Genomic DNA, 64,297 nt, shown 5'->3' with positions numbered 1-64,297 from the left:
ATTGGTATTTATAGAGGTTATATCTGCAGATTTAAATTGTATACATTAATTCTCTATTAGTAATGATGTTAAATGGTGCAACGGTTTTCATTAATTAGCCAAGAGCGTTTCAAATAAAACGTTAATTGGCTTTGGAATCTTTCCAAAATTGAATATCAAATTTAATTAGTCTAAATTAATAAAAATACATAAAATGGTCGACCAATTAGTAAAAAATGGCTGCCTACTAACACTCTCATTTAATTAGTGGAATAAAATGGCTGTGAAATTAACGCTCATTTCATTAGTGAAAAACTGTTTTAAATTTAACGACATGGAATCAATGATTACATAATTTACGTCAAATAAATTCTCATTAATATTTGCCTTTATTTTTATTTTTCCTAGTAGGCGTCCATTCTCATTCTACACCGCATTGTATTCATAAATATTTCAAATCTTAGTACCTTAAATTTATAAATATTAAAGTTCATACCCAAACTTTGTAAATATTCAAATTAAGGCCAAAACTCGCCTTTTATATATGTATAGATTTATATTTGTTCATTTTATAGTTTAGTATCTAGTGTTTTTTTGTCATTCATATTATTTTTTCATAACTTTTTTGGGTTTTTTTGTTAATATTTCATTTAAATTGTCATGCGATGTAAATCATCAATATTGTTACAATGAAATAATTCAATATATGAAAATAATAAATTCAAATAATAAAATAATTTTTTAAATAACTGAAATGTCAACTACATGTGAACATACTTATAGTCATAATGATTTAATATATTTTGTGTTTTCTTTTTATTTTTGCGCTATTTTTCTTTCATATTTTCCCTTGTTCGTTTGTTATTAAATATCCAAAAGCATATACATAATTTTTTAAATTTTAATTACTTTTAGCGATAAGTATTTTAATATTAATAAAATATTAATCATTATTTCTTAACTAATCATTCAGTTATACAATAATATAATTGAATGCGAATGATCATTATCATTTTAATCTATTTTTTACAATTATACACTGTATTATGTTTGTTTTGTAATTTTTGAGTCAAGATGTAGATTAAAAAAAAACCAACTAATGATCATCAATTAGTTGGACGAGAGTACTAAGAAATTAAGTATATATATAGTATATATATGGTCATTTTTATAATTCTCATTTAAAATTGTTGAATAATAAAATAGTTGGATGTGAATAATAATTAATGCTCCTACTATTGTTTTAATTTATTTTTATTAATTATATATCAAATTTATTTTTATTTCATGATTTTGCATCAAGATATTGAATTAATGATTATCAGTTAGTTTAATGTTAGTATTATAAAATTAAGTGTACATATATGTGGTTGTTCATAATTTATAATTTTAAAAATTATTTAATACTATTAAAATAGTTTGATCGAATGATTGTTTGTTTTAATTTATTTTTTATTGTTATATTCATTTCATAATTTTTGAGTCAAAACGTATAGTGAAATCGACGTGATGATATTTAATTAGTTGGATGACAATACTAATTAATTAAGTATATTTACAAGAAGTTATATTTATAATTTATAATTTCGCTACTATTCCATTTAACAAAGAAATAGTTAGTTTTTTGAATAACTATTATTGTTTTAGTTTATTTTTATTATAAATAAATCAAAATAATAATCTTTAATTAGTTAGAATACTGAAAATTGAAATAATAAATTATAATTAGTTGAATGATAATCCTAAATATTTAAATACATTATGTGACGTTCTTTTAGTGACTAAAATTTTATATGTCAATTTATTCAATTAAATTTTATTGTATAATACTGTAGCATTTAAAAGTTGAGTCTAATTACTCACCCCAGATTTTATTAAATGTATGATGAAAAATGTGATGAATCCATCTTTTTAGTTTTGATCTATCTATAATTATGTAGCTTTAAGATAGAACTACTTAATACTTTCTTAAATCTGTAGTTATTTAGTTAACAAACTTAATTTTTCCCTAAATAGTTACGAAAGGGTAAATATGTGATATATAAACTAATTAATCATCATTAATGTAATTATAGATGTAAAATATCTAAAATATCCAATTTTGTATATACAATTTTTGTTAATTTATCACTGCCCTTTCAAAAAAGAGTAAAGATAAATTAACAAAAATTGTACATACAAAATGCCCCTTCTTTTTAAACCGGTTTTTATTTAAACCGGTTTTCTTATTAACTATTATTTCTTCACATAATTACCCTTTTGTTATATTTGTAAAGTTAAATCACTCTTCAATTACATAGACTATATATGGAAAATTTGAAAATATGGAAGATCACTAGCAACAAAAAATATGAAAACAGTAATGCATTAGGTTTTCTCCACCATTTTATTCCTATGTATTTGGTGTTTTTATTTAGCGTGGAATCATATTAGCTTCAAAATTCTAATTGTTTCTTATTCTTAGATTGTACTCAAACAACTTTAAAATTAAATGTAAATATTATTATTCAATAATTATAAATTAATCTTTTACAGAAATTTATGAAAAAACCAAAAAAAAAATTATTTTTTTTATTATAAATTTATGAAAAGAACGAAACATAAAATAAATAATTTCCTACTTGTTAACATTAAAATTTACAAAATGATAAGAATATAACAAAAAGCAAACAAATGAAAACATTGTTACTTTTAATTTAAATTAATTTCGTATGTAAATTTAAACGGAAAAAATAGTACTGTAGTAGTATAAGTTAAAAAGAGAAAATGGGTATCCCAGACTCCAAGTCTCCAACATGACTTGTGCTATTACATTACTATAATAATGTTAATTCTAATTTATAGGAATAATATAATAAAGACTACAAATGTTTGCAAATGCCAATATTTATTTTGTGTAATGTTAGTATTACGAAATCAAGTATGCATGTATATACTCATTTTATACTTTAGAATTTTAAGAATTAAATAAAATAATTAGATTCGAACGACTATGATAACTCTAAGATTTTAATTATATACATATGTAGTGATCATTTTTATAACTTAGAATTTAAAGATAGTTTAATAATAAAATAATTGGATGCAAACGGCTATAATTATTTTGTAATTCGTTGAATGATAACACTAAGAAATTAATTATATGCGTATATAATCGTTTTGGTAACTTAGAATTGTAAAGATGAGTTAATAATAAAATAATTGGATGCGAATGGACATTACTATTTTTTATTCCATTGGAGGATAACACTAAGAAATTAATCATATATGCGTGTAGTCATTTTTATAATTTTTAATTTTAAGAATTATTTAATAATAAAATAATTCGATGTGAATGACTATAATATTTTTTTGGATGACAATACTAAGAAATTATTATATACACGTGTAGTTGTTTTTATAGTTTGGAATTTTAAAGATTGTTTATTAATAAAATATGTGGATGGAATGACTATGATTATTTAGTTCGATGATAACACTAAGAAATTAATTATATACACATGATGTTGCTTATATTACTTATGATTTTTAAGATGATTTAATAATGAAATAATTGGATGCGAATGACTATTATTATTTTGTATTTAATTGGATGAAAACACTAAGAAAATAATTAAATATGCATGTAGTCATTTATAACTTAAGATTTTAAGAATTATATATTAATAAAATAATCGGACGTGAATGACTATAATTGTTTCTTTGGATGATACACTAAGAATTATTACAATAGTTAATTTTATATTTTTGAATTTTAAAGATTATTTATTAAGAAGTATATGGACGTGAACGACTATGATTATTTAGTTAGATGATAACAATAAGATTTCAGTTGCATATACTTGTAGTCGTTATAACTTAGATATTTAAAGATGATTTAATAATGAAATAATTGAATGTGATTGATTATTATTATTTATTATTTTATTAGATGATAATATTTAAAAAGTACTTTTATATATATATATATATATATATGTAGGTAGTCATTTTTATAACTCAGAATTGTAAAATTGATTTAATGATAAAATAATGAAATGCCGAAGTTAATTTAAAAGATATAATTCAGTTTGTATGGGAGAGTTTAAATGGAATGAAGAAATATCCTTTTTGTTGTTAATGGAAGAAGAAATTATGCAACTAATATTATCTACCTAATTGAATAGATCGATTCAACATTATTGATAACAAACTATGCCATTGAGTATGTAGTAAATCAATTACTAAATATATAAACGTTGATGAAGGATAACGCTATCCTAAATTATTATAGGAGGGTAATTATGTAATACAGCAAATTAGTTAATAATTATAATTTTATTTTGTACGTAAAATACCTAAAATGTCCAACTTTGTACATACAATTTTTGTTAATTTATCACTACCCTTCAAAAAATGCCTTTACCGTAAACTAGGTGTGAATTATATGCTGAAATTCAAATTTGAAATGGCTTTTGTGCAAATTTATTTTTGCTAATAATAGGGTCATTTATTGTCACATTTATATTGAATCTATAATATTTTGTATGTCAGAATACAATAACATTGTGTTCAGGACTAAATCTCATAATTAAATATGTACTATTAATTATCATATTTGGTTTATAAGATTAATCCCCACAACTTAATCCTAGGGGTGGGTCGATACGATATATCGTATCGAAAACGTTGTATCGTGTTTCGTATCGAAAATATCGATATGAAAGAATTTAATATCGTTATCGTATCGAAAGTTTCGATATATTGAATTGCGATATATCGAACTTTCGATATGGATAATATCAATATCGTTATCGTATCGAATACCTTAATATCGAAAAATATAATTTCAAAACTGAAGAATAACACAAAAATTAATAAAACTTCAACATAATAAAATAAATAGTTTTCTTATTAGGGTTTCATATATATATTTTCTAAATATATGAATGAATTAAATGGATTTATATATATTTATAATTTTTAAATTTCAATATGTATTGAATTTCAATATGTTTCGATATATATGATATAAAACGATATATCGCGATATAAGGAAATTCATATCGTTATCGTATCGGAAACTTACGATACGATACCGTATCGTCTCGAAAATTACGATATACCAAAAATTCGATAATTTTTCGATATTTTTCAATACGATACGAGCGATATATCATTTTCTCGGTATTTTTCCTCAGCCCTACTTAATCCTAGACGAATAGTCTCATGATAATTAGTCATAGCCTCCCCCCTCCAACTAAAATAATCCCACAACTTAATCATAGATGGATAGTCTCATGATTATTAGTCATAACAACCGATCGCCAATAAACTATGGGGTTGTATTTATTCTCTTACCAAAAGTCCAAAAACAATGTTACAAATTTAATACTACTTCAATTCTGTTCTCTAACAAAATTTTCATAATTTAGTGATTATTTTTGAAATATTGGATTATTGAGTTTTAGTTTTAGGTTTGAAGTTTGACAGTTTGACTGCTGGCCATTCACCACTTATGGAAAAATTATTAAAAATAAATAAAAACCTCAATCTAATAGCTAGAAACGTTAAAAAAAAAAAAAAAATTGAAAATCACACACCAGTGCATGTTTTCACAATATAAAAAAAAAATTACAATAAAATTACAAAAACAAAATCGGTGAGAAGTAACAATAAATAAAATGTGGGGCGCCCGAGCTTGTGCACATGACCGTTTGATCCGCACCACATACCGCAACAGGGATGCCAGCCAAGCCATGACTCCTGGTCAGGCTTACCCCGGCAGCACCACCCCTTGCACCGCATCACATTTCGGGCATCCGTTACAATTATTCTCCTTTGGGCTGTATGTTTATATTTTCATAAACATCAAATCCCTCAAGAACATCATTATACATCTCATATCACACTAAAAACTTAATAATTTGGAGAACTTTTCTCTCGTGGATACACATATTCACCGCTACAAAAACAGTATGGACACAGACACGGGCACGAACCAGTCTCAAGGGGAAGTCGTTTTGACGGTAGTTGATGCTATAAACTCTTCGAACCTGGAAGAAAGTCGACATCTATCCTTTACAAGAAAATATATGGATAATGATTTAGTTGCATAGCATAGCACCATAGCATAACAAATACACTTGCAAATTTCCCAGGATGCTGCAAAATATAACTTCTAATGGTATTTGTGAATTTATAAATCAAGTAGTGATCAGATAAGCTTAACCTGAAATTAAACAAATTTTCTCCTAGCAAACAAGTTTAACTGTCAAAGCAAGCCAAACTTATAGTAGCTGAACATCTAGTTTGAAAACAACTTAAGACAGACAACTGTGTGTGATCATTTCAAAGTACTTTCATTGTTCAAGAAGAAAAATACTGTATTTAACAAGCAAGCATTGTGTTAATGTACGTACCAGTTCCACCCGAAGGACTGAAGCGCCCCCCGACTCTTTGAAAGCAATCTGCGATCTGCTTAGCATTTGAAGCCACTGAACTTTTTATGCCATCAAAATCTACAATATTCTCCTTCCAATTTCCAGCCTTGAAGGAGGAAAAAGGCGCATACTGATACGGATTCTGTAGTACTTCAGAGATGTTAGAACTAATCCCAGCCCAGCCATCAGTTTCAAGACCCCTCTTCCCAAGTGCCCGAGCAACATCCCACGCTCCTCTCGTTGTAACCTTAACAGCTAAAACAGGAAACTTAGAATCACACCACATGATTAGCCTAAAAAGTTAGGTGCAAACCAGATATTCCAGTCACATAAAAAAGGATCATCCTTGTATCTCATCTGTCTTTAAGCATACTCTACAACAGAAAACTTATAATTGCACATTACTCTATAACTTTGCACCACGGGATAAAGGGAAGATACAAACCAAATATCACAATCACATAAATAAGGACCACAACTCTGTCTTAGCCGTGTTTAAGCATGCTTCCTTAACTAGAGATGTGTTGATTAGCAGGATAAAATACACTGTGAGTTTGTAGAGATATACCGCTAGAAGGGAGCTGTAAGATGTAGTTAGCCGGAAGGCCAATTCCGAAGCCAAGAAAAGTGATCCCAACGCTAAAGCCAGCACCACAGCCGGCTCCAACATAACCAACCACCTCGTGTCCAAAGCCGGGACCCCATCCTATGCCGCAACCAATGCCCACCCCCACGCCCCAAAAGGCTCCGGATGTTGGATGCACGGGATTCCACCTCTCATATCTCCTAAAGATACTCCTTATTATCATTTCCTACATCAAACTTAGCAATACAGAGAGATAGCAATTAGGGGTCATTCTCAATTGTATTGAATAAACGATGCATTTCAACTTCATATGGATACTTATGCAAGGATTACTGCAACAACTGTTTATAAAAAAACACGTGACTGTTTATGATGGATATGAAAGCTGTAACTGAAAATAGAAAAAATAATACATCAAAGAGGGAAATGAAGAGTAAACTGATGAATAAATTGTAATCATCAAATTTCTGATTGTTTTTTTCATACATATATTCTTCCAGCAAAAGTTACACATAGCATTTAACAGCTAGCAAAATTACTTTAAGATGTAACAAAAAAACCACAATTAAGAAATGATTCAATAGAAATTTCTGAATGCATGAAAATAAAGAAAAATTCTATAAAAAAAGGATGACGCAAATTTGCAGGCATGCAGACAACCGAAGATTGACATCAGTGTTTATCTGAACTTTTTTTGAAGGAAAACCCAACGCGAAAGGTATAACTAATTTCCTTAAATGTCAGCAAAAATTAAATGAATAATCTTGTAATCAAGCGCTGCATGCACAGGGAAAACGGAAATTGAGTGACTGCTTATTAACAGTAATATTCATTTATTCTGATTTATTTCAGAATAAGAAGGAGAATTGAAGGGATTGGATAAGTACTTGCAGTTGAGTTTGAACTTTTGCATAAGGTCGAGTTTCACCGCAAAATTTGAAAATGGATATTGCGATATTGGATAATGAATAGATAATACCCTTTTGTTCCGTTCCGGATTCGGGTCGGATCTGGCCCAATGCCTAAGAATTGAGTGGTTATACTTATGTGTGAATATTTCTTACTTCTTTGAAAAAAATACTTAGAAACTTCAGAAATTGTACAATTGTGTAGTTAGGGGTTTGTTATAATCATAACTAATAATTAAATCGCTAACTACAACTAAATGATATATTAGATCTTAAAATTAAAGATTAAGATCATTCAACTTCGAGTGCCAAGTGAACGAAAAATGTCAATTATGTTAATTTACAACAAAATAGTTATAACTAACTTTTACTCCTTCCATCCCACTTTAGGAATATCGGTTTACCATTTTTAGGTGTCTCACTTTAGGAGTCTCGGTTGGAATATTCCATAAATGGTATTAGACCCCACATTCCACTAACATTTTTCCACTCACATTTTATTGTAACACTAATACTCCCTCCGCCCCATATTACTTGCATTGTTCCATTTCGACTCGTCACAAACTATTTACACTATTTCTAGTTTAGGTTAGAATTAATGCATTTAATTAATATGTTAGTTTAAGTTAAGAGCTCTCTTATTAAGTGATGTCTCAATACACTTAAAATTCTAATTTAATTACACTAAAAAATCAATCCCAAATTTACGGCCTAAAATGAAAAGTGCGAGTAATATGAGACGAAGGGTGTATAAAAAAGTAGGACCCACATTTCCCTATTTTTTTCACCAACTTTCTTTTACATTTCTTAAAACTCGTGCCGAATGGACTTCTAAAGTGGGACGGAGGGAGTAAAAAATATCTCAAAACTTTAAATGTATATAATTATCTCAATTTAAATTAATTTTTCACACAACATATATCAAATTAAAGATAATTTTATAAGGATTCCAACGAGGTCCTACATGCATATGTTTCGAAGTCAAATTTTTTTTTTTTTTTTTTTGAGTTTTCATATTTTTGAAGACACGGGTTTATATCAATACAACTTGCATAATATGTCAATATAATGCTTGTAAAATGTCAATATGAAACTGTGTTGACATTTTTATGGTTTCGTGTTAATATATTTCATATGCTATATTGACATTGTATTTCTAAACCATAAATTTGATAGTTGTTATTATCTTTTGAATATTAATTAAAAAAAATGAAATTACACGTGGCAAATTATAGACCACAAGATTTCTAAAATCATAGGGTCATAAATTAGCTGTAGTTAACAATTAAATGATGATTTAGCAAGTAATCATGTCCCGTAGTTATGTGTGAATAATTTTTGTAGAAGTACTAATAGTACTACCATAATAAACTAATAGAAACCTACCGATTTTAATATATAATTATAATTAATAAAATAAGAAATAAATTAATAAAATTTAAAAAAAGAGAAAAATAAATAAAATAAAAATAGAAAAGAAAAATATAATTAAAGTAGAATTAAAAGTAAAAAAATGAAAATAATTTATATTTTTAACAGAAAGAGATAGTAAATTATTACTACTATCAATTATTCAATTGACAATAATTTTAAGGGTACAATAAAAAAGAATTGCAGCGGATAAAATGCCTTAGTCTCACTCTCACCTCTATCGCGGCTATCCACAATCACCATTTTCGCCGCCTTGCATCGCTGCTTCCTCCGCGGAGGTTAGTCCTTTTCTGATCTGTCGCTTATCTCCTCCTCATGCTTTTCGAGTTTGGTACCGGTTTTGTTCGATTTCCTCTTGAAATTCAGCTCTATTTTTATTTTATTGTTTGCTGAAACTACCGGTGTTTCTCGTCGATTTCGTGAAATGGTATCGATTCTGAATTTCATTGACTTCATTTTATTCGTAAATTAGAGTAAGTACTCGAGATTCGTTGGTATAACATCCTGCTATATTGGAAACTTTTGCCTAATCGAGTTCGAAATGTATGAAAAATCTTCTGGAAATTATTGACGGCGAGGCTGAAAATCGCTTGAATTTGATGCAGTATTGCTCCAAACTTAGAAAAGTATATATTTTGGTGTAGTTTTGTATTTTGATGAATGAACCAGAGTTTGCTCCATGAATAGAGCATAAGGTGTTTACTGTTTATTGGCGTGTTTACAAATTACAAGGAACCAAAGTCTGCTGCAAATTTTGCCTACAACTTTATGAAATTTTGGCTTTGATTGAATTTTATTGCACGATTATTTGTTGTGGTTTGTTTCCTTCTTTCTTATCTTCCTTAATGTCATAGATGTAGGATTCTTGCTTCTTAAAATTTGGTAGAATGCATGATGAAATCATGAAACAAGTGTAGTAACTTAGAACTGGCTGAGCTGTGAGTAAGTAGAAACCCGTAAATTGACCTGTTCGTAGAATCAGTCTACACTCTACATATCATTGACCTGATATAGTATTTTTATTATGTGTAAGGTATAATGGAGAGATCTATTTGTTGACATTGTTCTGTTTTGCTCTTCAATAAGCCATAGATATGCTGTAGTCACAGAATTTTGCTATGGTGTGTGGTAGATCACATATGAAGAAGAGCGTGCTTGCCTTGGTTTAATGCTTTTGCTTTGTATCTGAATTTTTGTTTGAGAGCTGTTTCATAGTAGTAGTTGATTTCAGAATGTTATCTCTGAAGCTTTTAATAATCCAACAGGAAGATGGACACAGGTTTCCAGAGTAGTGGCATGATGTGGTTCTTCAAAGACAGAGGTTTTGATGATAAAAGTATTCATGATATGTCCAAGAAGTGCAAGCAGCTAAGTGATGTCGACAGGGAGAGGGCCTCAGAGACTTGGGACTACTTGAAAAGCATAGGCATACCAGAGAGGAAACTTCCCGTGGTTATTGGGAAGTGTCCCAAGATTCTTACTCTCGACTTGCATGACAAACTTGTGCCGATGATCCAGTGCCTTGCAACATTGGGGACAAAACCAAAGGAAGTTGCTTCTGCCATAACAAAATTCCCACATATACTCGGGCACAGTTTGGAAGAGAAGCTCTGCCCCCTTCTTGCATTTTTTGAAGGTCTTGGTGCTCCTGAAAAGCAACTTGGCAAAATGATCCTGTTAAACCCTAGGATCATAAGTTACAGCATTGAATCCAAACTTTCTCAGATGGTGGATTTCCTTGCTGGCCTTGGTTTGTCTAAAGATGGGATGATCGGTAAGGTTCTGGTCAAACACCCGTTTATCATGGGTTATAGTGTTGAGAAACGGCTAATGCCAACTTGTGAGTATCTAAGATCACTAGGTCTAACAGAGTCTCAGCTCCATAGAGCAGCAATAAACTTCCCGGAAATTCTATGCCGGGATGTTGACAAAACTCTAAGGCCTAATGTTATGTACCTTGAATCACGCGGGTTCAGTCCAAGCCAGATAGCGGCAGTGGTAGGCGGGTATCCTCCGGTTCTGATCAAGAGCGCAAGTAACTCCTTGGGACCAAGAATCAAGTTCTTGGAACAGGTAATGGGAAGGCAAATCAACGAAGTGGCTGAATATCCAGAGTTCTTTAGGCATGGTTTGAAGGGGAAGTTAGAGTCTAGGCATAAGCTACTGACACGAAAGGGCATAGAGTGTAGCTTGAGTGAGATGTTGGAATGCAACCACAAGAAATTTCTTTTGAAATTCGGCATGTGAATTCTGATAGATTTGTTTGCGAATTGTTTTCTTCGTAGGTGGCGTTCTTTCAGAGGTTTGATTTCTACTGAGATGAGAGATGAATTGGTAGGAATAGGCGCATAAAGCTTTGAGTTTGAGGATTTATGAGTTGATTCAGGTTATGCTGATAGGCATGTGCTGCTACCAGTCTCTCTCTTTTTTTTTTAAATCCTTTTTGAGGGTTACTACTAGTTGAAATTCCCATTTAATGTAGATGCGAATTCTCAGTCGTTCTGTAATTTGTGATTATATGTATACTTTTGCTGATCATCTTTTACGGGGACAGAATTTGAAGTTGGAGTGGGTTCAGGTTGAGAGTAAAGTTTGACACTGGAAATCTTGTAAATGCGACTGCAGTACATTTTGGCTCTCTTTCAAACTAAAATATTTACATACAAAAATGCAGTATAATTCTTACAACAAGTGAATGTGGATATTTTGCAAATTAAGTACATATTTTACTTTTTATCGTTTTAATTGTATTTTCAATATATCCATCTTATATTAAAATAAAAATGAATTGAGAATTTTTTAAATCTATGTCAGAGTTACCCTTTCCCATTGTCAATTCACGTTCAATAATTTAGTCACCAACTAAGAGCATCCACTATAGGTGGACACTTTTTGGTGGACAACTTTTTTTTTTGTCCATAGCCTCATTTTATTTGTCCACAACCACAAAAAAAAGTGTCCGCAGCAATAATGGACACTTTTTGGTGGACAACTTTCACTTTATTTTAGTTGTTGTATTTTTTAATTCAATACAATTAAAATTATCGGACTATAAATAATTAGACAAAAACGGCTAGTTCAATAAAATTAAAATAGAAAACTAAATTTTCGTCGGATTAAAGTGAGGAGAAAATTACAACGAAAATTTGATCTACGGAAAATCACACAATGTTCTTCACGCTACGCCGCCTCCCCTACGTGCCCAGATCTCTTCAATCAAATCGACCTGGAGTTGGTCATGTGCTGTGCTCCTGCGTATATCAGCGAAACGTTGGATCAGATATTCATTACTACGTGGTACACCCATCTGTATCGGCGCGGAGGCAACGCCGTGACTTGTACTTGCACCATCTTCCGGCGCCCAACGTTCTGCCGCAAATCCTTCATCTTCTATTATCATATTGTGCAATATGATACATGCTACCATAATATCCGCGACATCATCTTCGTGCCACACTCGTGCCGGGCAGCGTAGAATGGCCCATCGCACTTGGAGCACACCAAAAGCTCGCTCAACATCTTTCCTAGCGGCCTCTTGTTTTCGCGCAAAATATTGTCTCTTCGCTCCAGCCGGTTGGCGAAGTGTCTTGACGAATACGGGCCAACGAGGGTATATTCCATCTGCCAAATAGTATCCCCTGCGATACTGCGTGCCATTTGCTACAAAACTGATCTGCGGACCCTCTCCCCGGCACTCATCATTGAAGATAGGCGACGACTGCAGAACGTTGATGTCGTTGTTCGAACCTGCAACACCGAAATACGCATGCCAGATCCGCAAACGGTAGTCAGCAACGGCTTCGAGGATCATCGACGGATGTTTCTGCTTGAAACCGGTAGTGAACTGGCCTTTCCACGCCACCGGCCAGTTTTTCCACTCCCAATGCATGCAATCAATGTTGCCCATCATGCCTGGGAAATTGTGCACCGCACCGTGCATATCGAGCAGTCTCTGGCACTCATCAGGGGTTGACTTTCGTAGGAACTCCGGACCAAAGACTTCCCGCATGCCCTTACAAAACTGTCGGAGCACAGTTAGACTAGTCGTCTCACCCATCTGTAGGTATTCGTCGAACATATCAGCCGGTCCGGCATAGGCAAGCTGCCTAATTGCAGAGGTGCATTTCTGCAAAGTAGACAGCCCGATCCGGCCAGTGCAATCACTTCGGAGCGTGAAGCACTCGAACCGGTCCGCCAATGTCGTCGCTATATGGGTAAAGAGCGGTCGCGACATTCTGAAACGCCGACGAAAAATCTCAGCCGGGTAACGAGGGTCAGCGCTAAAGTAGTCGGCCATAAGCCGCTCCGACATGGTCCCGTGGGATTGTCCGACGATGACGAATCTCACGAGGGATCGCCGCCGCCGCCGCTGCCGCCTCCTCGTCGGCCTCCCTCTGCACCTCTTGAATCAAAGAATCCCATGCTTGATTCCACAAGAAAACGTAGAACAAAAATTCGTTTATTTGCATCAAGTTTTCGAGGGTCCATAATCGAAATGTTTTTAGAGATAGAAAATGGATAGAGAGTGAAGATGTGTGTGGAGAGAAGATGAAAATGGGAGGAATATTTATAAAAAAACCTTTATAAATTCGAAATTAAAAAAATATATATATATAAACCGGCGACCGCCGCGCCGGCATCGCCGCACTATAGATAGGCGCGGCGGCCGCCGCTTTTCTCTCTCATGCGGCTTGTCCTCGCCGCAAAGCCGGCGATGGCCCTTCCGCCCCAGCCAATTCGTCCGCCCCCGGGGCGGATGCCTACTCCACTATACGCCGCCGCGGCATAGCCGGGAAGGGGGCGGCCGGCGCGCCGCCCCTATAGTGGATGCTCTAAGTAACTGACGGTTTATACAGCATAGTCATGTCTTCTCGATGTTGTGAATTGGGGGAATGCAATGTTAAATACTACCTGACAATAAAATTGATAGTATACAGAACAAAAGTCCAAATAATAGAATTCAGAAATCTTATTGACAGAATAAAAAAATTGTATTCTCCACCTCTGAACTGATCACCCATATAGGACAATATTCTAGGTGCAGGTGTACTTAAAATGGAAAACACATTTATAATTCTATATTTGGAATGCAAAACTTAGCTTCGAAGTATTAGCATTATTTGCGGACACATCAAAGCGACGTAGCCAAGAGATAATTAGGGTGGATAGGGTGGGGATATATCTATATATAAAACATAATTAAAGCTTGTGTGCTTTTGGATGTACAATGTCCCAACTAGAATTCACCTATCTCCAATTAGATCTTATTAATTCCTAAATTTCAATTTATGAATTACAATTTGAATTCAATACACCGCATCAAAGTGTGCCTCTAATTCTAATTTTCTAGACAATTTTTTCATAAAAAGAATAGCAAAATAAAATGCATATAGAGATAAGCGAAAGCCAAGTAAAACACTAGTCATCAAAGTATATTTATTTGGACAATAATACAAGCAGTCGATTTTAGGAATACTAAATACCGATAGTGACATAATCCAATGTGTAGTAGGGATGATAGCTTATTATGGTACATGATGGAGATTACAAAACCAAGCAGCACCAGCTCATCATCCAACTTCAAGCGTCTGCTATCAACAAAACCCCAAGGTTTTAGTAAACTCTTCCATAACTAAATAAACAAAAATAAGGAGTAATAAATTACTACATCAACTCACCATTTGGAGAGTAAGCAGTTGCTGAAGTAAAACCAGAGGATGTCCTGGGAGTGGACATAGACAGCTGAGTCGAGGAGAAGGCGTTCTCGTTTGTTCCATTGTTGTCAAGATTGGACCATGATTCCTTGGTCGTAGGCCACTCACTGAAAAAAAGATGTTCCTGCTTCAGTGTCGTTGGTGAACTGATATCACTCCCGAAAAGGCCGTGCTGCTGCTGTTTTGATGAGACGGGCTCATGGGCATGCGGTGTATATTGCTGAGCTGAAGAACTGGCTAGCATCCGGGAGTTGGATCCTTGTTTGAACAAGGAGCTCGAAGAAACTTGAGAAGGCATGAGACCCCATGTGCCGCTGCCTGCACTAGGACCTAAACCCAGACCTCCCGTCCTTCCAGAAGCGTCTTGTGTGAAACTACGCCAACAAGCATAATAAAAAAAAACCAGAGAGATTAGAAACATATAGCTTCTCATTACTGAGGGTGGATCAAGTGATTGCAGAAATGTGATAAGATAAATATGTCTGCATAAAAATGTTATTCCAATATTAAACCTGTTTGATCACGTATCCTCAAAGTTCAACATTGTAATATCTGTATTTATCTTTTCCATATGAATCAATTTATTGAATGCTTCAAATTTATGCACTAATATCATGTATTCATAATCCTCATCAAGATTTACAAGTTCCTTTTTCATCACCTACTCTAACCCGTCCCTAATCCCACAGATAGAAGAGGTAAATATCAATAAATCAGTAAAGCCAAACTAGCAGACCAGGAGCCGTCCCAACACAAGTACAATAATTGTATCGCAATGATCAACAGTCTCAGTAATGCATAACCCATTGGACCACCAAAGTCAGAAACAACTTGGTTGATATTTAACAAAGGTTCATTAATGGTTTACGGAAATGGTGTTCATAACTTATATGCCATGCTCTTTAGATCATGAGTATGCACAACAAAAACCATAGGCCACCGACAGCGACAAGCTAACAATTCATTTAAGGCAGTAAGTTGAACATCAAGCTGTATTTGTTGTTCAAATAAAAGGGGTGGTCTCTTGTGTGCTCCACCACATCATGTGCCCACAAGAGGCAATGCATTAATTACTTTAATTAATTCATAACCAATCCTTAATACCTTAAACACTTAAGATAATCAATGCACACAAGGAACGCGCGCACGAGTGTTTGTCCAAATAAAATTACTATTAGAAGTTAGTACTACAATTTAACTAAAATCTCAAGCATCACTAAGTCAGCAGTACCTGAATTCCCTGCCACTGATGCCATATGGTCCCATCTGCAGCTTTGTTGCATTGCTCCCAACAGATGATCCTTCAGAATTAGCACCAGAGTACAATGGCATCTGTTGAGAGCTTCCGCGGTTTATACTGCCCCCAGTAGAGGAGTGAGGTCCTGCAGTCAACATGGACTGCGATGTAGATTGAGATTCCACATGCTTTCTTGAACGGTTGCGACCACGGTGCATGTGCCGCTCGCAATATTTTGAGTCCGGATGTGCATCTTTCGAGCACCTCCACTTCTTTCCATCAGTTCTCCGGCATCTTCCCGGCTCAGGATCAAACTTCTTGCCATAGTAGGAACAATAGCCCACTGAATGAAGAATGAAATTTAAATCCCAGAATAGTTAGATTGCATCAAAAAATGCATTTTAGTGTACCAGAAGCACAAACAAACAAGAAGTAAATGTTCCATCACAAGAAACTCATTTATTTCAAACCACTTAACACATTTCTTTATCACTCAATCACACAGAGCATTTCTTCACGAAACACTTGTTATCCAAATTACGCCTGACAACCAACCATCTTAGCATTGGAAGAAGCTAATCCACATCCCAACAAATAGAGTAAAAATCTTTGATTTGGACTCAATATAAGCAATTCTTCTCCACATAGATACCATACAACAAAGAAAACATTTATGCTGCAAATCTCAGATTGTGTAACACGAAAGCTTTAACAAAATCTCACTAGTTACCACACATAGAAATACAACTATTTCCACACTAGAGAATGGCAACTCCTCATAAGCAGGCAGGCTTCAAATTAAACACTCAACTTGAGCTTGTTGACATGCATATAAATCTTAAGAGTTAGTTATCGTCTCTTTACACATAAGGATGCAAAGACAGACAGATATCAAGAAGTCTGCCCTTACATGCAGGATTGTTGAAGAGATGGGCGTAGAGTCCCTCGAAGCTGTGACGAATAGGCGTAACGAGGTCTGGTGGCACCGGCAGGCCAGCCACCATATACTTGTATATCATGGCTTGCTGCTCCAGCTCCTTCCACTGCACATCTGTGAATGGCGGTGCCCTATACCCCCCATACCCCAGCTCCGCCCCCATTCCCACCACCGTGATTGGCGCTTTCTCGCTCATCCTCCCTCCTCTCAACTACACACTTTCTTCCTATGTAAACCGATCAAATAAAGCAGCACTAAGGAATCTGCAACAGCGATAGTAAACTTTGAATTAGGCAAAACATAAACATGAAAGCATTTCTTCTTAAATCTACCTTGTTACTGCAATAGTGATTCACGAGACTAAATTAGGGTTCAATATGAGAAATTTGTATCAATTTCTATTAAAAAAAAAAAGCTAAGCAAAGCTAAGCTTAAACCGTGCACGTTTTTTGCAACAGAAACACACGCACGCATAATGCAATCAGAATCTGAACAATCAAAGAGGCAGAGAAAATTAAAAATCGGGAAAAAATTGAGAAAGAAAAAGCAATCCCCAACCCCATACACACACTGAGAGTGAGAGTGAGAGTGGTGGTGTGTTCACCTGCAGCGGGGACAGATAGATCTAGGGTTAGTAAAAACAGGGAGAAGGATCTGAGAGCATAAATTGGGGGGAATAAATGTGGTGGGTGAGGAAATAAAGTGAGACAAAGAGAGAAGTGGTGATGAATCAGCGTACGTGAGAAAAATAAATGAGAGAAGGGGGGGGGGGCAACCTGCGACGGGGTGGGGCTGGGGGAGGCCGTGAAGTAGTCGTAGCTTCGGCGGTGGCGTTGGCGGTGGTCCAGTGCTAGTTTAAATTCTTTACTTGCTACCGTATCAAGACAAACACTGGGCAACTGGCAACCTTTGTCGTTTTCTTTACTCATTGCTATCATAAACTTATTCAAATACATTTTGGCTTTTGCTATTTTCATACAAATGCCTAATTTACTTGAACAAAAATAAGTGACTCCTATTCATAATATTTATAATTTTATATGTGAATTTAGCTCTTTATTGGAGTAGTAATTTTAATTCATTGCTATTAAAAACTTACTCTAATACTCCATGCTTTTGCTATTTATATTCAAATGACAAATAGTATATGGATTATAATTCATATGTCAATTTATTCATTTATTGGAGTATTAAATGTGATGGAAAATATATAATATTTTTAATTGCAGAAAAAAAGACGATTCCGTCGCCTTGGCGGCCCCCACACTCTGGCCCGATATTATGTGAGGGGATTAAATCAGGGTACGTAGTAGTCTATTAAAGGGGATATCTTAACCCACTGACTGCCAGAAGCTCATCTCCCAATGTCTCAACTCTCACACTTGTGCCTAAGAAATGGAAGCAGCTATACGACAACAATGAGATTTGATAATAATCTTTTTAATGTATAGCCAAGTAGTAGTACTTATGATAATAAATTTTACAGTGACAAAATTAAATTTTATCTGGTCACGTGTTGTGTCTGATGAAAAAGAAAATGTATACCTTAGGGAGTGATCAATTGCTAACTAATTAGCAATCTCAAACTAAGACTAAATCTTAGCCATTAGATTAGAAGATCTAGCGGTTGAAATAATACCATATGAATTATATTTTTAATTAAGAAAATTAATAAATAAAATTAGAGGGTATTAATGTCAATTCTCTCTCATTAAAATCATCTTAAAACTTTAAATTTACGTAACTCTCGATTTAAATTATATTTTCGCAAAAAATATATCAAATTAAAGATAATTTTATAAGGATTCCAGCGAGATCTCAATTGCATATGTTCCGACGACGTTCGGATGATGAAATTTGATACTCCGTATTTTTTATTTTAGTTTTCGTAAATGTTGATAACCAGATTTTTATCAATAAATACATCAAAAAATCTCAATAAAATCATGTAAAAATCTCAATAAAACCATGTAAAAATCTCAATAAATATGCGTTGATATTTTCTTGTACTAGTGTTGATATTCTTATGTCATATTGATGATATTTGTAATACACTATGTTGATATAAAAAAACATTCACGAAAATTATTATATGATAACATAATGATGATATTACCCTTTTGTTGATATTTTGTCTACTATTTATTGAGATTCGTAAGATTTAATCTCATCCACTCATTTTAAAATCTAAAGGTGGAGATTTGATCTGATTTTATATTAGAATGCTATAAGCATTAGAATATGACCCTGTATACATATATACAAAAGGAGAGCTTTAAGAGTATTAACATAAATATCATTAGAATTATTATAAAATCATATTATGGTTTTTATTGCAATTTAACACATAAAAAAGTGAAAAGTTTTTTATTTTATAATTAAATAATAGTAAAGGAAAATGAGCAGTTCCCGAAAACGCATAACAAAAATTTTATGCTAGGGAACACTTTCAAATTCCCATTCAAATAGAGAGCTATTACGGGCTCAATAATAGTAACAAAATACATACTAAAAAAAAATCTCATTGAAAAAGAGGTGCTGTTGAATTTGCGAAATGAATACTACAAACATTTTGCTTTCCTTTAAGTGACTATTAAATTAAATTTAAAAACGGTTAATTAGTCTTTCCATGAAATGAACAAGTTTTTTCTTTTGTCACAACAGAGGGAGTGAATAGTTTTATAGGGCTGAAAGTGAAAACATTTTCGGAAAACAATTTATATTGAAAGTTTCATTGATCGATTTAAAAACGGAATGGTGTGTGATCGTGCTGGCCTCGCATCATAACAAAATTCATAATGCTAAGGATTGCAACTTCTATGTTTGGGTAAGAAGCAGACCTATAATCGAGAATTAATGGCTTCTATCTTTGGGTAAGGAGCAAATCTATAATTGCTATCAGATTTTTGTCGTATTGCTTTAGTTACAGAGAAATAAAGGAGGATCTGGTAGAGGCAAATCTTGATGAGGAGACTATGAATTGAGCAAGTTGAATTGATTTTCGATGACCGAGAACACCACAATCTCTAAATTATGTGAATAATGAGATATTTATAGATGATTATCATTAATGATTTGGATGATAAAAAATGAAAAAAAAATTAAAAAAAATGTTACTCCATATAATAGAATTATATTTGGGAAAGTAGAACAATTTTATAATTATATACGATACAATTAATTTCTGTTTTCTATTAAAGAAAGAGACGTTCTAACAATAGTCGGCTTCACATATACACAGAGACCGCCACTTAGAAGGGCACGTGACTACACAGCCCGCAACACATTTCCTCCCTATTCGTCTCGCCGAGATGGGACACTGATATTTTAAATGCGTTGCGACTTGTGGATGCTCCAAGTTGTAACTAATTTTTAGGTATAGTCCAAAATTAAAATATACTACTTCTACAAGTAACAAATTATTAGTAGTAGTAGTAACATTGTGGAGGATACAATATATTTTTCTTAAATTGCAGAGAAGTCCCCTGGCTCTGTTTTGGTGAAGTCGGTGCTCTCTCGTCTCTCCCTCCCAAAAGCAATGAGTCTCTTTGGCATTGGCAGGTAATTTACCCAATTTACCTGTTTTTTGTTTTGTTTTCGATTTGATGTCGTGCGATCACCTAATTTCAGATCCTTCATCCACGAAGCTTCATTGTTCTGGTGAATTCGTTGCATCTCGATTACTGTTTGTGACCTTATTTGTGTTTTTGGGTGTTTTTCCTGGAGATCATTTTGACTTCCAAATATTGAAGTTCGAAATTGAAATGGATGCATAATCGAGAGAATTTGTTACAATCGTATATGATTGAAGCTAATCAAGCCACTTAATCGTTGGTTGGTTGTTGATCAAAATGAAACCTGCGTGTTTCATAATTGTTAAGGGATGCGTGATCGCGCATAGAGATTTATGAATCAATGCAATTCGTTGCAAGTTGCAGGAGTTGGAAAGTAGGCAGAGATGCAATGTTTGTTTCGTTTTGTGGATCGATGTGAATTGTCTTTGATATATATAGGCTCAGCACGATCCATGGTGCCTGAGTGTAAGATTGATGATGCTATCTCAACTCGATGATTTTATTATGCTTTCTATATGATATTCTGACTTGATTTCTTCTGGACTTTTAATAATGTTTGATGTACTGCTTCTGATCAGAAACCAAAGAACATTTCGCCCCAAAAAAAGTGCACCATCAGGCAGTAAGGTGATTTATTTCCCGAGTTGTTCAATTTCAGTTTTCTTGGTTTTCAAGATCACTGCTTGACTCACATTAGCATCTTATTTATTGTTTCCAAAGAAAAATATGCTTAGTTTGTTTCTCATTCTGCCATAAATGTTAAATTTTCAATTTATTTGTTTCAGGGGGCACAGCTGAGACAGCATATCGATGCCACGTTAGGTAGTGGAAACTTGAGAGAAGCTGTAAGGTTACCACCTGGAGAGGACTTCAATGAATGGCTTGCTGTCAACAGTATTATCTCTGTCCTCCCTCCCTCCTTCCTCTCTATATGTGTAATTATATGCGTTTATAGGGATTTAAACTGATGGAGAGAATATTGGAATGATGAAAACTGATGCATCTGCCATCATGTCTGTATGATACCAGCAATATTGCATTAGTGCACCATATACTAGTATAGTTTGTTTAATCTCTTTGATTTAGCTGCTATAAGGTTCTTTGTGTTGTTTAAAAATTGAAAACTTAATGACTTTTACTTTTCAGCTGTGGACTTCTTCAACCAGGTGAATCTGCTTTATGGCACTCTCACTGAGTTCTGTACGCCTGAGAACTGCCCTACCATGTCTGCTGGCCCTAAGTATGTTCTACCTTGATTATTCTCTTTAAGTTGTTGTTTGCAAATATATGTATTAAGGATGTTTTTCTCATGTAAGAAACTAAAAGGGAAATAATATTTTGATCTTTTTGTTAGAGCATGTATTTCCAGAGGATTCTACTGAATTTCTTGGGAATTGGCTTGGTTGAAGTAAATATAACTGTATGGCCATGTATATCTATATCATTTACTAATCTGCATTTTACTTTCTAGACAGTCCTTACGGGCTCTGCAGAATAAAAAGTACTGCAGCTGAAAGGAAATTTGAAAAACATGGGCAAGTCTGTTTCATGTGTACATTTTTTTTTCTTCGGAAGCTGCTTGCCTGCATAGAGCAGTCTGTGTGGCTTGATTTACATGGATATATAACTTTACTCTTCCATTGTTTGTATTCATGTTGACATTCATTACATTCATGGTGATAAACTTTAGTTAACCTTTTAATCGTTTATGTCATGCTGCCAATCACTTTATCCTCTTTCAGGGGAAGTTTAGTTATGCTTTTAACGTTTTGCATAATTTATAGTATAACAAAAGGAACATGAGAGAAGTTTCTCTGATGAGCATAAATATTTTGTAGGTATGAGTACAGATGGGCGGATGGTGTGCAAATTAAGAAACCTATTGAAGTTTCAGCTCCTAAATATGTTGAGTATTTGATGGACTGGATTGAGAGCCAGTTAGATGATGAATCCTTATTTCCTCAAAGACTAGGTATAGTCCTTCTATATACCATTATCTAGAGAAGCCATTTGATGTTTATAGGCTTATAGCGTCCTCCCTCAACTATGTCTTTATTGGGGTAAAATAGTACTGTAGCTTTACTTTTATGCATGATGGTAACCTCTCTCTTATTCATCCTCCTTTCCTTGCCTTCTTTTGTACAATATCATAATTCTGATGACTGATGAGAGAAAAATTCGCAGGTGCACCATTTCCTTCAAATTTTAAAGATGTTGTAAAGACCATATTCAAGCGTCTCTTCCGTGTATATGCGCATATATATCACTCTCATTTTCAGAAGATTGTGAGTCTTAAAGAGGAGGCCCATCTTAATACATGCTTCAAGCATTTTATACTGTTCACATGTGTAAGTTTTCTATCTGTTTACTTATTTGATCAGTTTCTATTTTATGTAGATCCTAAGGTGACAAACTTGTTGGTTCTAAATAGATGGTTTCTAACTTTCTCTTGCTATCCAATAATGTATATTTAACCTGATTGACTAGAAGGAACTTGCACCCCTGCAAGAGCTCATAGAGTCCATTGTCCCATAATCAGCCAGTAACATGCTATAAGATAAATTGTTGACAAGAAAAATAAAAAAGTAGATTGAAACAAAATTGAAATGAGAATGGTGTACAATCGTTGGATTTGGTTGCTTACTGGTATTACATATATTGTTGTGAATATGACTATGCCATTGAAGTTTTGATACTAAGATGGTAAGATATAAATCACTTAAGGCCTTTCATGCTGCTAAAGCTCGATTTATTTCTATGTTAGTGCTTATACTGTTGGCCTTCAGAAATCGACTGATAATCGAGCATTATTTCCCTTTTCTTGCTGAGCTATAGTATGTGTTGACTGTGCAGGAATTTAACCTGATTGACAAGAAGGAACTTGCACCCCTGCAAGAGCTCATAGAATCCATCGTCCCATACTAAACAAGTTTGGCACTCACCTATTATAACTAGCGTTTTGGAGACATATACGTGTTTGTTACACTCCTAGTAGGAAAATCTGTATTTGCATCTCTTTGCAGCTTCAGTTTCATCTTGTCTTGTTGCTAGAATCTAACATTTAATTATTAAATAAGTGTGTTTCCAAGTTTGTATGTAATGTTATTCTTCCATGAACCAAGTGACTAGATAGGTATTTTTGTTTCACTGTTACACATGTGGCCGTGAATGTGGTGAGAACCGCAGGTCGATGCATCCGATGCATGTTACAGTTTGATTAGTACCGATTGAGAGTTTCTTACACGCTGCCTCGTTGTTGATGGAAATTCCATGAATTCTCTCACGTTCATTCTCTGCATTTGTTTTTTTGAAAAAAAGAACTAACGCTTTTAGCTCTGTTTTTTGTTTTCTCATCATTCGCGGAACTGATCATCTGTTTGAACATTGTTATTTTGTTGAGGTGAAGTGAAACAGTAGATGAAATAAGATCGACTAATGTTTATCAACTCTAACTCATTATAATTGAGGATTGATTTCAACCTCATGCCTCCAACATGTTATGAATTCAACAGTCATTGTGAAAGCAACAATTGTGGTCAAGTCAAATATTTTGTACTGTGGAGTAATGTTTTTGAATTCAACCCTAATCATACTTTGACTAAAATTTATGATTAATTAATAAGATAGATGATTAAGTACTCCTTATTATCGGGAGTCTCCAATTCCATCTTTTCAATAGAATATTAATTTTCAAAGGAAAATTACAAGCTACCAAAGTAAACAAGATATTATACTTCAAAAGTAATGCCTCCTTGGCCTCCATTGCCCAGCACAGGACACGTTCAATACAACAAAAATCAAAGAGATACACTGTCACAACAATGGTCAATAATTTCTAAGCGGAAGGATATCTTCTACAATAAATAAGGAAATGTTGCAATTCTGCTATAACCTTGGCTCTGATATTGGTCTACATGTAAACTACAAAACACCATGAACATGTAATAAAGAGTGTTGGTATATCTATGTCCGAAACAGAGTATCCTCAATCTACGTCCCTCCTCGTGGAGAATTGAAGAAAACCACTTTTGAGGGAAAAAAAAGCATGTCATCTGTCTGAAGAAATGATACTTTGATCTTCTGCATCATCAAGAGCATGTGATCCGATAGAGTTAGAACGCCCATATTTTGGCTCGATGTAGATATACGCTCCAGCAACAGCGACAAGAACACTGAAAGCTTGAATGAATAGTTGGAAATTCGCCAGCAATTCACCACGAATTTCATGTTCTGGGGAGTGGCATTTGACCTCGTTGTCCTTGAGCAAACAACCATCTGGCATCATTGAACCGTAGAGAGTGAACGCTGTCTGGTAGAACCAAAGCCCTTGGAGTGTCATGGCCATGCCACTGCATAAATCTGCTGGGAAGCTCGTAGGCATGAGGGCTCCAGCGATAGTCGACAGTATACAGAGGCCGATTAGGAGGACGAGGATGAAGTGATACCATCCCTCGAGGCCCTTGTGAGTGGTAGAGTGAAAATAGAATAAAAGATACTCTGCTGTGAATGCTGCTGAAGCTACCAAGCATAAAGCGCCTTCTGGCAATGGTAGGTATCTGAGAAAGGAGCAAGACAGAAATAAACATATTCATCTATATATTACTAATATAAATCGACCTCCAAATTCTTATGAGCAAGTAGAAGAAGATGGCTTTATATTTAAACACAACAAAAGCTAAGCTTAAGCTATGCTAAGAAATGCAAGAACTCGAATTTGCTACAGAAGCAGGAAATGAAAAGATTCCCAAGCATGAAGTTTTCATTTGCACATTCCAGATAACCAATAAGTAAACTTATCAAATCTTCAAGATCTCCATGAGGCAACTCTCAAGAAAATCTATAGCGGGTTTAGTTGATCCACAATCTATTCATGCTCTCTTCCCAAATCAAGTCATCAAAATACAAGACACTCTTTTCCAAATCAAGACTTCAAAATACAAGACACTCTAACACAACAAGCAACAACATTTAACAGAAGCCGCAGGAGACAAACCTCGTCTTCTCAGAGAGAAGTGCGACAACGCCAAAGATGAAGAACATAAGCAGCATCCCCGAGTGCTCAAAGTCATTCATATGAGAAGGGTTCAAGACTCCATGAACAACGATCTTGAGATGGGTGGAATACAGAAACTCTATGCATAGATCGAAGAAAGCACCAATTGCAATCACATAGAGCTCCAAGTACTTAAGCCTGCCATCAAAACCAGGAACAGGGTTCCAAACCCTGACTTGGAAAGCTTTTGGATTTGATGCATATCTGATTAGAGAGCACCACATGTGCCACACACCAATCACTAGAAACAAAGTCCCAGGAATCGCATGCCCTGGAAATGAACCCATCTCTCCTCAACTGTTTTCTGCTAAATCAGCCAAATCTATAAACTGTTGATGATAGCGAAGGCAGAAACAGAATCAGAAACACCCCCTTTTTGGCAGTCAGTAGGTATCGACAGAAATTGAGAGTGACATCCAAATCTTCCTTGTCAAAAACTCACAGAAATCCCCAGAAACTCAAAATCCAAAATCAAATACAGATATTTGACTCTGGATTTCTGCCTCAGAGTAAACCTTGCACCACCTGCCGCAGAGATTTAAACGAGGTTTTCAATTTTCCAGAGAACAATTTCCAAAATCTAACAATCAATACAGATTATTAGCTGTTGATCTAATAAAAAGCCTTGCACTACCTGTGGCAGAGATTTGTACTAATTCCCAGAGCTTTTTCACAACAAATTCTTATATCAGTGTGAACATAGAAATCAGACTCAGAAAAAAAAAGTAAATGGGGAAGCACTTGAGTTCATGCAAAATATTCAATCTCAAAAAAGTCAAAATCACTACACGAACGCGACCAATAATGATGGATTATAAATAATTTGAGGCAGCAAAAAGTTCACAGAAAAGCAGCCAAAATTCAAAATCCAGAAACATAGATGGATCTGTTAATATTTCATAAATTATGCTTCTCTTCACTAAAATATTCAGAATTGTGATCGTGATTTCGAGTTACAGCAATTAGCAATCGAGATTAAAGAAGTGAGATACCTGAATTTGCTATTAGCAAAATCGAAATGGAAAAAAAGGCCTCAATGAAGAGAGAAGTGAATCGAAGTGAGGTCGGTGGGGTCAAACTCAGACGGCAATAATAAATGAATCATTGAATTCAGAAATCTAGCTGTAGTTCATAATTTCTTTTTTTATATATTCCTTTCTCTCTCTAGAATTGCAGAATCGAGAAAAAGGAGACTTCCCTTTTCTCTAATTTGATTGACCTTTAGTGTGTCGCTGCATGAATATCATTGCGGCATGCAAATTTGAACAGTTTGTTTAAGTTGACAAATCATAATGACGAGTTTTTCCCGTCTGTCTTTGCTATTTTGGGCATTTTTAGAAATTGTTGAATAGTAATTATATTTGTTTTGGTGTTTATCTTAATTTTGACCAATTCATCATGTACGGTTTTGGAGATTAGGAAACTTAACCCATTTTGAGAAACTAATGACATTAACATAAACAAATTTTGAGTGCATAAAATGTACTTAGCTCTTAAATCAAAAACCTGCGTTCAAAGGCCATTTAACCTTTTAAACAAAGATAAAATATTACTATGTTGATTTCATTCACATTTTAAAAATACATAAGATAAAAATATATGCAGGCGGCAGGCCTACAAGTATGGAAGTGTTGATATTCGCGACATAAAGAAAGTCGCTATAAAATATAGAGATTGTTCCTAAAATCATAGATTTGGCCAAATTTTAAGTAATATTTTACACGAATTTTAAAATTAATCTTAAATATCATAAATTTTACATTTTGTCTATTATTTTTCACGACAAGTCAATCATCATATCCGACTAACGTATGTGCATTTTTTATCCTACTTGACTCTACTAAAATATACCTCCCGGTCATTAGGGCATTCTTTTGGGTGCATAAGTAAAGAAATTGATGTGTTAAATGTTAAAATAGAGAAAGTAAAGTAAGAGATATAATAAAATAGTTAGAGAAAAGACAAGAGAATAAAGTAGGTACATGAGAGAAGATAAAGTTTTTGTCGAAAAAAAAGTAAATGATCTTATCTTGTGACAAAGGCCAAGCCCCCGCTGGCCAAGCCCCCGCTCCAGCGGAGGCTTGGCCGGTGCCGTCAACCATTTTTATAAGAGCATCTCCAATGCCTGCTAGCCAACCGGCTAGCCGATTCGCGTCGCTAGCCGGTCGGCTAGCCGAACCATTGGAGTAGGCCAACGGGAAATCGGCCAAAATTTCGGCGTGGGCTAGCCGATGGCGATGCGCTGGCCGCCATTGTGGCGTGCCGATCGGCCAGCGCTATTTTTTAATTTTTTTTTAATTCTTTTTTTTTTAATTTTTGAAAAACTATATAACGCGATTTTCTCTATCTCTAAATTTCTGGACAAGAGCAACATCTAGCGATGAACAACAACAACTAGCCCAATACAAATTTAAGACCTAAAACAGATTCAAGGCATACTAACATTGTTTTAATAAATTAGTGAGGAGTAGAGTGGGGCGGTGGCTCGTGTGTGGAAGCCCGGATTTTTTTTTATTATGTAATTTTTTTTGATTTTTAGTTAATGTACTTTTTTTTATTTAAATAAAATTAATGAATTTTCTCGTATATGTCTCGTAAATTTAATTCGGTAATTTAATCGTAATTTTAATTCCGTAAATGTAGTATATTTTGAATTATTTTTATTGCGGCTGACCTATGGCTGGCTTAAATCTGATGTGGCAGGTGAATTTTTAGTACTGCTGACGTGGCAAGGAGAAAGAGTGGCTGACCTATGACTGACCTATTTGCATTGGGGATGCTCTAAGGAGGAGTCGAAGTGGTGGAAAATAGGGGGTGAAAGAGAAAATGGGGCGGGAGGGGGGGGGGGGGGGAGGGAGAGAGAGTTAGGAGTGGGAAATGGGACAAATTATCATAATGGATTTTGGGTATTCCGTCGGAATTATTTGATTAGAAATTTAATAATAATGAAAGTATTGATTTTATTTAATTTTTTAATAGTAATATTTTTTGTATATAAGAGTAATTCTTTTACTTAGTTATAGATTTATACGGATGAATATGATGGTGATAACATTCATAAAGTCTTATAAACAATATACTAGTGTTGAAGACAGCGGGGAAACGTATTACGTATATTTTAATTTTAATTTTAATTATTAAGAAGATGCAGAGAATAAGATAGTCTCAATTACTATTAAAAATAATTTTAAAACTATATTATGTTTACATATAATTTAGTTTTAAAATAGTTTATTAAATTTTACTACAGTAGTTTATTAATTGCTAACTAATTATCAATCATAAATTAAAACCAAATCTTAGTAATTGAATTAGGAAATTTAGTGGTTGAAAGAATGTCACATGATTATATTTGAATCATGTTTTAAAGTAAAAAAATATTAAATAAATTTAAAAGGTATTAATGTCTATTCTCTATCATCAAAATCATCTTAAAAATTTAAATTTACGTAACTCTTTCGGTTTAAATTATTTTTCCGCAAAAAATATATCAAATTAAAGATAATTTTATAAGGATTATAACGAAATCTCAATTGCATATGTTCTGACGATGTTCGGGTGATGAAATTTGATAAATTATATTTCAATTTTCGTACATGTTGATAAGCAGATTTTATCAACAAATGCAAAAAAAAAAAAAAAAAAAAATTAGTGTATGCAAAATTTCAATATAATGTAGGTAAAATATCAATAAAAATGTGTTGATATTTTCTTGTACTTGTGTTGATATTCTCATTTCATATTGTTGATAGTCGTAATACACTATGTTGATATAAAAAAAACACTCACAAAAAATTATCATATGATAACATAATGACGATATTACCCTTTTGTTGATATTTTGTCTACTCCCTCCGTCCGCCATTAGGAGTCCCAGTCATTTTTGGACAGTCGTTTTGTAAAAATGATACTAATAAATAGTTACAGTGGAGAAATGGTTAAGTAAGAGAGAGAATAACTTAGATAAGACTATTCTCAACATTATTCTCTCTCTTACTTTACCATTTCTCCACTTTAACTATTTATTATCATTTTTACAAAACGAGTGCGCAAAAGTGACCGGGACTCCTAATGGCGGACGGAGGGAGTACTATTTATTGAATTTTGTGAACTTTAATCTCATCCACCCCTTCAAAATCTAAGGGTGTAGATTTAGTCTTAGTTTTGAATTATGGTGTTATAAGCCATAGAAGAGGATCCTGAAGGGGTTGGCAGTGGAAGCGCTCACATAAATCAATTACATAATAATTCAGATCTATTTAGCGGATTATTTAGACAAATTCTATTCGCGTAATTATCACATGTATCATGCTCATAACTCAAATAATAACATGCTTTAAATTAATTGAAACCTAAAACATGTTTTTCTAAGGTTCAGCCATTATACCTTGATGATTCTCCAAAGAATCGAAGATGGCTAGCGCATTCTCCTCGTGAAGATCTTCAGTACAAAACCACGGATCTTCTGACTGGTTCCCGGACTGTGAACTGATATCAGGGTGGGCTGATCTCACCAGTGCACTAGGACTTAAATAGAGAAGACATAAATCCTTTCCCCCAGAGGAGAGAAATTCGACTACCACAAGAAGTAGGGGCCAAAAATTTTGAGAAAAATTAAGTGTCTTTTCTGTCTCCTTTATTCTCCTATTTATAATAAGTCACATATTGGGCCCAGTCAGGGATCTATGGAAGGCTTTGGATATGGGCTCCTCAAATTAGCTTTTTACTAATTAAATTAAACCCAATTTAATATAAGCTAAAATTGGAATATTACGAGCAGCCACTACAGAAGTAATACTGCACTCCCCATCCAAATCCGAAATTATAAGTACTTCGGGTTTCCAATACTTTATATTTATTTCCCGCGCTTAAGATAGAAACATCCATTAATTAATTATTGTCTGCTATGGACTTAATTAATTAATATCTTATTTATTCCAAGAGAGGACTCAGCAAGAAAATCTTATTTATTATTCATAGAGTAATTAAACTCCAACTAGCTAGGTTCCGAATAATAAAACCTTATTTCAAGCTTCTCTTGAGGATGTTATCAAACGAGACTCACTTCGCGCACGATTCAACATAATAGCAATCCTAGCACCGCTAGATACTAATCACCACTACCCAATATACCAGGCTTATTGGGTTGCGAAAAACCCGCACCATTTGGTAAGTCAAAGTAGTGCATGATCAATACCGTATGCTCAATGCTAACGTACATTGATTGAGAAATAATTTACGAGACCTCGTCTTTCAGTAGATAGCATAAAGACTGTCTCGCTGTTAGATCCATTCAGTGTTATACCACACCAACGTCATCTTATTTCAGTAAGGCTTAGAAATAATCGGACTGACATTGCAACCTTTCACGATAGGTAGTCTAAGCCTATCTAGGTTGTGAAATTATTCTTTTTCTTTGTTTAGAACTGACCGTGTTACCTTAAAGTGGACGACGCCCACAACCGGTCTACTAAAACAAAGACTTAGACTTTGTTAAGTTACTTATACATTTAAATATGCAATAAACATCCATTAAATGTAAAACATAACAACATTATGACAAAAATAATCTGTTTATTCATTTGGAAAATAAAATAAGAGTTTTAACAGTATTCAATCACTCGAAAGGTGATTTCTAGTATACAAACTCTAACAATCTCCCACTTATACTCAAAACAGCTTTCGAGTATACAAAATAAATGTGCACTACGTCTAATTCTCCCACTTATACTGAAAGCGAGTTGAGGTCTCGAGCGAGTCGAACTCCCATTCCTTCTACATGGCGCTCGAACGGTTTGACCGCCAATGCCTCAGTAAAAGGATCTGCCAGGTTGTTCTCTGACGCAATCTTGACCACTTCTATGTCTCATCTCTGCACTATATCTCTGATGATATGATACTTCCTCTCAATGTGTTTGCTCGCTTTGTGAGCTCTTGGTTCCTTCGAATTAGCCACAACACCAGAATTGTCACAATAAATGATGATGCTCTTGGGCAGATTCGTAACCACACCTAAGTCCATAAGAAAGTTATTGAGCCATACAGCCTCCTTTGCAGCCTCCGAAGCGGCCACATATTCGGCTTCCATGGTAGAGTCTGCAATGCATTTCTGCTTTACACTCTTCCAAATTACGGCTCCACCTCCTAAGGTAAACACATAACCAGAAGTAGATTTCCTTGAGTCCTGATCAGCTTGAAAGTCTGAATCAGTGTATCCCAAAGGGCATAACTCGGCTGCTTTGTAAACTAGAACATAGTCCTTAGTCCGTTTAAGGTACTTGAGTATGTTCTTTACTGCAGTCCAATGTCCTTGGCCAGGATTTGATTGATATCTTGCTACCATGCCAACAACAAAGCAAATATCAGGCCTTGTACAAAGCATAGCATACATGAGACTACCAACTGCCGAAGCATATGGTATCCTTCTCATCTCTGCTATCTCAGATGCTGTCTTAGGACACATCTCCTGAGATAAATGGATGCCATGTCTAAAAGGTAAGAAACCTTTCTTGGCATCTTGCATGCTAAAACGGCTAAGTACAGTTTCGATGTAGGGTTCTTGGGATAAGCACAACATCCTTTTCTCCCGATCCCTAAGGACCTTGATACCTAGAATGTGTCGCGTCTCCCATATCCTTCATCTCGAACTGGTTCGACAACCACGTTCGTACTGATGACAACATCTTTTTATTGTTTCCAATTAGAAAAATGTCATCTACATATAAAACTAAGAACACCACATTCCCTTTTTCTACCTTCTTGTACACGCAGCTTTCGTTAGGGCATTTCTCGAATCTAAACTTATGAACAGTTTGATCGAAGCACTGATTCCATGATCTAGATGCTTGCTTGAGGCCATAAATGGCCTTCTTAAGCTTCCAAACCATGTGCTCTTTGCCCTTAACGGCATAACCCTCGGGTTGTTCCATGTAGATAGTCTCCTCAAGACTACCGTTCAAGAACGCAGTCTTAACGTCCATCTGCCACACATCCCAATCCATGTAAGCTGCTATAGACAACAGTATCCGCATCGATTTGAGCATGGCCACTGGGGAGAAGGTCTCGTCGTAGTCGACACCTTCCTTTTGGGTATACCCCTTAGCCACTAGTCTTGCCTTAAAGACTTTAACTCGTCCATCGGATCCACGTTTACGTTTGTATATCCACTTGCTCCCAATGGCAGTACAACCTTCGGGTAGGACGGACAAATCATAGACGTCTTTGTCTATCATAGATTGTAGTTGCGAATCCATTGCTTTCACCCATTCGCAATGATCGATATCCGCCTGCGCCTCTGCAAAATTCCAGGGATCTGGTACACTACTGTCCGAGGAGTGATCCATAGATTCTCCCAAACCAATGTACCTTTTGGGCTCATGAGAGACCCTCCCACTGCGGCGCGGCACTACAATATTAGGTGTAGAAGTTGAAGGTTCGGAAATTGGTTGTACTATAGGTACTTGTTCTTGGTTAATGGAACTTGTGACTGAAGTAAGCTCCTCAAGAGCTACCTCACTGCTGGGTTTATGATTCATAACAAAGTCTTCCTCTAAGAATGTCGCGTGAGTACTCACAATGACTTTCTTGTCTCGGAGACTATAGAATTCATAAGCTTTCGAACCTTTGGGGTACCCTATAAACAAACATACCTCTGTCCTAGAGCCCAGCTTAGTTGGAGCCTTTTCCAAAACATGAGCTGGACACCCCCATATCTTGAGATGTTCTAGATTGGGCTTACGCCCAGTCCACAACTCATATGGAGTAGCAGGAACAGATTTTGACGGTAAATTGTCTAAAATATGACTCGCAGAAAGCAAGGCATGCCCCCAAAACGAAATGGGCAGTCGTGCATAACTCATCATCGATCGGACCATGTTCAACAAGGTCCTATTTCTTCTTTCAGCTACGCCATTCTGCTGGGGTGTGCCCGGCGCAGTCGTTTGGGATTCAATTCCCTCTACTAATAAGTAGTCCAAAAACTCGGCACTGAGATACTCGCCTCCGTGATCAGATCGCAGGCTCTTGATACGTTTTCCATGATGCGTCTCCGCATAAGCCTTAAACTCCTTGAACTTGTCAAAAGCTTCAGACTTAAAGCGCATCAAATAAATATATCCGACTTTCGAGTAATCATCAATAAAAGTGATGAAATAGCGAAAGCCGCCTCTTGCCTCGGTTGACATTGGTCCACATACATCAGTATGAACGAGTTCTAGTGTTTCCTTGGCCCTATTACCTTTCACCCTAAAAGGTCTCTTAGTCATCTTGCCTTCCAAACAGGATTCACACGTGGAAAATGATTCAGTATCTAGGCCTTTAAGAAGGTCTTGATCCACGAGATTTTGAATCCTCTTTTGGTTGGCATGACCAAGTCTAAGGTGCCATAAGTACGTTTCGTTCATTGAGCTTGAAGGTTCTTTTCTTTTCTTCGAAATTTTTGATGCATTATTGAGTTCTAATTTGCGATTATTATATTGTGTAGATACGATTGTGTACAGATTGTTTTCCATGATACCACGACAAATATAAGAACCATCTTTCTTAATAACACAAATGTCATTAAAAGAAATCGAATATCCATCAAAAACCAATTTAGAAACTGAAATTAAATTTCTTCTAAAAGAAGGTATCAACAAAACATTCTTCATAATAAAAAATCTATCACTACTAAAACGCAAATAAACGTCTCCCACTGCAACGGCCGCCACTTTAGTAGCGTCGCCCAGCTGGACTTCGATCTCTCCATCATATAGCCGTCTTGTCACCTGCATTAAGTCAGGATCAAAACAAATATGATCAGTAGCTCCAGTGTCAATAACCCAAGTATGAGATGAAGTCGAAGCCAAACATGACTCAACGACTAAAGCTTGGTGCATACCTGTAGCCTTGCTCTTTTTAGGGCAATCTGGCTTCCAATGCCCCTTCTCTCCACACTTGAAACACTTTCCGGTTTGCTTCTGTCCCAACCTCCTCTTTTTCTTTCCCTTAGCATCTTTAGGTGCGACCTGGTTTGTCACTTTCTTCTTTCATGCGCCAGGCCTAGGGCTAGAGGAACGATGTGACGAACTAACCATCGAAGCCTTAGCTTGGTTCATGAGATCTTCCGCCGACTGAAGTTCAGTCAACAACTCAGCCAAGGTGTAATTCCTTTTGTTCATCTCAAAGTTGAGCTTGAACTGCTGGAAGCTAGGGGGCAGACTCTGAAGGATAATAGTAACTTGGGACTCAGCATCAATGACGCCTCCCAAAACCTCAATTTGATTGAGGTGGCTCATCATCTCGAGGACATGGTCCCTCATAGACGAGCTTCCTTCATAGACTTGTACATGATACTCCGAAAGGCTTGAGACTTAGCCGTTCGATTTTGAGTACCAAAAAGATTCGTGAGATTTTCCATAATCTCGGTGGCAGTTGCTATGGCGGCATGCTGATGTCTAAGCACTGATGACGGCATGCTGATGTCTAAGCACTGTTGACATGGAGGCCAGCATATAACACTTAGCCATCTCATTCGCCTTGTGCCACCGTCTATGGGCATCTCGCGCTGCCTGTGCGGCGTTAGCCGCCGGCATTGGGGGCCGAGGAGTAGTGAGCACAAACTTGTATTCATCAGCCGTGAGAACGATGTCCAAATTTTGTTTCCATTCTATGTAATTTTGGCCCTCGAGTTTGTTTTCTTTAAGAATTGCAGAAAGAGGATTGAGTGACATGTTGACGATTTAGGTTGCACTGCAAAACAGAATATTTACTATTTGTCATAAACTTATGTGAAGAAATTGAGTAGATTAAACCATAAAACTTTTCAAATTCTCACAACTGTAAAATTAAAATTTGTACCCTCAAGCAGAGGTCAATACGCATTAAAATTTTAACATTTTTACTGGTCACAACACCGACGAATAGTCCAGAGACCGCAGCACGGCATGGCCGCCAAATGTTGCCTAAGCACGGCCATCAGATTTGGCATTACAGAATCTCGTTTCTACAACACACTCCCATAACAATGCTCATGCGTTGATAACAAGACCAAGCTATCTCGTAAATTCTGTTTAGACTTCTGAAACTTGTAATTTCTTAGGATTATTGTCCCCACAGCATGGGTGACGATAATATTGGAAACTACTTTCTAGTCCATACTATTTACAATTGAGAAGTCCACCTATATGAACTTGCTATTTCTTAGGATTATTGTCCCCACAGTATGGGTGGCGATAAGATTCAGAAATTAGCTTCATAAGTTGTGGACCAATCGATGGAGACCATATACAAACTTAGTTCGTAATTATCGCTTAGATATTTTAGTTATGGTTTTTCATTAATTATCCTTAGCCTTAGTGCAGATTAAAGGCTTAATTAAATTTTGTTGGTATTTAATTGACTGGATAATTAAATCTTTTATAATCTTTTAAACATCTTATTAAAGGATAATATATTAATTACTAAAGTTTAATCCATATTCATGTCTTCTATAAGATTTATCTAAAATAAATAATTATTTATATCTTTTACGGACATGAATAAATAAACTTAAATTAATTCCTTATTAAGATTGGGAAAAGAATAATATATTTTATTATTTAATGAAATCCTACATATCTATCCTTATAAGGATTCTAGATATATAATATAATTATAATTAGAAAACTATTAAATTATTCTTGTCCACATCTTCTAGGATTAGAAGATATCCCTAGATATGGTCAATAATCTAAATATTCCTAAAATCTAGGGAAATCTACCCAAAATATTTTATTTCCATTAAATAATAATATTTTAATGATATCTATTAATTTAGGAATCAAATAATCATTAAAATAAGATTTCATCGTTATCTTGTCGCACGAGGTTCGCACGTACGACGAACAACGAAATCACGCCGGGGCTTCTCGCCGAATCGGCGGGTACGCCGTCCAGCAGTCGCCGGCAGTCCGCGCGACGGCGGCTGCTTCCTTTTCTCCCTCCTCGGCGCGAAGACGCCGAAGTTCTCCCTCCGGCGACGTCACCTAGCGCGCGGCGACTGCCGCGCCTTACCGGCGACTAGCCCAACGTCCGCCTGCGGACTCGCATGAACGAGCCGCCACCGCACACGGCGGCGAAGCTCCTGCTCAGCGTCGCTCGGTTAGGGCATGCCTAGGATTAGGTTTTAGGCTAGGGTTAGGGTCCTTGCCGGAATAAACCGCCGCTGCTCTCGGACGAGCAACGGCTTCCGTCAAACACCACGTCCGTCGATCGCTGCGAGCACTGGAGATCTGCTGGTTTCGCGATCTCGTCGGCGGCGTGGACGAGCCCATGCTCGTGTTCACGTTGCCGCGTGATCGCACCAACTCTCCCACTCGATAGCCGCGATTCTCGAGGCGTTCTGGGACTGTCGGTCTCGCCGGCGGCGCGCACGAGGCAACTCTCGTCTGCGTGTCGCCGGCCGATCACCTCCCTCGCTCCCACTCGCTCGACAACCCTAATTTATTACTAGTATGTATAAATTCATATTTTCATAATTTATTTTACTATATCCTTATCTTTCATATATATATTTGTATTATTATACAAATGTAGTACTACATATATTTGATCTATAAATTAATAATCTAGAATGCGTATACAATCTTTTCGCAGATAATATGAATGTTATGTTATGATATCGTTAATTTTCAGCCTCGGCTTCTTCAAATTCCTGGTTCCGTCACTGCCCAAAAATGAATACGACTCAACTACCTTAAGACGGAGGGTATTCAATTTAACGAGTACCCTTTTAAAATTTATAAAGTTTATACACATAAAAAAGGGTTTTAGGCTTTAAAAACCAAAAACTTTCACCGAATTCCAGTTTTTCCCACGAACTATGAGATTGGATTTTAATAAACCACGAACTTTCACATTGTTTGCTATTTCCCCCGGTGGGTCAACGGCCAAACCCGGTTTGTCTATCTGTCAATTTTAATCCTATTTGTCATTAAAGATCGTATTTGGCAATGCCACATGTCTTATACTATTTTGGCATATTCCCATTTTCCACCCTTCATCTTCTTGTATTCCCATTTCCCACTATTCCCTCTCCAAACTCCAATGTCGTCCAATCCACCAGCTGCCACCGCTACCCCCTCTTCCTCCCCCCTCAGGCCTCAACTACTTCGACCTCGATCGCCTCAGCCCCCTCGGCAGCAACGCTGTCTATGAAAGCAGCAACGAGATGCATCGTGAAATTCAGAAATCTAAAGAGAAACATAGAGATTGAGCTATCGAGAGAGAAGCTGAGACCTCTCTTAGCTGACCGCGGCGGTGACTCATAGAGGAACTTCGTAGAGAGAGAGCCAGATGGAGGAAAGACGGCACCGGCGAAGGGCGCTGAGTTGCCATAAGAAGGAAGAAAAGATATAGCATTCTTTGAAATAAAAGAGTTTACTGAGAAGGAGAAGACCGATGGAGAGGGGAGTCAACTTCGGCTCGCACGCCGATGACGGCCTAACTGGGTAGCACCGCGGTGGAGGCGGCACAAGCGCAGCAGCAGTGACGGCGATGGAGGATCGTCGCGAGAAGACAGAGACAACATGAATTGAACAGGAGCTAGACGAGGACGGAGGCTGGACTTGAGCATCCCCGGCGGCTGAATCTGGTCGTGAGAGGGCCGATAAAGAGAAATGAAAGAGAGATGGGAACAGAGCTATGGGCAGCGGCGTGAGGTGATGGAGTCAGAGACGCCGGCGACGGCGCTGAAGCCACCGTGAATTCAGCGGAGACGGCACCGCTGCGCGGCTGTGCAGAGAGAAATCGGGCAGAGATGTGAAAATAATTTTTTAATTCCAAGTTTTAATTAAAAAATAGTGATATTTCACAGTCAATAAATCAGTTTCCAAGTCATATTTACGACTATCCACGTTGGACAATTTTACACCGGAAAATTATATTCGGGTTGGGTTGGGAAATATCAAACAAATCTAAAGTTCGTGGTTTTAAAATCCAATCTCATAATTCGTGGGAAAAACCGGATTTTGGTGAAAGTTTTTGGTTTTTAAAGGCAAAAACCCTAAAAAAAGTATTCAAATTTGTTTAGGCCAAGATATTGCATGCACATAAATTCAATAATACTAACTCAAAAGACTATCGCTAAAGCTTAAATTCAAGAACGACTCGACTATTGCTAATTTTTACCTATGGGGCGTGTTTGGTTTACCAAAAAAGACAAGGCAAGTTAGATGTCCACTACAACAGTTTGGGTTATTTGTTATTTCTGGATGACCTTTTGAATTAGGAGTAGGAAGGTAATTTATATCGAAAAAAAAATATCATAACGTATATCGCATTAAAAATATTGAAATAAAAAAAAATACAACATTGTTTTCGTACAAAATTTTTGGATATGTCAAATTACGGTATATCAAAGTTTTGTACCCTATCGAATTTCAAGTTTATTGTGCCAAAATCTATCACAATTTCAAGTTTATTATGTTTTAGTAATTTTTTAATATACCAAAATTGAGTGATCCATAACTGAATACTAGACGTCACCACGGTTCATGAACCGCCGGTTCCGGTTCAAAAAAATATGGAATCTGAACCGGCCCGCCTAACCTGAACCGGCCCGCCTAAGGTCAGGCGGTTCCGGTTCAGTCACGGTTCCAAGCCGGTTCAAAACCGGCGGTTTCCAGACGGTTCCGTGGCGGTTCCGGTTCGGACCGCCGGTTCAAAGCCGATTTTTTTTTTTTTTTTTTTTTTTTTTTTTTTTTTAAAATTTAAATTTTATTCCGGTATAGTACTAATGGTAGAGTTGTAGTTGTAGTTGTAGTTGTAGTTGTAGTCTTGTACTATCGAATAAATAAATAAAACGAGAATGACAATTGACAAATGGAGTAGAAGTCGACATTGGAGTTGGAACAATTGGAATTTTATTGAAACAATCATACAATCATACAAATTTGAACGATATGTGAATGTCGATATTACAAATACAAATGTTGAAAATTGAAATTAGAAAAGAATCAAAAGACTTAAATAAAAAAAGTTGAAGTAAAAAACAATAAATTATAAATGTAAATAGATCGTATATATATATATACTCTTAGTCGGCGAAGGAGATGTTTCTAGATAACTAAATTGAGGATACCTTTAGCAATTCAACCTTAATTGTTGAGTTTAATTTTAACCATCAACAATCATGGTAGAATTGTCAAAAGTCTCCCAGATTTAGTTTTATAGAGAAGTCTTCTTCACCGATTAGAGTATATATAAATACAATTATATAATTGTATTTGTATATGTTAAAGTTGAAACAAATTGAAAAAAAAAAGAAATAAAGGAAAAGGACTTGAGCCCAACTTAAATTTAAACCCTAAAACCTTGAAAAGCTATCGGAACCGCCGGTTTCCGGCGAACCGCCAATTACGGTTCTTGATTTTTCGCGAACCTGAACCGGCCCGCCTAAACCGCCGACTCCTATCCGGTTCCGAACCGCCGCTTCGAACGGGCCGGTTCGATTTGGTAACGTCTACTGAATACTATCTGCATACCTACTCTCTTATACTATAATAAGCTACTCATATTACTTTTTAGGATGGGTAAATCATTTTCTTCTTCTTTTTCTAAACTATAACATAATTACTTTACTTTATGATTGTCTTACAATTTATTTTATATCTTACTTTATTCTCTTTCAATTTCATTCTTAACATTATTTTAGAATTACATTTGAAGGTATTTCACACAATAAAACCATTTCAAACTTGGAGTATATTTTAATTATTAGGCTAATTTTTTTGTTGTGTTCCATTTGGAGTGATTATGGAAAGATATCTAATGTTCCTCCATTTAAAGTTGAAAATGTCGCAAAAATGATAATCACTAAAAGGATGCCAATTTAATAGAGGAATGTAATTTGCTTGTAAATACATGAGCCAGTGAGGTTTTATAATTTTTTAAACTTTTAAAATTTTCTAGAATTTTCTGAACTTTTTAAAATTTACTAGTATAATTCTTTTTAACTGTAGATGTTTTTTTTTTTAATAATTACCAAGGCTTTTTAAAATTTAAAAGATACCATTCGACTACGCCCCTTAAGTCGACACCCCTTAGATTATTGTAGATGTTTTATAAATGCAAAAGGTTTAATAAAGTTATGTTTCAATCAAGATAGATAGAGTATTATCGGGGAGTGTTATATTGCTAACTCAATACCTAATGGCTAACTACAACTAAATAATAGCCATTAGATATTCAAATTAAGGGCCTAGATCATCAACCACGAAATGTCAATACAATCAACAAAAAACATCAATAAAGCCATATGATTAATTCAATAAAATATCAATAGGGGTATTAATGTCAATTAACTACATGTTTAGTTATAACCAACTTTTAAAAGAAATCACAAAACGTTAAATTCATATAGTAACATATATCAAATTAAAGATAATTTTATAAGGATTCCAACGATATCATACATGCATATGTTCCGACGTTAAAATTTGAAAAAAAATTTGAATTTTTTTCAATTTTTTCGTAAAGCAGAAATGTCAACATACTATATAAAATATGTCAATATAATACATGTAGAATGTCAATATAAGCAATGGGTTAACATTCTTAAAACATTGTGTTGACATTCTCAAAGCATTGTGTTGATATTTTCAAAACACTATATTGACATTTTCATCTAAAACCCTAATTTGATGTTTTTTTATCTCTTTTGATTTTATTAATAAAAACGAAAATTACACGTGTCAAATTGTAGACCACACGTTTTCTAAAATCCTATAGCCTTAAATTAGTTGTAGTTAGCAATTAAGTGATTAGTTAGCAATTGATCACTCTCCAAGTATTATCAAAGTCAAATATAAGTCATGTTTATTGGTTACTAATCATAATTTGAATCATATAAATATGTTTACTTATCTATGATTAAGTGTGAAAATACAATAAATTAATTGAAAAATTGAAAAGATATTGGCACGACAAAAGCTGGCTGTATCATTTTCTATTTACGTTCACTATGCGCGCATTTATATGTTCATAATTTGGAGAAGGAGATCGTACTCCATCGCTGACAAAATTTCGTAGATGATCGCGTCAATTTCCGGTGAATGTTTTTCGGATGCATGTTCTCTATTCGGTGTGTAAAATTTCGGAACTTTAGGGGTTGTTTCCATGTCTTAAGCTTTGATTTTCTTTTCCCCACACATGTCGAAAATCATTGCTCTCTGTTTCATTAATTTTAGCATTTTAATTGTTTTCTTCTCTGGTGACTGATTCAGCTCGCACGGCGTTGTTTTAATCGGAATTGAGTTGAAATTGTTTTAGGAGGAAGATAAGTATCCAGCAATTGATTGAATTTCGAGGAAGAAATTAGTGTAAACTTCGAGAAAATGCGGAGATCGAGGGTGGTTCATGAAGGATGGATGGTGAGGTATAAACGCAGGAAGATTGGCAGATCATATTTTCACATGCGATATTTTGTGCTCGAGCCTCGATTTTTGGCCTATTACAAGAAGAAGCCCCAAGATGGCATGGTAATTGCCTTACTTTACAAATTTATTTTTCAGTGTTGATGTTCTCTTACGAAACGGGTGATCACGGGCTATTCTGATCGGTTATTCGGTCAGGGGTGCGCATGTAGTAAAGTTAGTGTTTTCACAAACATTGCAATTCAATGGGAAAGGAATTCTTAAAGTTGTAGGTTATAGTAATTCAATTGCTTATAGAATTTATACCTTTACCTTTAACTTTCATGGATGTGGGCTTTTGATACTTTAATGCTTGGTTATTGATTGGAGGAAACATATTAGTATATCTTCCAAAGTAATAATCTATTGTTTCTGTATTTAATACGGTAAGGTACCAGTGAAGACTCTTCTCATAGATGGCAACTGTAGAGTGGAGGACCAAGGAGTCAAGAGTCTCAAGCCTAACAATGATCACGTGAGCCTACACAAATGATTTTTCTCTTTGGTGTCAAGATTGTATCTTATCTTAGCATTATATTTATCCAAGAAAAGTAGTTTCAAGTTGGATTATTGTTTTATAAGATTAGAGAGGCCACAAATTCATGAACAATCACGTTGGTCTTATTTTGGTACAAATATTATTTTGGTGAGTTACATATTGGTGAAATGAGATTCGGATCTATTGAAATAATTCAAATTACTTAAGAACAAGATGTAGTGTCAAGTGGTTCTAGAGTCCGTTTCCTAAAACTTCTAGCTACCTGTACCATTTGGTAGCATTTTCCATTTTGGGTTGGGCATACTGCAGATTAGTTTTGTACTACTGAATACTTCTTTTTAGTTTCTACCTTTTATTAATCATTTTCCCACCACCTAAGGAGAGTTGTTATAGATAAAACTTATTCAACTGATGCTATCATCATACATGCTTTCTGCTAATGCATTCATATTCTGCAATAATGCTCTGGTTTTATGGCAGATGATTTACGTTCTGTCAGTTTACAACAAGAAAGATAGTTCCAATCGCATGACGGTATGTATTATAGTAGTGCAACTTTTTCTTTCAATACCAGAAGTGTTTCCCTTGCACATCTATGAGAAATTTCTTTTGAGATATAGGCTCTATCTATTTACCTTACAGCACATGTTTTAATGACCCTTATGAATGACTAGGATGATTCTTTTATCGAGGATATGAGGATCCTTTTATAAATAATTTCACATTAATGATAATTTATTTTCATGTATTGGACAAGTGTTCTAAGAGTGCAAAAGATATCAGTAGTTGACAACAAAGTATATTTCTGTAGAATATCAATGTATTGTTACCACAGTGAGAAACTTTATAAGTAGTGCCCGTAAAACATTAACTCAATAAATTATTCTAGCTAAATAGTCAAATCTTTCCAAACTATCACCATTTTCCAAATCTGTCCTGTACTGTAAACTCTGACCAATTAATCCAAATGTGAGAATTTATAAAAATCTACCCCTAAAGAAAAATTTTCAGTACTTGAAAGCTGAGTAGAACTGAATAGAATTCAGTGACAGAGGATGTTTACAAAAGAACAACTCATGTGGTGGTAATTCATGGTGCATTCCTTTAAAAAAAATGACTATGATGGTCCTAGTCATGTGGTACTCAATCTTGAAAGTAGAGTATGGCTTGCTGATTCTAGGCTTCAGTTTTCAAGCAAATCAAAGAGCGAGTTACCCATATGACTAGTGATACTGCTAGATATTGTATTAGGAACTATGAACTGTTACATGTCGAGTTCTTATTTGCAGGTCATGATACATTTGTTTTAAAAGAAATGAAAATGATGTTTCTGATTCAGATCCTGGTGAATCTTGACCCCTAATAACGCTTCATGTTTTCCTCCAAACCTTCAGTACCATATGTGAAAAAGGAGTCAATTAGATTTGCCAATCCTCTAGCAAAGTTCAGATTTTATTACACATTAGCCTGAATATTTATGTTCCTCTTATCATTTTGTATCCCTCTAATTCAATGGAAACTTTTGCTCCCTGCAAACTTTCATTTTAGGATTTATAACTGTTCACAGATTCATGTTCCTTGTTCAGATGGCATCTTACAGCATTCAGGAGGTTCACAATTGGAAAGAAAAACTTGAATCTATTATTGATCAGGTTTTTCTATTCTACATGTCACCTTCAAGTGTTAATAATTTTTTATATTTCAAATTCCATAAAGTTCATTTTTTACTTGATTTTGAACATAAAATTCTTAAATCAATGAATGTTGGTTGTATGCAGCAGCAAGGGTCAAATTCTGCCCATGGTAACAAGTACTTTTCTTTTGAGTATAGATATGGCTTGGATACTGGGAGAAATGCTTCATCATCAGACCGTGAGTAAGTATTTGTTCTCGATTCACCCAGTATGTGGGTGGCTTTTTAAGCTTGTTCATGCAGAATATTAACTTAGTTACTCTAATCTACTGCCCCATAGGTTTGCAAAAATATAATTTCCATGAAGGATTGCATGATGCTGTCTGGACTCTGGTTATATATATCAGAAGTCATAAATAACTTTAGTTATGTAACTTTGTTGCTCCGTGTCCTTCTCCCAAGAGAGAAGGGAATTGCTTTTGATTTGAACCATATTTGATTTTTCTCAGCAGTCGTGAGTGCTCCTTGATTAGTATTACAAATATATAAAATTTTCTGATTGTTGTATCTTAAATACATCTCACTTGAGGGTTTCAGGGATAGAGCTGATAGTAGGACTCAAGCCTGGAAATCTGTAAAATGGTCTTATTACATAGCAGTGGTTATGTTAGCCTGTCCAAAATCCGTAGGTCCTTGCAAACTGCCTATCTATATTGATGTCTTCAATTATATGGCCTGGGTACTCAATCAAAAATAAGTATTGTATAAATAATTCCCAAGTGATGGTCCACAATTCGTTACAATTTTCTTGTGTTATTGCCTATTTTTAGCACTCCCCCTGCAGCATTTGTTGACTTCTAGTTCTGTCCCTTCACATCTGAATGCAGTGCATTTGTTGATCTCCTAGTAAGAGGTTGTACTGTTCAAGAACTTCAATGCATGTTGGATATCTTTCGCTCAATGTGCTCAACTTTGCTTTGTGAATTCCTTTCAGTGCTGCAGAAGAAGAAGATGATGATGATGATGATGATCGTCCAGATTCTCCACACCAAACGATAGGAGATGGTTTGTTGACTACATGCTTATCTCAGCTGATATATGGCACTCATATCTTTTGTAGTAAAACTTCACTAACCATATTGATGTGGCAGGTCCCCCTGAATCTGTTTTTGACTGGACAGATGAATTAGATTCAAATTTACACATTCAGAATTTCAACAGTCAGGCCTTTACAAAAAAGTCCTGGCGCCTTCTTCAGTGCCAAAATGGTGCGTCTATGTGCCTTTAGTTTCCTTTCTGATCAATTAGAGAGATGTATACACCATAAATATGTGCCTGTGGGATGTCTGAATAATTCTTCAGTGAACTTTTCTTTGGTGCAAGTTTGCAGGGCTTCGAATTTTTGAGGAGCTTCTTGAAGTTGATTTTCTTGTAAGGACATTTTATTAATTTTCTGTAGAATGTGCTTAAATCTATTTGCTAGACAGTGGATGCGTTTGGTATATTCCTCAAGTTATTTTAATGATGTAGCCAAAGAGCTGCAGCAGACCAATGAAAGCTGTTGGGGTAGTTGAGGCTACTTGTGAAGAAACGTTTGAGCTCATAATGAGAATGGATGCTACGCGATGCGAGTAAGGTTTTCTTTATTCTCTTTCAACATTGGATTTGATCAGTCTCCTGTATGGTGTCTTTAGTTGGATGTTGAATTTTTGCCAAGAATGACATGCTTTACACTTTGTGTTCATTTCCTTTGAATACAACTTGCAATGTCTAAAATTAACTAGACCTCTCACGACTGGTGTAACAAGATGTTTAGTTGCTGCTCACTTCTTGACAATGAAAAGTAAATGCATTGAGGGTATTGGGAGCTCAAAACAAGGTTAGAATTAAGAAACTTTATGAGGTTAATTACATATACTCCTACATTTAAATTTCACCGTTGAAGTTTTCAGGCCCTATCATTTTGATGGGTACTTCTTCTTTAAATTGTCTGCTTTGTAAAAGCTCTTCAACCTCTGGAATGTAAAAAATTATGAGGTGAAACTTAAGATAGGTTTACGACAGTAATATAACTACTTTCATTAATTTTCCCAAGCATCTTAGCTTGCTCAACTCATGTCCTTCTTCTCGCTTTGCTGTTCAATCACTAAATCAGAGTAAGCTCTCAGCCCTACTCAGCCTATTAAGGGGTGAATCATTCTTTTATTTCTCTATCTCTATCTATGAATAAAATGTTACGCAAAGTCTTAATTCACAGCTTATGAAACACTGCCTCTCTCTCTCTCTCTCGCGCGCGCGCACACACACACACACATCCACATAGAGTGCAATAAAACGTAATGAAGAACTTATCGAAAACTTCGGTTTTTGATGCAGTGCTCTTTAAACAATAGTACCATTGTGCAGGTGGGATTGCAGTTTTCAGTATGGTAGCTTGGTTGAAGAGGTAGATGGACATACTGCTATTCTATATCAAAGGCTTCAGTTGGACTGGTTTTCAATGTAAAGCCTATTCTTATCATAACCATTTCATCTGTTTCTTTCTGTTTGAATATTTTTTGCTCTTTGTGCTCTTCCTTCATTAATTCTGTTTTTGTAATTTAATTATTTGACCAAGGAGCTACTAGTTAACTAAGCTTGTTTCGGGTGGCCTCATAGATGAATATGATATTTTCTTATGCTATTGCTAAATTTGTTTTTCGACACCATTCAATTTTCTTTTCTTCTCGATGTTACATTCGGAGTCTTTTGAGTTTTGACTAAAGATGGAGCATTTACATATTTTCTGTTGTTTTCTGGGATGCTCATTCTTCTCTTACTGTGTATTCTCTCCAATAGAATAGTTACTTTGTTTAACATCAAGTTTGGTTGCAGTTAATGGATGTGACTTTGAGTTCCACCCACTAGAATTAATGTCTAAGTTGTATTTGAAATTTATCATGTATTTGCTTTCCTGTAATACTACAGGTTTGTATGGCCTCGTGACCTCTGCTATGTACGCTATTGGCGTCGAAATGATGATGGGAGTTATGGTAATCTTTGAGCAATTCCATGTTATCTGCTTTTTCATTTAGTTTTGGGTTTTTGGCTTTTTAAACCAAAATCTTTTCCCGAATTCCGGTTTTTCCCATGAACTATGAGATTTGTTTTTAAAACCGCGAACTTTCATTTCGTTAGGATTTTCCCAACCCGACCCGAATAGCACATTTCCGACCCGAATAGCATAATTCAAAATGTTAAAGTTGTGTTTTGTTTATTCAAAAGTTGTCATTTGTTATGTAATAATTGTGACTGTATGTATTATTGTGCCAAATATGATCCAAGTAATCAATTTAATGACAAATAGGATTAAAATTGACACGTACACAACCGGGTTTCGTCGTTGACCCGCCGGGGGAAAATCCCAACGAAATGAAAGTTCGTGGTTTTAAAAACAAATCTCATAGTTCACGGGAAAAACCGGAATTCGGAGAAAGGTTTTGGTTTAAAAAGCCAAAAACCCTTTAGTTTTCTGAATGTATTTTTGGCCTTTTCTTTTATTTCTGCAGTTGTCTTGTTTCGTTCTAGGGAGCATGAAAGTTGTCGCCGACAACGAGGATATGTGCGGGCTCATATTGAGAGTAAATTCACTGAGATTTTCTGATAAATTGCATATTACTTTCTTTATAGTATAACCTGGAAGATAATCACATATATAGAAACCTTCACTCCCATTGTATGCAGTACCTTACCTGGACATTTTACTTTGCATGATACGCTTGCCATTGAAAGATGCAGTATTATAAATAATGCATTATCATGAAGATGCATTATTGCAATACATAAAGTGTATTATCAAAAGAAGCATGGTATACATAAAGTGATGAATATAAAAAATGCATGGTTCTACGGTATTATGGAAGGGATGGTTTCTATATGATCCTATCCCTGTATATACACAAATATTTTATTTAATATCTTTTGATTTTTGTTTCATTGCCAATTTGCCATGTTAAATGATTTTGGTTCTGCTTTTTCAGGTGGAGGGTTTAATATATCACGTCTACAGTCTCGTGATGGAAGACCTAGAACAAAGGTCCAGCATCTTATGCAAATTGATCTTAGAGGCTGGGGAGCTGGTTATTTTTCATCATTTCAGCAACACTGTCTTCTTCAAATGTTAAATAGTGTCGCTGGTAAGATGTTCGAGAACTGAGATATTAAATTATTCGTTTGGCGGTATATAGATCATATTATATTACCAATCCAGACCTCGTTAAAAGAGAGCCATATCTTTTACAGTTAAAAGTTAAGTGGTCCAAGCATGGGTCTCTTAAATCTCTTTATTAAGTCCTTAGTTAAGGTGTTGCTCTATTTATCAATTGACTATCGTCTGTTAATAATCACTGATATATTCAGTAAAAGAGCTTAAACTGTATGCATGTCGTTGCATTTGCTGCAAATATCTGAATTTTGAACTCTGTTTCACTTTCTCAAAGCTTCCATGACAGCAGACGAGGGTAACTTATACGGCCTCTTATAATTTCTTAAGCTAAAGACTCAGATTCGAATTTTGTTTGCAAGGCTATTGAGTGTTTCAAGGTTATTGTTGCAGGCTTACGAGAATATTTTTCTCAAACCGATGAAAGGGCCATAGCTCCTAGGATGCCACTTATGGTTAATATGACATCAGCTTCCGATCCTTCAAAGAAAAGTAAAAGATTTCAGTCATCTTCCTTTCGCTTCCCCAATTCTTCTAACAGGATGATGGATGAGTGCTCAGATGATGACGAAGATTTTCAGTGTGCTGATCAAGAGGTCGGTTTGCACTTCTTCTTATATGCTCTCCTTGCAGCATCGATGATTGAGTTTTGTTATCTGTATGTTACAGGTTTCTACGTCAGAGGTTAATGACAAAAGAAATGGTTGGTAATATCCTTAGTTTATGCTCCCTCTGTCCCAAACTACTTGCACCATTTCTTTTGGGCATGAGAATTAAGAAATTGATGTTTAAAGTTAAGTGGTGAGAGAATAGTAAGAGAATGAAGTAAGAGAGAGTAAAGTATGCTAGAGAGTAGCTTGGGACGGAGGGAGTATGAGTATATACATGTATAATTTAATCTCTGATAAACACACCTCCTTGCAATTTTCTGCACATATAGAATCCTCTGACGACGAACCTGAACTAGACATGAACTTTTACTTTGGCAACCTTCGCCGCGATGATCAGGAAAATGCCCGTAATTGCTGGACATTATCTGATGGGAACAACTTCAGAGTACGTGGTAAGAATTTCTGCAGCGACAAATCAAAGGTATACAATAATTTTCATATATAGCAGATACGAGCTGTTTCAGTTTAGAAAGTAGTATTATTTCTCTATTCAATCTCACATTGCTGTGCTCATATTTTAGACTGCTGGCGGTAAGCATCTTATGGATCTTGTTGCCACAGACTGGTTCAAAAGTACGAAACGAATGGATCACGTTGCCAAACGCCTTGGGTGTGCAGCACAAGTAAGTTTCAGTAACGATGACTCAATAGCTTTAAGTTCATTTGATCTATCTTATACCACATCTTAATATTTTCAAATTATTTACATTATTTTATTTGGTTCCTAATTATTGCTAACTTATGTCTTGATACAAATGATCTTTGTGCTTTCTTTTTAGGTTGCAGCAGATAGAGGACTTTTCTCTATTGTTATTAATCTCCAAGTGAGTTGATCAAGTGGTTGATCTTATTTATTGTTTATATCATATGGTTATCTGAAAAATTGACAATAAAAAGTCTAGGTACCAGCTGGATCCACACAATACAGCATGATTTTTTACTTTGTAACAAAGAATTTAGTACCAGGATCTCTCTTGCAACGGTTTGTTGATGGAGACGATGAAGCCCGCAATAGTAGACTGAAGCTTATACCATCAGTACCAAAGGTATCTTTGTCCCTGTTTCAGTTTATTTGGAGTATTAATACATCAAAAAGTTTTGATTAGCCAACATCATTTATTTCATAGAGCTAAAATATTTGTGATTACATGCGCTTTTGATAACATTATTGTAATGTAGAGGGACTTTACAGTTCTGCAAAGATGTAGTATTACATCCCGAATTGCTTTATTCAAGCTATAATCAGAAGAGTCCACCGTATTCCCCCCCTTTGTTGATCCATTGATATTTTGACTCTTGATTTGCACCCTTGAGATAAAACCGGTCATTTAGAAAATTTAGTGCATGCTGTACTTGGATGATTGTTCAGTTTAACATTCTTGTACGAAGATCAGAAGCCTGCTTTTTTCTCTTGTTAACTTCATTCTGGTCTGGAAACTTTGTAGGGCTCTTGGATCGTACGGCAGAGTGTCGGAAGCACTCCTTGTTTACTGGGAAAATCTGTTGATTGCACCTATATCCGCGGCTCCAGTTACTTGGAAGTGAGACTATTCATCCATCAATCCCTATAACACAGCAAATAAGATTATTGAGTCACGCAGGCTGAAATATCCAACAATTATTTCAACTGAGATCACTGATTATCCATTTCTATTCGTGTAGATCGACGTTGATATCGGTTCCTCTACTGTGGCAAATGGAGTACTGGGGCTTGTGATTGGCGTTATCACAACGTTGGTTGTAGACATGGCTTTTATTTTACAGGTACTTTCTTCTAAGCTAATGAATTTTATTTCATATATCCCATCTTATTCTTAAGTTTCGTTGCATGTAACTTATCTACAAATGCTATCAAGAAATGAGATAGAGAGAGAGAGAGAGAGCTGTGTTTTAGTGTGATTAAAGATATACATACTTGAGCTGTTGCATGGAAAATGAAATGCAGGGTAACACGCCGGAGGAGTTGCCAGAGCGATTAATCGGTGCCGTCAGGATTTCTCATCTAGAATTATCATCAGCACTAGAGCCCAGAGAGGAAGATGATTTTTGACTCAAATCAAGTTATAATCACCAGTTTTCAACAACACCCTGAGGCCTTCAAATATTGATTTATTGCACTTGCACCAGCTATTTAAATGATTGCTGCACTTCTCCAGAGAGCATTTTCCCATCGTTTACATTGTCATTATTCGTTAATTTTTTTTTCTCAAAATTTTCTACTACTCTCATCGGTACACGCTGGTATTAAAGAGCACGTGCTTTATGCGTGTCGACTGTAAATAGAACTTGTTTTTGATGCGTGGCATAATTTGATGGTGAATATGTAACTCCTTCAGTGATGCAACAACTTTCTTGATCTTATTATCACTATTAGTATGTACTTATCTTGGTATGTATATTGAATTAGGAGTAGTATATGAGAAGGAAATATAGTACTAGTAGGTAGGAGTAAAGGTGCTCTCACAAGAGATATTTTTACTCGGAGGTAAGACTATGCATTTTACTTTGTTTACATTGATTCTGAGGTTTAGTGAATAGAATTCGATGCAAACTGGACACACACAATCACACAATGTATGAAATGTATAGAACTGGCTACACTTGATGAACTACTTTTGGGGCCAGTTTTGTATGTGTAGAATTCGAAAAAACTAGAGAAACACATTCTAACAATTGTATAAAACGGGTAGAGCTTGCTACCCGTTATGACCAACATTTGGGGCCGTCTATGGCGGTCTGGGACCACATAAACGACCGAGTGGCAGCATGTCAAAAGAAAAACACATGCCACACCATAGGAAAAATATAACCACTCCAAAAATTCTTGTATGCTCTGTTTGATTGGTAGGAAATCAGGCTATTTGCTTATAAGCTCAACCAATGCCTTGACCGATGCAGCAGAACTTGAGGGATAACCACCCTCAAAGATACCTTTCAAGGCAGTTGCTTGATTGTGAACTTCTCCATCATCCATCAGCATGTCAATCCCTTGAATTATATTGATCTTCTTCACCATTTCCGATAGATCATCTATACCAGGAACCACGTGGCCAACACGATGATACTTGGCTATCAACTTGGCATTGTAAAACTGGTCTCCCCTGATCGGCCAGGCCAAGATTGGGGTGCCGCAAGCGATTGCCTCCACTGTCGAATTCCACCCACAGTGCGACAAGAATCCTCCCGTCGAGGGATGGCTGAGTATCGACAACTGTGGCGCCCATCCCTTTATGATAAGGCCTCTGCTCCCAACCCTTTCTTCCAAGCCACGCGGCTCGTACCCTCCTTCTTTAGAATCTGATGTGGCTTTCCCGCCAAAAAAGTTGGCAGGCGGGCTAGGACGTCCAGCTCCGGGCTGGATGACCCATATAAATGATTTCTCCGTCTCCGCCAATGCCTCCGCCAGCTCATCATACTCCTCCATGGATGGGCCCACCTCGCTACCGAACGACACGTAGATGACAGAGCCACCTGGCTTCGAGTCCAGCCATTGGATCACCTCATCTTCCGTGTAGTTAGTCTCATGCCTCGGCCTGCTATCTCGGTCATGCACAACTGAGCCAATCGATTTCCAGAACTTCCCCGGCAGCAACGGCCCCACACCGAAAACAGGCTTCTCGACTTGTCCCGTAAGGTACTTGAGAAAAGGAGATTCAAGACCTTCACAAGTGTTGATCAACAGAGCAGCAGAGCCGTCCGTCTCATCCGTCCAACTTGGCTGATGCACTATTCTCGGGGGAGCGAAGTTTGCCCCATCGCCCCTCCCACCATGCTCATGCTCTCGACGGTCCCGTCTCCTAGTATCCGAATAGCTCAGGGCCATGCTCTCGGGCAGCCCGGGAATTTTTCTTTCCGGGTCAGGCCCGATGTTATTCACACGAGCATTCCACGCAGCATACTCCATTGCAGCTCCACAGGCGCCAGAGGTGAAGAAGGACACAATAGGTATGTTGGCTTTCTTGAAAATGTATTTGCTCCAGTTCATCATTACATCCATCACCACAAACGCAGGCGGGGCATTCTCGAACCTTCGAGAGAGGAACGACTGGATGCCCTGCCCCAGCTGGTGGTGATGGTGGGAGCGTGCCGCGGACCAATCTCCATTAGAAGCATCTGGCGGCGGTGTAGCCTCTGAGTATTCGATTCGGACGAGTTCGATGGAAGGGTGGTGGTGGAGATCGGAAGGAATGTAGGAGGAGAGGTGAGAAGGGATGATGAAGAATGAGTTGCAGTTGTAAGAGGACAAATGTTTGCAGAGCTCAGCACATGGAAAAAGATGGCCTTGACCAAAAAATGGCACTATCAATACATCCTTTGTTGCACCTCCCATTTCTTACTTCTATTCATATTTTACACCATTCTTGATTGCTATTTATACACAGCGTGACAAATGCAAGTATCAATTCTATTCCAATCATTAATTAAGGAATTTTCATCTATTTTCTGTAATTAAGGAAAAATTAACGCAATTATTCCTATAAATGCACAAAATTAATGCAGTTCACCTTATTTAGAATTCATGTTCTCTCCTTTCTTACATAAAGTTTCCTATTTTCAGTGGTATTCACTCCATAATTTTCTTATATTACATCTGTGTGTAATCAATTTTTTATGCGCATTCACATAAGATTTGTAGATTCAAATAATTTCATATTATCATCTAATTAATACTATTTGGCAAATAAAAACAATAAAATCTAATGATAGCAAAGATAATAATGTTATTAATTATTAAAATCACAAATTTTGATTGAATTTGATATTTTTCGCAAACTTAAATTTGTCGCAAAAATCATGAACCTGTTAATGAGTTTCCCATGAATTTGAGAAAAATTTAAATTCATAGGAAATTTATTTGCACCTTCAGTTTATGATTTTTGATTAAACTTTAAGTTGATGAGAAATATCAAATTTTGGTCACAGTTTATGATTTATTCATTTCATATTTTTTCTTATACAGCATCAAGTATGTGTAATAAAATATTTTTATGTCTACTGCTTTAGCATAAGATTTCAGATCCATATAATAGTACTATTATTCATCTAATTATTATTATTATTTGCCAAATAATATTAAGTGTGTATATCAAATATAGTACTAATATAGTAATCAAATAAGAGACTCGGTTAGGTTAATTAATTTGCAATAGAAGAATATTACCAACTTGATCAAATCGAAACTATGTATTATGTAGTATTATGTAGTATCATCAATTTTCTTGAATGAAATTTACCTTAACATAGATACGAATCTTCTCACAATTGGAGTGAGATGTTGTAAGATATTTGTACATTGTGAAAAAGATATTTATAAAATACTTGCATTTGTATAAAATTTTGAAATAATAGTTCTATAATATCTGCTCAAATAAAAACTAACGATTCGTGCTCAAATAAATAGGAATGTAATCAAATGGTAACATCTTTGGTCAACACCAATTTTAGGTAGTTAGGATGTCAATATCAATATAAGAACAATAATGTCAACACAATGTCTCATTTAACTCCGGTTGACATTTTTTATAAAGTGAGTTGACATTCGTATGTTTTAATCCTGGTTAAGACGTTTATTTTGGATATGGAGATTAAGAAATTGTGTTAAATGGGTTAAATGATCAGGGGTGGATGTACATGTATTGGAAGAGGGGCAATTGCCCCACCTCATGTTTTCCATCCCATATATTTATATACCTATTTTAAATTAATTTCTTTTAATCTTCTACTAAAGTTGCCCCTCCTCAAAAGTGTAAAATTCCTTCACATGTAAATTTGCCCCCTATCCTACAAATTCCTGGCTCCGCCCCTGTAAATGAAAATGAAATAAAATATGAGAGATACGAGAGAGTAAGTAGGAGATGAAAAAGTAATTAGAAGTTTTGATTTTTGTAAAAAAACATGACTCAACTCAGTTAGGACATTCGAGAAAAAAATTACGACCTAACTAACTTAATTTGGACAAAGAGAGATGAAAATGACTTCATAATCTGTATTACAACTTAGCCTGACCTCTACTTTTCCCTGAAAACTTTTGCTCCCTGCAAAGTGCAAACTTTCCTTTTAGGATTCATTAACTGTTCACAGATTCACATTCCTTGTTGGTTCACAATTGCAAAGAAAAACTTGATTTCAAATACCAAGTGTTGATAATTTTTTATATCTCAAATGCCATAAAATTCCTTTTTAGTAATACTTGATTTTGAGCTTAAAATTTCTAAATCAATGCACGTTGGTTGTATTTAGCAGCAAGGGTCACATTCTGCTAATGGTAACAAGTACTACTATTCTTTTGACTTTTGAGTATAGATATGGCTTGGATAGTGGAAGAAATGCTTCATCATCAGACAATGAGTAAGTATGTGTTCTCCAATTCACCCATAGATTGCATGATGCTATCTGGTTACATATTAGTATTTCATAAGAAACTTTAGTTGTTCCGTGAGAATTCCCCATCCTTCTCCACAAGAATTGCTTTTGATTTGAACCAAATTTTCTTTTTTTGGGTTCCTTGGTTAGTAGGAGTAACAAATGTAGAAAATTTTCTGATTTTTGTTTTGCTTTTTAAGCTTCTGAGCAATTTTTGAAATTCGATTTTCAGCCTGTTTTTCTTACTTTCTTTGATCTCTCTCTCAATTATTTCTATTAGAGTTTTGAGCTAATTTAACCCCTCTCCTGATTTTCTTCTTTGTTAGTTTTCGGAGATAAGATGCATTGTTCACATTCCTCAGTTTCAGGTTTCTATACGGAGTATTGATGCGTATGTTTGTTGATTAGGTCGCTTCAGTATTCATCCTCTGGTCTTTGTTTTCTGAATAGTTAAGTACTCCATGTTTATCAGCAATTCAGCATTAGTGTGTTTACCCCTTATATGTTTCCTTTTTCCATTTTTCTCTTCAATCATCCTTGAAACTTCAATCCTTTGATATTATGGGAAAGATATTCCATGAAATCGTTGAGAATAGGTGCATATACAGGTTAATCAACTTGACTAGTTTTTCTGCAGATGTGTATTTTGGAACTTAATTTACTTCAAATTAATAAGCTATCTTCTTTTTATTTTTAGCAGTGAGATATCTACTTATTTTGACACAGTGATCCCAATAGTGTATCTCTCTATTATCTTGTCTAACGAACTGAACGCCAACCAGATGAACTACTTCTGGGGCAGTGGTATTGTAGAATTCAAAGCAAACTGGACAAACACAATCAAACAATTGTATAAATTGGGGTAGAGCTTGCTACCCTTGATTACATTCGGGGCCATCTATGGCGTCCCGGAGCCACATAAACACGATCGAGTGGCAGCACGTCAACAGATAAACACATGCTGCAACTGGTTTCTTCACACTAACCATTACAAAAATATAACCACTCCATAAATTCCTGATGTATGCTCTGTTTCATAGGTGGGAAATCAGGCTACTTCCTTATAAGCTCAACCAATGCCTTGACCGATGCAGCAGAACTTGAGGGATAACCACCCTCAAAGATACCTTTCAAGGCAGTTGCTTGATTGTGAACTTCTCCATCATCCATCACCAGGTTAATCCCTTGAATTATACTGCCCTTCTTCACCATTTCCAATTGATCATCTATACCAGGAAGCATGTGGCCAACATGATGATACTTGACCACCAGCTTGGCATTGTAAAACTGGTCTCCCCTGATTGGCCAGGCCAAGATTGGGGTGCCGCAAGCAATTGCCTCCATAGTCGAATTCCACCCACAGTGCGACAAGAATCCTCCCGTCGAGGGATGGCTGAGTATTGACAACTGCGGCGCCCATCCCTTTATGATAAGGCCTCTGTTCCCAACCCTTTCTTCCAAGCCACGCGGCTCGTACCCTCCTTCTTTAGTACTATCTGGCGTGGCTCTCCCGCCAAAAAGGCTGGCAGGTGGGCCGGGCCGTCCAGCTCCGGGCTGGATGACCCATATAAACGATTTCTCCGTCTCCGCCAGTGCCTCCGCCAGCTCATCATACTCCTCCATAGACGGTCCCACCTCGCTACCAAACGACACGTAGATGACAGAGCCACCAGGCTTCGAGTCCAGCCACTGGATCACCTCATCCTCCGTGTAGTTCGTTTCACGCCCCGGCCTGCTGTCCCGGTCATGAACAACTGAGCCGATTGACTTCCAGAACGTCCCCGGCAGCAACGGGCCCACGCCAAAAACCGGCTTCTCAGCTTGGCCTGCAAGGTACTTAAGAAAAGGGGATTCAAGACCATCACAAGTGTTGATCAACAGAGCAGTAGAGCCTTCCGTCTCATCCATCCAGCGTGTGTGCTGCCCGAATCGCGGGGGCCCGGAGTTCGCCCCATCGCTCCCCCGGCCTCCTCCTCTGCCTCTGCCTCTGCCTCTACCTCCGCCCAGCTCATGCCGCCGGCGATCCTGTCTCCTAGTATCGGAATAGCTCAGGGCCATGCTCTCGGGCATCCCAGGCAGCATTCGGGCCGGGTCAGGCCCGATGTTATCCACATGAGCTTTCCACGCAGCATGCTCCATTGCAGCTGCACAAGCGCCAGAGGTGAAGAAGGACACAATAGGTATGTTGGCCTTCTTGAAGATGTGTTTGCTCCAGTTCATCATAACATCCATCACCACGAATGCGGGCGGGGAATTCTCGAACCTTTCGGAGAGGAAGGACTCGATCCCCTGGCCCAGCTGGCGGTGATGGTGGGGCCCCGGAGCGGGCCAATCTCCATCCGTAGCATCCCGTGGCAGTGCCTCCTCCGAGGATTCGATTCGGACGACTTCGATGGAAGGATTGAGGTGGAGATCGGAGGGAATGGAGGAGGCGAGAGGAGAAGGGATGATGAAGATTGAGTTGCAGTTGTAAGAGGATATGTGTCTGCAGAGCTCAGCACATGGGAAGAGATGGCCTTGACCGAAAAATGGCACTATCAATACATCTTTTGTTGCACCTCCCATTTCTTGCTTATCCTATTTTGCACAATTCTTCATTGCTATTTATACATATGTGTTTGTGTTTTTGTGGACGCAATGAAGCATGACAAATGTGTGGAGACTTAGGGGTTAAGAGACTTGGATTGATAGAATAAGGATGAGTGAAAAGGAAGAAAACAATTTGAATAGGATTTTGTCAACTAGATTTAGACTTTTAAGCTATGAAGTCAAAAGTAACGTGTTGTTTTACGCCAAAATGTGGGGCCTAATAGATATTAAAAATTGATTGGAAAACTTGGAATAGTGGCAAAACATCTTCATGCGTATGCAATGACGTGGTCATATGTTTTCCGTTTCCATTTTTTTTCGGAAGGTTTATTTTTCATTTCTTAATATGTGCTTTTAATTTGTCCGTCTATTTGTTCTTGAAATAAAATTTTAAAGAATACGATCCTTATGAGTCATAAATGAATAATTTGCTAAGATTTTCTTAATATTTTATTAATTGATAGTAATATATTAATAAGCATGATAACTATAATAACATAAATACTATTATAGTGATAATTATGTATATTTGTTATAATTAAATATGATTCCTAATTTTAAATTATATTAATATTTTAATGAGTATAAATTTTTGATAAAAAAAACATTTAGTTATTATCATTCACAATTAATTATTATATTATAATTATTTTTAGAAGTTATTAATGAATAACATAGTAATAATAATAATACTAGTAATAATGACAATAAATAATATAATAATAAATTAATGACTATTATGTTTTTAACAAATATAATATTAAATATGATACATTATTTAAAATAATTTTAAGTATTTTAAAATTTATTAAGTAGGTATTTGTTACTCAATAATTTTTTGTTATTTTATACCATAATTATAATGCTACACCTTATTATGTGTCAAATATTACGTATATTAAGAAATGTAAAATAAAGTGAGCTAAAAAATTAGTGAAATGTTAGTTTTATATCAGTTTTATAATAAAATACGTGTGAAATGGTTTAGTGTAAATAGGGACCATTATGAAAATTTGTTTTTTTTTTCTTGAATTCTGATTAAAAATCATACAAATAACATAATTTCAAACTTAATTTATTAGCTTTCTTTCTCAGAATCTTGACAAAGAAACATTTTTTTTCCAACCACATCTCTTTGAATATACATAAAAGTGGGGGTCCACATTCCACTACCTGATTTCCTCATTTTTTTTATAAAATTAAACAATTTTTAAAAATTTTTGCCAAGTAAATTTGAGATTATAAATGGCGGACTAGGAGAAGTACTACTTTTCTTTAATTATATAGAGTATCCCTAACCCTAAATGTGAAAGTCACGGCTACAGATTTTGGCCAAATTACCATTTACCTAGATTTATCTACGATAAATGAAATAAGATCTGTAGAGATGCATTTAAACAGGATCCTATTGCTTTTTATTATCCTCTCCTTTTCATGGTGTGAGTCATTTTTTTAATTTTGGAACGTTTGAGTCATTTTCTTTTTAGCAAAAAATAGCACGTTTTTTTATCACTTTTAATTTATTCTCACTCTTTTTTGTGCTCTCTACTTTTCCCTTTCTCTTATTTTATTATTCACTGCTCCTATGCATTTCTTTCTTAATCTTCGCGTGGAAGGAGTATTTTTTTCAGAGAAACTTTGCTTTCATATTGATCTGCAGTGTTAAAAACCACAACAAAAGCTGCTATGAATTAAAACGCAGCCAAATACCCACCAAACGCAAGACTTTGTCACAATCCCTTCATTTCCTTTTTTCATTTGCTATTTTAAATTTTAGTTGAATTACCATTACAGAAAAAAGAAACAAACTGGAATACAAGTTACTACTGTATAAGCTTTTTTAGCTGTGAATTTAAAAGTCCTAAATAAATACTCCCTCCGTCCCCGATTAAGAGTCACACTTGCATTTTTACACTCGTTTTATAAAAATGATAATAAATCGTTAAAGTTAAAAAATGGTAAAATAAGAGAGAGAATAATGTAAAGAAGACTTTTCTCTACCTTATTCTCTATCTTATTTTACTATTTATCGACTTTAACTATTTATTATCATTTTTACAAAACGAGTGCAGAAATGCAAGTGTGACTGTTAATCGGGGACGTAGGGAGTAGTAAAGATCAATTATACGTATTAAATTATTTACTTAATTGGTTTGATAGTGTTCTTCAATGTTTAAATAAAATGAAGTATCCAAAACTAAAAACTAAAATAGAGAAGAGAAAAAGGAAATGAATGGGATTTTGTCAGTTTCATACGTTTAATGTGCAAATAGCTGCGATTTGACTTTTGACCACAGCAGCTTGTGCTGTGGAAAACTGCAGTGGTTTTTAACACTGCGGAGTATCTGTCAAGGTGGGATCCTCTACTGTTCGTCACAATATAATAAAATAATATATATTTATTTGATTAATTTAATTTAATTTATTTGATTATTTTATTTTATTTTTATGTAAAAGGGGCTACTTTATATTTGTGTACATCAGAGGATCCCTATCTGTGCCCTTCATATTTTAGTGCATCAGTGCCACTCTGTTATACTCAGTCTAGTCTACAACTGTACATAAAAATAGTAAATCCATCTCATAAATCATAATCTCATATTTATGTTAAGTAGAAAACAGTGGGCTAGTTTGGTCGCATAGTCCCCAAAAATAAACCCCCCAATGCTTTTCTTTTAACTCCCCATTGTTCAGTTTACAGTGTTCAAAGTAGCATATGCACACTTTGGTAGCAAACATGTAGTATAACAATCACAAAACATATAGAAGTTGCTACACTTGATAAAATTCATGTGCTACAACTCAAATTCACTCAAAAATTCTGATTCAATACATTGTAATTTGTAAACAAGTCTAGTTTTTGGTTACAAGCTGAACCAATGCCTCCAAAGCAGCAGCAGAAGTTGAGGGATAACCACCCTCAAATATCCCTCTCAACGCCATTGCTCTCTCCCTAACTTCCTCATCATCCATCACTGCCTTAATCCCTCTAAGCACATCAATCTTCTTCACCATTATCGATTCCTCGTCACTAATCTCAACCTTCGATCCAACATTCAAATACTTAGCCACCAAATTCGCACCATAAAACTGGTCTCCCCTAATCGGCCATCCCAAGATCGGGACGCCGCAGCATATGGCCTCCACGGTCGAGTTCCACCCACAGTGCGACAAAAACCCTCCCGTCGAGGGATGGCTCAGTATCGACAGCTGCGGGGCCCATCCCTTTATTATGAGCCCTCTATCCCCAACCGTTTCCTCCAAGCCACGTGGCTCGTACCCTCCCTCCTCCTCTTCCGAGTCCGGGGCCGAGGCGGCTTTCCCGCCAAACATGTTGGCGGGCGGGCCGGGCTTTCCGGCCCCGGGCTGGATCACCCAAATAAACGATTTGTCCGTCTCCGCCAGCGCCTCCGCCAGCTCGTTGTACTCGGCCACGGACGGGCCCACCTCGCTGCCGAACGACACGTAGATGACCGAGCCACGTGGCTTCGAGTCCAGCCACTGGATCACCTCGTCTTCCGTGTAGTTCGTTTCCCGGCCCGGCCTGCTGTCCCCGTCGCGCACAACCGACCCGATCGATCTCCAGAACGAGTCCGACAGCAGCGGCCCGACTCCGAATACGGGCTTTCCGGCCTGGCCCGAGAGATACTCGAGAAACGGAGCTTCAAGACCATCACAAGTGTTGGTGATCAGGGCCACTGAGTCCTCAGTCTGATCCATCCACCGCCCGAGCGGGCCCGACCTGGGCGGGCCCATGTTCGGGCCGAGAATCAGGCCCCTGGGCCTGCCGCCGGCCCGATCTTTTCTCCGGCGATTCTGTCTTTTGACATCCATATCGCTCATGGCGATGGAATCGGGAAGTCCGGGAAGTGTTCGGGCCGGGCCGTCGGCTTCGGCCTTGGATGCGGCGAACTCCATGATGGTGGCGCAGGCGCCGGAGGTGAAGAAGGAGACGATGGGGATGTTGAATTTCTTGAAAATGGGCTTGGTCCAGCTCATCAAGACGTCGATGACGACGAAAGCGGGCCGAGCATTGTGGTAGGTTGTGGAGAGGAAGGATTCGATGCCGGGGCCGAGGGAATCGGAAGCGGTATCGAGTGGTAATGGTGGGATTTGGAAGACATGGACGGAAGGGTGGCGGTGGAGATCGGAGGGGATGGAGGAGGAGAGATGGGAGGGGATGATGAGGATTGATTTGCGGTTGTGTGAGGAGAGGCGTTTGCAGAGCTCGGAGCAGGGGAAGAGATGGCCTTGTCCGAAAAAGGGGAGGACCAAAATATCTGTTGATGCTCCTTCCATTTCTTGATTTTTAGAGCTTTGTTTGGATTCTTGATTGCTATATATGCGTGCGTGTGTAAAATTATTGAATTGGATTGAGATATGTTGGTGATAGTAGGACGAGTGAGAGGGAAGGAAAGATTGGGACGTTTTTTTCAACGGCTATGTCGGTTAATGTATAATTAAACATAGAAAGAATCGAAGAAATTGATAAAAGAAAATGAAATGTGAACAGTGAAAACTATGTGGAGATATCATTGCTTACGCAATGACGTGAGCAGTTGCTACTTTTCAATCTTAAAAAAACAAGGGAATCATATTTTGTAATATGAAATGATTTCTGGGACCTAATATGTACACATCCTGTTTGGGATTATGATTTGAGGAATTAGAATAAATCTACGTGACCAAATTTTGTATAATCAAAAATTAATTTATTTATAAAATATAAGTTTATTTATGTATTTAATTAAAATATATAAATGCATATATAGTACATAGAAAGGGTACAATATTGTAATCATATATTTATAATTTGTATATAATTTTTTTACTTTTTGGGATCATAAATGTAATTAGTGCATACTTTAATTCAAAATTTAAAAATAATTGAAAGGAAATTCAAATAACTTGTGCGAGTTTAAGCAAGTTATTATATTTAGACATCCGTCAAGGTGTTTAGATCAACACAAAATGCCAAGGTGATTTCATTTGATAAGGATTGAGCTGTTAATTGGGATATGTTTAAAAAGTCATATATCAAATTTTGTGATTTAGGAAAATTTAGGAAGTTGAAGGAGGTGCTATGAATTCTTCATTTGGGAAGATGTCAGAAAAAGAGAAAATAGAGACTAGGAGACAAACGACTTTGCCTTATGGGACTTCTTGTATTGCTTGCAAGTCAGGTCATGTATTTGGCAACAAACCAAGTCAAGTAGTAGTAGTACTATTAATTATTATGAAAACACTATAACGTAGTTTAGATGCAAATTTCTTTACTTTTTTTTAGTTTATACCTAAAATGGTTATCAAACTGTTCCTCATAGATGTTATTTGTATTTTTTCAAAAATAAAATAAAATTGTGTAGGCATTCATAATTTAATGTAAAGGGGTACCACCGCCCTCATTAGCACCAAAAAAAGGTAGAAGTGGATCTTGATTGTAGAATTAGATTTCTTTTATAAAAAAAACAAGAATACATAGAATTATAATTTTGAAAATAAAAATATCTAAGAAATAAAAAAAAGAAAAAAAGAATAAGAAAAGAATAAGAAGACTATCCTAGAGCTAATGCACGCTGGTACACTGCTAGTAAAGAAAGAATTATTTAGTCAACCGACATTGACCCTGCTTTGCTATTTATCTTTTTAGATAATAAGTGGAGTAATTCTTTATAATACGAGTATTTATAACATTTCATGCCAATTTCAAATGAAACAATTAAAAGGTGGATAATTCATTGAGAATGAGTTACATATAATTAAGAATTTAAGGATAGTTCAGATCGCTTAGACAGACCCAACTTGCCTATTCAATTTAGATGATTAATTAGGTCATTTTCCTTGCAAAATAACTAAACTTTTAGATGTTTTGCTTTATATATTATAAAAAAAAATTAATTCCTGTATGTGACACAAGAAGATAAGTACCGAGTCTGCACAAATTAAATATACTCCATATGGAGATGTCTGCTAGGTTCAAAGTCAATTACGTAATTTGGGCTGTTACTAGTTTTAGAAGAATTTGTTGAAGATGAACTTCATTAACCAATTTTGAAGGAAATATTGTTG

General features: G+C 36.0%; 9 protein-coding genes across 23 annotated transcripts; 3 read left to right on the top strand and 6 right to left on the bottom strand.

The window, feature by feature from the left end:
* Nucleotides 1–5,528: 5,528 nt before the first annotated feature.
* On the bottom strand, nucleotides 5,529–7,972 carry LOC125209067 (cadmium-induced protein AS8-like). Of its 8 annotated transcripts, none has more exons than XR_016136389.1 (4): nucleotides 6,970–7,861; nucleotides 6,381–6,656; nucleotides 5,961–6,037; nucleotides 5,529–5,804 (listed from the first exon to the last, which is right to left on the bottom strand). XR_016136389.1 is itself a non-coding variant. In XM_048108661.2 (4 exons), the coding sequence occupies exons 2-4, from the start codon at nucleotides 7,208–7,210 to the stop codon at nucleotides 5,998–6,000; spliced, it is 552 nt and encodes a 183-aa protein (XP_047964618.1). In that variant the 5' UTR covers nucleotides 7,211–7,223; nucleotides 7,875–7,972; the 3' UTR covers nucleotides 5,529–5,997. The 8 variants fall into 8 exon arrangements, 7 of the variants coding, with proteins under 7 accessions (XP_047964618.1, XP_047964620.1, XP_047964622.1 ...); XM_048108661.2 differs by adding an exon at nucleotides 7,875–7,972 and having other exon boundaries at nucleotides 5,529–6,032; nucleotides 6,970–7,223; XM_048108663.2 differs by having other exon boundaries at nucleotides 5,961–6,032.
* A 1,532-nt stretch (nucleotides 7,973–9,504) lies between these two features.
* On the top strand, nucleotides 9,505–11,891 carry LOC125212950 (transcription termination factor MTERF6, chloroplastic/mitochondrial-like). Of its 2 annotated transcripts, XM_089066969.1 has the most exons (3): nucleotides 9,505–9,604; nucleotides 10,592–11,399; nucleotides 11,612–11,891. In XM_089066969.1, exons 2-3 carry the CDS (start codon nucleotides 10,596–10,598, stop codon nucleotides 11,642–11,644), a joined length of 837 nt encoding a protein of 278 aa, XP_088923095.1. In that variant the 5' UTR covers nucleotides 9,505–9,604; nucleotides 10,592–10,595; the 3' UTR covers nucleotides 11,645–11,891. The 2 variants fall into 2 exon arrangements, with proteins under 2 accessions (XP_088923095.1, XP_047969219.1); XM_048113262.2 differs by having other exon boundaries at nucleotides 10,592–11,891.
* Nucleotides 11,892–14,722: 2,831 nt separating this feature from the next.
* LOC125210410 (growth-regulating factor 4-like) lies at nucleotides 14,723–18,133 on the bottom strand. 4 transcript variants are annotated; one of them, XM_089066966.1, is made up of 5 exons: nucleotides 17,991–18,133; nucleotides 17,188–17,477; nucleotides 16,272–16,620; nucleotides 15,005–15,414; nucleotides 14,723–14,917 (listed from the first exon to the last, which is right to left on the bottom strand). In XM_089066966.1, exons 2-5 carry the CDS (start codon nucleotides 17,408–17,410, stop codon nucleotides 14,907–14,909), a joined length of 993 nt encoding a protein of 330 aa, XP_088923092.1. In that variant the 5' UTR covers nucleotides 17,411–17,477; nucleotides 17,991–18,133; the 3' UTR covers nucleotides 14,723–14,906. The 4 variants fall into 4 exon arrangements, with proteins under 4 accessions (XP_088923092.1, XP_088923091.1, XP_088923094.1 ...); XM_089066965.1 differs by lacking the exon at nucleotides 17,991–18,133 and adding an exon at nucleotides 17,819–17,979; XM_089066968.1 differs by lacking the exon at nucleotides 17,991–18,133 and adding an exon at nucleotides 17,819–17,979 and having other exon boundaries at nucleotides 14,723–14,914.
* Nucleotides 18,134–20,571: 2,438 nt separating this feature from the next.
* On the top strand, nucleotides 20,572–23,906 carry LOC125209894 (MOB kinase activator-like 1A). 2 transcript variants are annotated; one of them, XM_048109469.2, is made up of 8 exons: nucleotides 20,572–20,590; nucleotides 20,691–20,775; nucleotides 21,368–21,416; nucleotides 21,575–21,683; nucleotides 21,936–22,029; nucleotides 22,628–22,761; nucleotides 22,974–23,137; nucleotides 23,643–23,906. In XM_048109469.2, the coding sequence occupies exons 2-8, from the start codon at nucleotides 20,753–20,755 to the stop codon at nucleotides 23,712–23,714; spliced, it is 645 nt and encodes a 214-aa protein (XP_047965426.1). In that variant the 5' UTR covers nucleotides 20,572–20,590; nucleotides 20,691–20,752; the 3' UTR covers nucleotides 23,715–23,906. The 2 variants fall into 2 exon arrangements, with proteins under 2 accessions (XP_047965426.1, XP_047965425.1); XM_048109468.2 differs by lacking the exon at nucleotides 20,572–20,590 and having other exon boundaries at nucleotides 20,621–20,775.
* A 589-nt stretch (nucleotides 23,907–24,495) lies between these two features.
* LOC125217116 (uncharacterized) lies at nucleotides 24,496–27,052 on the bottom strand. Of its 2 annotated transcripts, none has more exons than XM_048118942.2 (3): nucleotides 26,835–27,052; nucleotides 25,783–26,367; nucleotides 24,496–25,345 (listed from the first exon to the last, which is right to left on the bottom strand). In XM_048118942.2, the coding sequence occupies exons 2-3, from the start codon at nucleotides 26,127–26,129 to the stop codon at nucleotides 24,838–24,840; spliced, it is 855 nt and encodes a 284-aa protein (XP_047974899.1). In that variant the 5' UTR covers nucleotides 26,130–26,367; nucleotides 26,835–27,052; the 3' UTR covers nucleotides 24,496–24,837. The 2 variants fall into 2 exon arrangements, with proteins under 2 accessions (XP_047974899.1, XP_047974900.1); XM_048118943.2 differs by lacking the exon at nucleotides 26,835–27,052 and adding an exon at nucleotides 26,477–26,827.
* Nucleotides 27,053–41,797: 14,745 nt separating this feature from the next.
* On the top strand, nucleotides 41,798–51,656 carry LOC125215765 (protein ENHANCED DISEASE RESISTANCE 2-like). Of its 2 annotated transcripts, none has more exons than XM_048117302.2 (23): nucleotides 41,798–41,941; nucleotides 42,130–42,338; nucleotides 42,664–42,747; nucleotides 43,252–43,305; nucleotides 44,358–44,423; nucleotides 44,550–44,647; nucleotides 45,399–45,469; nucleotides 45,556–45,672; nucleotides 45,795–45,835; nucleotides 45,935–46,035; nucleotides 46,811–46,906; nucleotides 47,372–47,436; nucleotides 47,953–48,024; nucleotides 48,424–48,579; nucleotides 48,999–49,201; nucleotides 49,275–49,308; nucleotides 49,546–49,697; nucleotides 49,798–49,899; nucleotides 50,056–50,100; nucleotides 50,179–50,322; nucleotides 50,722–50,817; nucleotides 50,939–51,040; nucleotides 51,222–51,656. In XM_048117302.2, exons 2-23 carry the CDS (start codon nucleotides 42,195–42,197, stop codon nucleotides 51,324–51,326), a joined length of 2,148 nt encoding a protein of 715 aa, XP_047973259.1. In that variant the 5' UTR covers nucleotides 41,798–41,941; nucleotides 42,130–42,194; the 3' UTR covers nucleotides 51,327–51,656. The 2 variants fall into 2 exon arrangements, with proteins under 2 accessions (XP_047973259.1, XP_088923594.1); XM_089067468.1 differs by having other exon boundaries at nucleotides 42,084–42,338.
* Nucleotides 51,657–52,112: 456 nt separating this feature from the next.
* Nucleotides 52,113–53,606, bottom strand: LOC125210408 (UDP-glycosyltransferase 92A1-like). The gene has a single exon (XM_048109967.2). It carries the CDS (start codon nucleotides 53,604–53,606, stop codon nucleotides 52,134–52,136), a length of 1,473 nt encoding a protein of 490 aa, XP_047965924.1. The 3' UTR covers nucleotides 52,113–52,133.
* A 2,860-nt stretch (nucleotides 53,607–56,466) lies between these two features.
* LOC125214988 (UDP-glycosyltransferase 73B4-like) lies at nucleotides 56,467–58,323 on the bottom strand. Its single transcript, XM_048116253.2, has one exon. It carries the CDS (start codon nucleotides 58,202–58,204, stop codon nucleotides 56,693–56,695), a length of 1,512 nt encoding a protein of 503 aa, XP_047972210.2. The 5' UTR covers nucleotides 58,205–58,323; the 3' UTR covers nucleotides 56,467–56,692.
* A 2,545-nt stretch (nucleotides 58,324–60,868) lies between these two features.
* Nucleotides 60,869–62,654, bottom strand: LOC125210407 (UDP-glycosyltransferase 73C7-like). The gene has a single exon (XM_048109966.2). It carries the CDS (start codon nucleotides 62,525–62,527, stop codon nucleotides 61,082–61,084), a length of 1,446 nt encoding a protein of 481 aa, XP_047965923.2. The 5' UTR covers nucleotides 62,528–62,654; the 3' UTR covers nucleotides 60,869–61,081.
* Nucleotides 62,655–64,297: the final 1,643 nt, after the last annotated feature.

Source organism: Salvia hispanica, chromosome 3 (genome assembly GCF_029641045.1).
Source record: "Salvia hispanica isolate PSC_SH4W2 chromosome 3, Shi_PSC_v1, whole genome shotgun sequence".
Taxonomy (NCBI): Eukaryota; Viridiplantae; Streptophyta; class Magnoliopsida; order Lamiales; family Lamiaceae; genus Salvia; species Salvia hispanica.
The sequence above is the reverse complement of the archived record's forward strand: the minus strand, read 5'-3'. Positions and strand labels throughout refer to the sequence as shown.

Bases quoted from the DNA above. Each gene is read 5' to 3' on its own strand.
- LOC125209067 (XM_048108661.2), bottom strand. From the start codon at position 7,210: ATGATAATAAGGAGTATCTTTAGGAGATATGAGAGGTGGAATCCCGTG. The intron at 6,657-6,969 runs GTATATCTCTAC...TTCCTGTTTTAG, and splicing joins CTTACAGCTCCCTTCTAGCG to CTGTTAAGGTTACAACGAGA. The intron at 6,033-6,380 runs GTACGTACATTA...TGTAAAGGATAG, and splicing joins CAGTCCTTCGGGTGGAACTG to ATGTCGACTTTCTTCCAGGT.
- LOC125212950 (XM_048113262.2), top strand. From the start codon at position 10,596: ATGGACACAGGTTTCCAGAGTAGTGGCATGATGTGGTTCTTCAAAGAC.
- LOC125210410 (XM_089066966.1), bottom strand. From the start codon at position 17,410: ATGAGCGAGAAAGCGCCAATCACGGTGGTGGGAATGGGGGCGGAGCTG. The intron at 16,621-17,187 runs GTAAGGGCAGAC...TTCTTCATTCAG, and splicing joins TCTCTTCAACAATCCTGCAT to TGGGCTATTGTTCCTACTAT. The intron at 15,415-16,271 runs GTACTGCTGACT...TTGTTGGCGTAG, and splicing joins ATCAGTGGCAGGGAATTCAG to TTTCACACAAGACGCTTCTG.
- LOC125209894 (XM_048109469.2), top strand. From the start codon at position 20,753: ATGAGTCTCTTTGGCATTGGCAG. The intron at 21,684-21,935 runs GTATTATCTCTG...TTTACTTTTCAG, and splicing joins TGAATGGCTTGCTGTCAACA to CTGTGGACTTCTTCAACCAG. The intron at 22,762-22,973 runs GTATAGTCCTTC...AAAAATTCGCAG, and splicing joins CTTATTTCCTCAAAGACTAG to GTGCACCATTTCCTTCAAAT.
- LOC125217116 (XM_048118942.2), bottom strand. From the start codon at position 26,129: ATGGGTTCATTTCCAGGGCATGCGATTCCTGGGACTTTGTTTCTAGTG. The intron at 25,346-25,782 runs GTTTGTCTCCTG...CTCCTTTCTCAG, and splicing joins CTTCTCTCTGAGAAGACGAG to ATACCTACCATTGCCAGAAG.
- LOC125215765 (XM_048117302.2), top strand. From the start codon at position 42,195: ATGCGGAGATCGAGGGTGGTTCATGAAGGATGGATGGTGAGGTATAAA. The intron at 49,309-49,545 runs GTTGGTAATATC...CTGCACATATAG, and splicing joins GGTTAATGACAAAAGAAATG to AATCCTCTGACGACGAACCT. The intron at 50,818-50,938 runs GTGAGACTATTC...CTATTCGTGTAG, and splicing joins GCGGCTCCAGTTACTTGGAA to ATCGACGTTGATATCGGTTC.
- LOC125210408 (XM_048109967.2), bottom strand. From the start codon at position 53,606: ATGGGAGGTGCAACAAAGGATGTATTGATAGTGCCATTTTTTGGTCAA.
- LOC125214988 (XM_048116253.2), bottom strand. From the start codon at position 58,204: ATGGGAGGTGCAACAAAAGATGTATTGATAGTGCCATTTTTCGGTCAA.
- LOC125210407 (XM_048109966.2), bottom strand. From the start codon at position 62,527: ATGGAAGGAGCATCAACAGATATTTTGGTCCTCCCCTTTTTCGGACAA.